The sequence below is a fragment of the Anabrus simplex genome, chromosome 5 (assembly GCF_040414725.1).
Source record: "Anabrus simplex isolate iqAnaSimp1 chromosome 5, ASM4041472v1, whole genome shotgun sequence".
Lineage (NCBI taxonomy): Eukaryota > Metazoa > Arthropoda > Insecta > Orthoptera > Tettigoniidae > Anabrus > Anabrus simplex.
The window spans coordinates 397645641-397717729 of record NC_090269.1 but is presented as its reverse complement, the minus strand read 5'-3'; the positions used below and the strand labels follow the sequence as shown (position 1 = coordinate 397717729).

The 72089-nt window shown below is 40.6% G+C and overlaps 1 protein-coding gene across 1 annotated transcript; it reads left to right on the top strand.

Annotated features, from left to right (window-relative positions):
- Positions 1-59518: 59518 nt before the first annotated feature.
- On the top strand, positions 59519-71124 carry LOC136874175 (brachyurin-like). Its single transcript, XM_067147759.2, has 7 exons — positions 59519-59632; positions 61669-61816; positions 64521-64692; positions 66420-66586; positions 67125-67220; positions 67982-68121; positions 70887-71124. The coding sequence occupies exons 1-7, from the start codon at positions 59588-59590 to the stop codon at positions 71058-71060; spliced, it is 942 nt and encodes a 313-aa protein (XP_067003860.2). The 5' UTR covers positions 59519-59587; the 3' UTR covers positions 71061-71124.
- Positions 71125-72089: the final 965 nt, after the last annotated feature.

Genomic DNA, 72089 nt, shown 5'->3' with positions numbered 1-72089 from the left:
TCTAATCAACTGATTAAAATCTTCCTGAAACATCAATACACCATTAAGAGAAGGTTGATGTTAAGTTAATCTTAAATCATCTGGTCAGTTAGGAGTATATAAAGTAGGTTGGAGCTGTGAACATTCAGGGCAGTTAGCTGCTAGAACCAGAAGTCAACATGAAGTTTGTGATCGCTCTTGTTCTGCTCGTGGCCGCTGCACAGGTTAATAATTTATGTTTACAGAATATTGTTGTCAAGTGGTTAAATGTGTTAAGAACGCTTGCAATAATTCCTATAGAAAAAATCAGATATTTAGGGCAGTCGGCCTGGTGGCAAGTTCCCTATCTGTTGTTTATCTAGAACATTCTTAAATTATTACAAAGTATTTAGAAATATACTGAACATCACCCTTGGTAAAGTATTCTAATCCCTACCTCCTCTTCCTATAAACGAATATTTGCCCCAATATATACCCTTCAATTCTAACTTTATCTTCATATTGTGATCTTTCCTACTTTTAAAAACACCACTCAGATTTATTCGTCTACTGTTGTCATTCCACACCATCTCTCCACTGACAGATCAGAACATATCACTTAGTTGAACACCTCGTCTCCTTTCCCCCAAGTGCCCCTAGGTGAAAGGTTGCAACATTTTCGTAACAATATTCTCTTTGGCAGAACATCACCCAGAACAAATCGAGCTGCTTTTCTTTGGATTTTTTCCAGTTCTCGAATCAAGTAATCCTGATGAGTGACCCATACACTGGAACAATACTCTAGTGGGGTCTTACCAGATAATTATATGCCCTCTCCTTTAGATCTTTACTACAACCCCAAAATTCTCTCATAACCGTGTACAGAGATCTGTATCCTTTGCGTGCAATCCCATTTATGTGATTACCCTAACTTCCCTTATATTAATACCCAGGCACTTACAACGATTCCCATCAGGAGCTTTCACACCATCAACGCAGTAATTACAAATGAGAGGTCTTTTCCTATTACTGAAACTAACTTTTTTTTTTTTTTTTTGCTATTTGCTTCACGTCGCACCGACATAGATAGCTCTTATGGCGACGATGGGGCAGGAAAGGGCTAGGAGTGGGAAGGAATCGGCCGTGGCCTTGATTAAGGTACAGCCCCAGAATTTGCCTGGTGTGAAAATGGGAAACCACGGAAAACCATTTTCAGGGCAGCCGACAGTGGGGTTTGAACCTACTATCTCCCGAATACTGGATACTGGCCGCACTTAAGCGACTGCAGCTATCGAACTCGGTACTGAAACTAACAACCTGATTTTCGCCGTTTATAATAATACCATCACAGGGGTCACGGGTTCGATTCCCGGCAGGGTCAGGAATTTTAACCATCCTTGGTTAATTTCGCTGGCACGGGGGCTGGGTGTATGTGTCGTGTTCATCATCATTTCATCCTCATCACGAAGCGCAGGTCGCCTACGGACGTCAAATCAGAAGACCTGCACCTGGCGAGCCGATCATGTCCTCGGACACTCCCGGCACTAAAAGCCATACGCCATTTCATTTTCCACTTACTCACAATCTCGTAACTTATTTACTATTCTATACAGTATAACATAATCCACAAAAAGCCTTATCTTTGAGTCAAGAGTTTTTTTACTCCTATCATTTGCGTATACAAGAAAATAAAAAAGGTTCAATAATATTGCCTTGAGGAATCCTCTACTTAATGATTGCAGGATCAGATAATGCTTCATCTACAATAATACTCTGAGTTCTATTTTTAGAAATATAGCCACCCATTCAGTCACTCTTTTGTCTAGTCCAATTGCACTCATTTTTCCCAGTAGTCTCCCACGATCTACCCTATCAAATGCCTTACATAGGTCAATGCATTCTGGTAGTAGTGTCTGGTTACAATAGAACAGCAAAAATATTTTAAATGAAACACAATTCATTTTGAAACACGATGTACAAACTGCGGGAGAAAACTTCTAAAATTATGAGATAATGAATGCTATTATTGTAACAATGGTAATTTTTCGCCTGCCGCAAAACATTGTACAGTTCGTAGACATATATAGAAATCTGAAATTTACGACAAGTTTTACAATATAGTTTTAATTGTTTAACTCAGAAATTGCACATACGTGAAATTGACTTGACGTTTTTCATTATTTTTTGTTTATTGGGAAATGACTTCAAAGCTTCTGCATTCTGATCTGGAACAAAATTATGAGGAAGTTTCTTATGTTCTTATTCTGATTGAATATCACAAAATCTTGTGACTATGTGGTTCTCGTCTTCCAGGCCGAGGACTGGACTCACCTCCAGCGGGTCAGTCGTGTGATGCCCACCGACCCCTCGTACACGTGGGATGAGTGGCAGGAGATCATGGCCAACCAAGAGGTGAAGGAAGAGGAGAATGCTGTGTATGAGGGCACCGAGCCACAGCCTGGTAAGATACAAACCTTGTGAGCTGCTTTAGCGGGATATTTTTCCCGTCTGTCTAACCGGTATAACTGCCACGAAAGTAGGTTTGAGTTAAATTTATTACATAACACACGAAGTGGGGACCATTAAGAGAGAATTTAAAGTATCATTTTCCTCAGCAAAATACGAAGGACAATTCCTTAAAATATTATCTATTGCAAACTACTTATGGACTAATATTATAATTTTTGCGTTGTTTTAGGTCCAGATCATAGGTATTTACATCGGAATTATAAAATGAAGTCCATAGGGCAAAGGAGAATATAAGGGTAATGAGAGGTATAAAATTGAACGTCTGCCTCGACCAAGTAAACCTGACAGAAATGTTGAACGAGATACCTGAATATGAAAAGTAAAACTGAGGGCCCAACATATTCCCACAGTGGGTGGGAGTGGTAGCATAACACCCACGGTATTCCCTGCCTGTCCTAAGAGGCGACAAAACTGGCCCCAGGGCTCTTAACTTGCGACCACGGGGACCTTAGCAAGTCCTGGTATTGCTTCCACTTTCTCGTGTCAGTTCCTCACTTTCATCCATCCTATCCGACCTCCCATGCTTAACTCTTGTTCTTTTCGACCCCGACAATATCAGGTTGAGAATCCTAGGGCGTCTTTCTTTTTCACGCCCTTCATTTTAGATTCCTTGGGTTTTTTATCCCTGATTAATGTTAATAGAGGATGGTTGCCTAGTTACACTTCCTCTTAAAACAACAATCACCACCATTACCACCACCCAACACAAGTAACTGTAAACAACGTCAAGTCCTCGCTATTGCACACTAACAAGTTGTGAAACCTTGTGAGTGATATGGAGGTAAATATTATTCTGTTACACGTGTCCTTCATTCAACCGTGACCTCAACCCACTCTATGAACACATTGCACTGTACCACAGTTTCTTTCCATAGCACACAACTTGCATCTTCGGAGTGTCTGACGAATATTCGTTCGCAGGTTGCCAGTATCATTACTTCCAAACACCAATAAAAGGAGAAATTGGTAAATTTCGGACACTTCCAGGACTGGAAGTTATTGGCCAGAGGAAGGGAAGAGTTTCAAAATATAAGCCACTCACCTCTAAGCAAATCTGTTGCTGTCCAAAAGACAAAACGTTGACCAATGGTGGTCCGTTGCTAAAGATGAGAGTGAGCTCCCTAGCTAGGTTAAGCGGAGTTTCCAATTACTTAGACTCTTAATTTTCTTCTCTCCTATCTGACAGTAGGCAATGGTATGATGATAAACGGGGGTTAAAAGACAGGTTGTGAGTTTCACAAATAGGAAAAATCTTCTCAGTTTTAATTACTGCGCTGATGGGATGAAAGTTCCTTTTGGGTATCATTGTAAGTACCTAGGTCTTAATATAAGGAAAGATCTTCATTGGGGTAATCACATACATATGATTGTAAATAAAGGGTACAGATCTCTGCACGTGATTATGAGGGTATTTAGGGGTTGTAGTAAGGATGTAAAGGAGAGGGCATATAAGTCTCTGGTAAGGCCTCAACTAGAGTATGGTTCCAGTGTATGGGATCCTCACCAGGATTACCTGATTCAAGAATTGGAAAAAATCCAAAAGAAAAAGCAGCCCGATTTGTTCTGGTTTTTTTCCAACGAAAGAGTAGCGTTACAAAAATGTTGCAAAGTTTGGGCTGTGAAGAATTGGGAGAAAGGAGACGAGCTGCTCGACTAAGTGGTATGTTCCAAGCTGTCAGTGGAGAAATGGCGTGGAACGACATCAGTAGACGAATACGTTTAAGTGGTATCTTTAAAAGTAGGAAAGATCACAATATGAAGATAAAGTTGTAATTCAAGAGGACAAATTGGGGCAAATATCCGTTTATAGGAAGGGGAGTTAGGGATTGGAACAACTTACCAAGGGATAAGTTCAATAAATTTCCAATTTCTTTGCAATCGTTTAAAGAAAAAAGCGAGGGAAACAACAGATAGGGAATCTGCCACCTGGGCGACTGCCCTAAATGCAGATCAGTAGTGATTGATTGATTGATTGATTGATTGATTGATTGATTGATTGATTGATTGATTGATTGATTGATTGATTGATTGATTGATTGATTGATTGATTGATTGATTGATTGATTGATTGATTGATTGATTGATTGATTGATTGATTGATTTCTCATGTACAGCACTGTTCTCTTCCGATCTCGATGACCTATGTTTGACTCAATGGTTACCGGTAAATGTTTAGCGTGCTGGCCTTTGGTCTAAGCTGTCTAGGGTTCGATTCCCGAGCGAGTCAGGAAATGTAACCTTCATGGATTAATTCCGTTAGTTGGGGTGCTAGGTGCCGGTACCTATTTCACCATTATAATTCATCGTACGTAGGACACCATTTTCACAGACGCTCAGGTGGACTTTCAAGCGTCAACTCGTAAAATCTGAGGACATACGGTATAAAACATAAAAAGGAGACGTACGTGGTCTTTAATATTCATCATATTCATGACCTTCATATGTATACCTTTCGCATATTTTGCCAACACTTTCACATTCTTAAATGTTGGAGAGTGTTCTTCTAATAAGGGTTTTGAGAGGACGGGTTTCCTCTTTAAAATGATAATAATCATTAAGATTAAGACAGCGTTTCCCGTTCTACGTAAGTATAAACTAATAAACATGGGGACATAATGTACATTTTACTGGTTAAAGGGACATTTACGTTAAGGAAAGGTTTATGCTAACTATATGCTCAATTATAGGAAGGCTTAACTTATCTTACAATATATGATAATTTCCTATGTTTCAAGTTGTTGAACTGGTTGCTTAAATGCGACAGTTAATATATCGTCGAATCGACTGACACGTCAAACAATTCTTTGTAGGATAATCTGGCGTTTCTATAGATCTTAGAATTTAATGAGACGCCAATGCTATTACTATTATTTTTATCATTATTAGCCTGTCTCATAATGTATAGATAGCATACTTGCTTCATACGTAGAGGCTATAGTTTAGTTCGTCGCTAGTCTAACAATTTTGATTGTGGAAAATGTGCTGGGACGGCGTTCTCTGAATCTCATGGCACAAGCTGATGACCTGGGTGATGTAACAGGTATCGGAACTAGTGACAAAAGGCATTGTAAGTCCAATATCTCCTGGAAGAAATGTTAGATGGTAGGCCAAGAGCCTTAATGACTTACATTTTTTTTTATTATTTTTTATTTTTCTCTTCTTTCGTTTCCCCCTCTCTGCGGCACGTTGAACATATCACTTCTTTGTGTGTTGTTCTTTCCTTAGTGCCCAGTATTACTTCATTTTTTCGGATCTTCGTTCCATTTCGTCTTCCGAGATAATAGGTTTGGCTTTTAATGAAGATTCGTTTTGAAACCTTATATTTTTGTCTTTAGATATTACTTTATCTGTTCGATCGAACAGTGAATATTCTGCAATTTGTAATTCTACGAGGTCTTTTTATGTTTATTTAAATCAGATTTTATTATGATTATTAATATTATTATTGTTGTTTTTGTTGTTATTTTGTATACCAACAGGATGTTACATTTCTTATAAAGGGCCACTAGCCTACATACTGGATTCTCACGAATCGCCATCCCTCATCTTTCAGTCTTGTAAAAGCCATATTATTTATATTCCAGCTGATGCCGGAGTCTCTCACGCCACTATCCACGGACGTATCATCGGTGGAAGCGCTGCTTCTCGTGGTCAGTTCCCCTGGCAGGCAGCCATCAGACTGGACGCTGTCTCCTTCTGTGGTGGATCTCTCATCTCCAGCAACTACGTCCTCACGGCAGCTCACTGTACCGACGGGTGAATAGATATTTTATTCTATAAATATTATTTCTGATCAATGCCCTCATTTTATAGTGTAAGTGTGAATGATCCCACGCGCAGTAGCTAACACAGACGCAAATATCTACTTGCGAGGGCCACCGAAAGGGATACGGTGATTGTGGCACGGAGAAAGTGTCGGAAGACCCGGATTTTAGTAAGCCCGAATGTTTAATGGATTGTTTTTTATTATTGGAAGCCCAATTAAAAATACTGGCTGGAAGAATTCACCAACGGTATCAAGCCTAATATTTCATACCACGTATCTGGATTTCTATTTCATAATTCTAGATTGTTTCTTTTCATCCATGACAATTTAAATTCAAATGACTTCCGGATCAGGAGATTTTTACTCAGACAGTATTGCCTTGGCACGTCTTTGTGGAATTAGAAGGGAATCCTCTCTTCCAAATCAGCAATCGGACAGTGAAAATTACTAAGGATCTATTTATTTAAAAATTAATGGAAACTAAAGTCAGTCCGTCCGGCCATTCTATTTCCTTCATTCTTTTAACTGAAAGTTATTCATGCACGGAAACCAACAGCGACTAAATTTATTTCAAACTAGTTTGGTACAACATTCTTTTGTTGGTACCTATGCTGAGATGCTTCGCAACAGGTTTGTTAAGAGAATTAATTATTTTTCAGCATTATTACCTTCACCATCACCCTGGGAGCAACGTCCATCTCTTCAACGCAGAGTGGAACACTGACACAGAACACTCGTAACAAGATCCAGCACACCAGCTACAACCCCTATACCGTCAACAACGACATCGCCCTTTTGAAACTGACATCTTCCGTATCCAGCAGCAGTACGTACATCATTATATCTTTATTGCTATCAGATTAGAATTACTGGTCAATTGGGACAGATTATAAAACATGTTGATAGTACTTTGCATGCTGCACATCATGAAGCTCTACCTAATCCACCTAATTTCTAGGTTTAAAAGATTGCTGCAATCTTCATAATTCTTCAGTTCTGTTTCTAATGAAAACATTAGAGCATTTCAGTTCTGAATTTGCTGACATTAAAATAATTTATCCAGTAAAAATGAAAGATTCAACGTTACTACAGTAGCTACGAATGCTTAGAATGTTCGTGGTTGATTTCAAGAAAATGAGCCTTCATCATGCCTGTTCCAAAGTTATTGGGAATCCTCCGCCCCACATTGTACAAAAATACTTGTGCTTTCTGAATTCTTATGATGCCCCCTTGGAGGCAGAGTGGAACACTTTTACTTTTTCTGTAAAGATATCTACATGGATTAGTGGTAGATTGCTGAGTTAGTGATCTCAAGTTCGCTTGTTCGGTCCCACTTGAAGTGTTGAATTTTTGAAAGATGGTCACTGGCATGTAAAGGATCTCTCTAGGAACACGCACTCCTATCCGAAAAAAAAAAAAAAAAATAACCAAGCCACACCGACCGTCCGGGAGAATTCCGCTTTCGTTAGTTAACACCGCAATTCGCTTCTCGAATCTACCCGGACCTCTTCTCCCGGGAAGGGAAAAGTCTCAGCATCAGAGGGATATGTAGCTGCGCTCAGTCAGCAGCGATATTCCTGAGACTAAGTTGCGGACCCGCAGTCGCAACAATAGCCAGACCTCAAGTAGAGGTAATTCGACTGACCGTCAAGAGTTTGAAGAAGCACATCCGACGACACCATTACTTTTGGCTCAAGGAACTCCAGATTTAACAGTTATCCAGCACTTACAACAAGTACAACAATCCTTGGATAATAATAATAATAATAATAATAATAATAATAATAATAATAATAATAATAATAATAATAATAATAATAATAATAATGATCTATGGCCTCAGCTACCGTGTGTGCAGACATTTCAATTTGACGCCATCTGGCTGTCTGCTCGTCAATTCCGACGTTCCGTTTTACTCTAGGCCCCCACTAGATGGCAGACCGAGTAAACCGAAACTCTCTTGGACGTCTATGGCTGAGATTTAATGAATTTTGTCGGGTAAACACCAAATGTGTCACCAGAGATCTTTTACATGCCGACATCGTACGACATGGAGTGTCGAATGGACTTTTTTCCGCCCTTCAAAAATCCGACTACCTCTGCCGGGTTTGAACCCGCTATCTTGGGATCCGGAGGCCGACACTCTACCACTGATCCACAGAGGCAGGTAATCCTTGGATAAACTGTCATTACAACAAACAACACCTTCTCAACGGGTATCTACGCTGGAGAACGAGGAATACGACTCCATGGACCAGACAGTACAAGAGCAACCTCAACTTCAACAACATCCACCACAACAACAACCACAGATTCATCATCCACCAGCCTTTAACTAGATAACTCTACGCCCTTTGGAATATTCAGCGGGATGGATCAACCCGGATGCCCAAGGAGTCCAACAACTAGCCCAGACACTTCAGCAGCAACTCATCGTGACGATAGCGGGACGCGATCTTCACGATATCGAAACAGACCCCTGAGGATTGAGTGCGTGGGAATCCCTGGACCCCGCACAAGGCAACTACTTCGCGACCAGAGCAAACCTTCTCTACGTGGCCATAAACAAGGCATGGCAAGCAGCAATTCAGCTCGACGCGCCACTTCGGAGACATTAGCATGGACCACGGAATGATTTACATTCCAGACCCAGCCGCATCCAACCCCGGTCTCTCGCTGCAAGCCTCGAGGACGGGCCGTGGGGCACGAGGGGGGAGGGGCGGCGAAATAGTTCAGCACAGGATCAACAAAGGCGCAGCTCATCGAACCAGGACACTTCCGTGCAGCCCGGCTTCCGGACCTGTGAGGATTTCACGGTGGATAACAGGACTCCCAACGCCATCGCCACCTGCGAAGATCACAACGGATTACCAGCGGAAGTGTCCACGAAGAAAGAAGTACAAGTCCCCGAGAACTCTAAGGTGGTACCTTTCGCTATAATTTACATTGTTCTTCTTCTTTGTGTATTCATTTATTTATTCGCAAAAGGACTTTCAGCCCGCCATTTATATTGAATATTTTGTGTCTTATCACAACCTTATTCTTGGTGTGTGCTAAATGTCATGCATATATACATGTAATTAGCATAATAAAGAAAGCACTGGTGGTGGGGATGTCTTCAGCGACCATCACCGCTGCTACCTCGGCCAGCTCGCGGCTTCGAATTATGAAACTGCTATACAGGAAATGGCACCACTTTAGAAGATCTGCAACTTGATAGCTAAGAAATTATTTTTATTATTATTGTCATTGTTATTATTATTATGCCGGCCCCGTGGTGTAGGGGTAGCGTGCCTGCCTCTCTCTCGGAGGGCCCGGGTTCGATTCCCGGCCAGGTCAGGGATTTTTCTCTCGACCTGATGGCTGGTTCAATTTCCAATCAGGCTACGTGATTAGAATTGAGGAGCTATCTGACCGTGAGGTGGCGGCCCCGGTCTCGAAAGCCAGAATAACGGCCGAGAGGATGCGTCGTGCTGACCACACGCCCCCTCGTAATCTGCAGGCCTTTGGGCTGAGCGGCGGTCGCTGGGCAGGCATGTTAGGTACAATTTATACTTGTTACTATTGCGACAACATTTTATAAATCTTCTACTGTAGTATTCTGTTAAGTTTCAATGCGTTCTTCCTCTTCTAATATTCCTATATGGTTCTTTAATAGTTTTAATATTAATTCTTAATATAGATTTACAACAACACCGTCCATAAGCTTAATTATCAGTTACCCGTGACTTCGCTTGCGTGGATTTCGTAATTTGTTAAAAGTAATCGTTCCTCACTATAGTACTAAGACGTTATCTGAAAATCAAAAAGTACAAAATCTAGCTGAAAAATAGAGTTTCATTTATCCCAGAAACTCTTTGTAAACCACGTTTGTGGTATTGTCTTTTCGGGCTAAGATGGCCATACGACATAGTACTGTACATGTGAGAAACAGTCTTCTCTAAAGTCGAAAACAAACAAAAAAACATGTTTCTTTATTTCTAAAAAGGAGATTCCAAGTACCTATTTCTACGTCTGTAACATCTTCAGTTTTTGAGATATAAGTATCCCCTTAGAAAGAATTCAACCACTTTACCTGTCCTTCCCGAAACCCCTCCCACCTAAGTGGATTTTCCGAAAATAATTAAATACATGTTTCTTTATTTTTAAAGGAGATTCCTAATACCAATTTTCACGTCTGTAACATGTTAGGTTTTTTACATATACTGTAGATATACCGGTACTCACTTAAAAAATTCACCCGCTTTTTCAATTCTTTTCACCGACTTATGTGATTTTCTGAAAACAAAAAATACGTGTTCAATTATTATTAATGGAGATTCAAAATATCAACTTTCAAGTCCAGGGGACATTAAAACTAATATTGTTATAGTAGGGTTATTGTAATAATGAGGCTTTGTTAAATAGTGACTACTACAGTACTGTACCTACTGTTCCGAAAGTTGCAGTACATACAGTACTCTTCTGACTAAAAAGAACATCAAAACACAATTAATTAAACACATTTCGTTCACTCCATTTATTAGTAGAGTATCTTACTCTTGTGTACAGAAGAATTCACGTATTATCCTTTGTTTCTTTTTTCTTAGCAACTCTCTTGTAAATATTGTTCTTATCTCCTCTAACGCAATCAATTGTTCCGCTGAAACACTGGGAATTGTAGACGCTACTTGCTGGATGGTTTCCAACTGACCGATTAGTTCCAGGAGGAGGATTCGCACTTACCACATGACTGTCATCATCAGAATCTTCAACAGGCAAATCTCCCTTTAACTCTTCGGTGATAGATTCGTCGGTGTGTGCTTCAAACACCAACGCCTCATCACCCACTGACTCATATAAAACCACTGATACATCTATGGTTTTCCCAGTTATTGCTGAATACACCTCAAGATCACTTTAAAAATCATCCAGTATTTCTTTATCCACCACAATATTCTCACCAACATCTTCAATTTCGGAAATCCTTTCTTTTTTCCAGCAGTTCCTAATCACATTCGGCTCTACACTGTTGCAGGAACTAGCAATCATTTCACAAGCCTGCTTCGCATTGAAACTGTAGTGGTTGTCCACCTCTCTTTCAATGTTTGGAATCACACGTTGAACTAGACGTGAACGGTATTTTGTCTTGAAGTTCTTAATATTCCCATTCCTTGTGACTGAAGGATCGAAGTACATTTCTGGGGGAAGTAACATAGTTCTACATTCTTCAATGCTGGAATGTTGTCATGCGCAATACGATTATCCACCAGCAATGAAATTTTCTTCCTTTTCCTTGCCATCTCTTTATCAAGTGAAAGCAATCACTCCCTAAAGAAAGCAGACGTCATCCATGCTTTTCTATTTACCGTGTAATTGACTGAAATAAAAAACACATTTAGAATTACAAAAAGAATTTGAATTAATGTGGTAAGGTACAGTACTGTATGTACCTACTCTTCATGCATACTCCTAAAATGACTACAGTAGGTACTGTATCATCTTATGAATTCAAGAAAGATATAATAAAATATATGTACTCTTAACTGGTAAGCATTTTATAATTTTGAAGCATTGGGTGATTGCTGATCTTCCGATTAACAATGGTGTCAACTTATGTGTCCCCGTCGCGTTGTTGCAGATAAGAACCATTAGGTGTACTTTAGATTGCTTCCCTCTTTTACATTTTTCCCTCTAAAGGTCATCGTCTTCTCTGGCATCGGCTGGTAAAACGGTTCCGTCTTATCTGCATTGTACATGTTTTCAGGACCGTACTTTTCCAGCAGTTTACACATGGTGCTTTTTCACCAAGAAATGCATCACCTTAAGGTGCCTGTGTTTCTTCGCCTGAAATCACTTTAAAAATGATCCCATTCTACTCCTTAAATCTCTCCAGCCATCCGTTACTTGCCTTAAAATTAGAATCGCAGAGCAACGTAGCGAAATCTAAGGCTTTTTGACATGTGAAGGGGCAATTAATTGGAATGTTCTGAGCACACATCTCATAAAACGAACGCAGTGTTGCACTGTCCACATTGTCAGTAGCAGCCGTCTTTTTTCTTTTTGCTCGAAGGGTTAAACTTTCCACCGTTTTTTTTAAGGAACGTAGCCGATATCGATTGTGCAAGTCCATACTTCCTCTCCAGTGTCTTTGAAAACATCCAGTTTAATCTCTAAACGTATCTATTTCCGAATTCCAGCCATTGTCCAAATCGCATTAGCCAAATCCGAAACGTATTTATCACCTTAAAACATTTACAGATTGCACAGATCACGTATATCAACTTCGTAAGAGCTCAACACAACAGTCCTGAATGCAACTCAAGCTCAACATTGTACAGAATACAACAGTTAACACTGTTTCACACACAGGAGCACTTTGAATCTTGCTACTTACCGCTGAGCACAGCTTACCGCAGCTATTCACTACCTGTTTATTGCCAATACCTTCGTGATGTACAGGCCGTACTGTAGCGAGCACGGGAAAGCATCAGCTCATCGTTACGGGGGAAGTTCAGCGCGTGAATTACTTGAGTTACTCGTTATGAGGGTATTTAGGGGCTGTAGTAAGGATGTAAAGGAGATAACATATAAGTTTCAGGTAAGACACCACTAGAGTATGGTTCCAGTGTATGGGACCCTCACCAGTATTACTTGATTCAAGAACTCGAAAAAGTCCAAAGAAAAGCAGCTCTATTTGTTCTGGGCGATTTCCGACAAAAGAGTAACGTTACAAATATGTTGCAAAGTTTGGGCTGGAAAGACATGAGAGAAAGGAGACAAGCTGCTCGACTAAGTGGTATGTTCCGAGCTGTCAGTGGAGAGATGGCGTGGGAGGACGTCAGTAGACGAGTCTGTTTGAGTGGTGTCTTTAAAAGTAGGAAAGATCACAATATGAAGATAAAGTTGAAATTCCAGGGGACAAATTGGAGCAAATATTCGCTTATAGGAAGGGGAGTTAGTTAGGTATTGAAATAACTTACCAAGGGAGATGTTCAATAAATTTCCAATTTCTTTGCAATCATTTAAGAAAACGCTGGGAAAACAACAGGTATGGAATCTGCCACCTGGGCGACTGCCCTAAATGCAGATCAGTAGTGAGTGATTGATTGAGTTATATGTCAATTCTTCGTTGTTTTATTGAAATTTTAAACGTTGCGCGCACGTTTAGTCAGATACATAATGAGACTGTGACGTCATCGACTCCATTATTAACTGAAAAGTCCTTAATTAGTGAAGAAAACTTAGTGTGAGTGTATAATCGTGTGAGGCTATAGGTTAAGAATATCTCTCTGCAGTGTTTTCATTTTGTAGTTTATTTGTGTCGTGTTATATCCACAGTGTAAATTTAATTGAGTTAGTGCATTGAGTGTTTTATTATCAACCACAATGTGTATATAATAGAATTAAGGTTATCACTGAGGGAAATCACCATGCTAAAAGTTGCTGTGTGCCTGGTTGCAAAGCCAATTATATACGAGGAGAGTACACTCCAGTATTATTTTCTGTTTCCGTCTGATGAATAAAGAGTTAGGTTATGGAAAAAGGCTATTCCTAGGAAGAAATTAATAGTTAATCACCACACAGTTGTGTGTATCAACCACTTTCCTGAAGGCTGGACAATCAATCAATCAATCAATCAATCAATCAATCAATCAATCAATCAATCAATCAATCAATCAATCAATCAATCAATCAATCAATCAATCAATCAATCAATCAATCAATCAATCAATCTATCTATCTATCTATCTATCTATCTATCTATCTATCCATCTATCTATCTATCTATCTATCAATCAATCAATTAATTAATTAATCAATCAATCAGAGACTTATATGCCCTCTCCTTCACATCCTTACTAAAACCCCTAAACACCCTCATAACCGTATGCAGAGATCTGTACGCTTTATTTACAATCCCATTTATGTGATTACCCCAACGAAGATCTTTCATTATATTAACACCCAGATACTTACAATGATCCCCAAAACGAACCGCTTATCATCCTACCATTGCCTGATGTCCATCTCACAATATTATCGAGGTCATGTTGCAGTTACTCACAATCTTGTAACTTATTTAATACTCTATACAGAATAACATCATCCGCAAAAAGCCTTACCTTTGATTCCACTTATTTACTCATGCCATTTATATATATAAGAAAATATAAAGTTCCAACAATACTGCCTTGTGGAATTCCCCTCTTAATTATTACAGGGTTAGATAAAGCTTCGCCTATCCTAACTCTCTACGATCTACTTTCTAGAAATATAGCAGCCCATTCAGTCACACTTTTGTCTAGTCCTATTGCACTCACTTTTGCCAGTATTATCCCATGATCCACCCTATCAAATGCTTTAGACAGGTCAATCGCGATACAGTCCATTTGACCTCCTGAATACAAGATATCTGCTATATCTTGCTGGAATCCTACAAGTTGAGCTTCAGTGGAATAACGTTCCCTAAAACCGAACTGCCTTCTATCGAACCAGATATGAACTTCGCATACATGTCTAATATAATCAGAAAGAATGCCTTCCCAAAGCTTACATACAATGCATCTCAAACTGACTGGCCTGTAATTTTCAACTTTATATCTATCACCCTTTCCTTCATACATAAGGGCTACTAAAGCAACTCTCCGTTCATTTGATATAGCTCCTTCACCCAAGCAATAATCAAGTAAGTACTTCAGATATGGTGCTATATCTCAACCCATTATCTTTAGTATATCCCCAGAAATCTTTTCAATTCCATACGCTTTTCTAGTTTTAAATTTTTTTATCTTATTGTAAAATGTCATTGATATCATATGTAAATTTTAATACGTCTTTAGAATTAGTCACCTCCTCTATCTGTACATTATCGTTGTAACCAACAATCCTTACATACTGCTGACTGAATACTTCTGCCTTTTGAAGATCCTCGCATACACGCTCCCCTCGTTCATTAACGATTCCTGGAATGTCCTTCTTGGAACAAGTTTCTGCCTTGAAGCACCTATACATACCCTTTCATTTTTCACTAAAGTTTGTATGTCTGCAAATTATGCTTGCCATCAGGTTATCCCTAGCTGCCTTCTTTGCTAGATTCAATTTCCTAGTAAGTTCCTTCCATTTTCCTTACTTCCACAGCCATTTCTAACTCTATTTCTTTCCAACCTGCACTTCCTTCTTAGTCTCTTTATTTCTCTGTTATAATATGTTCGATCTTTACCATTCCTTTCCAACTTTAAAGGTACAGACCTATTTTCACATTCCTCAACAATTGCTTTAAACCCATCCCAGAGTCGGTTTACATTTTTATTTATAGTTTTCTACCGATCATAGTTCCTTTTTAAAATTTCCTCATGCCTGTTTTATCAGCCATATGGTACTGCCTAATAGTCTTAATTTTAATATATTCCTTTCTTTCACATTTGTTTTTAACTATCACAAAAACAGCTTCGTAATCACGAATACCATCTATTTCTTCGGTTGCTCTATAGAGCTCATCAGGTTTTACCAGAACCACGTCCAAGGTATTTTCCCCTCTTGTTGGTTCCATTACTTTCTGAATCAGCTGCCCTTCCCATGTTAGCTTATTTGCCATTTACTGGTCATGCTTCCTGTCGTTCGCATTTCCTTCGCAATTTACATCTGGTAAATTCAGATTTACAATCACAATCACATTCCTTTCAATTTCTTTTCCCACATAGCTGATTATCTTATCAGATAATTCTGAATCCGTGTCAGCGCTATCCTTTCCCAGTCTGTACACTCCAAAGACATCAAGTTTCCTATTATCTTTAGAAATGAGCCTTACACCTAGAATTTCATGCTTGTCATGTCTAACTTTTTCGTAGCTTTCAAATTCTTCTTTCCCACCATTCCTATCCTATCTCTACGATACACACTCCAGTTCTGTGAGAAAATTTCTGCATCCATTATATATTTTATCAGCCACAATTCAACTCCTGTTACAATGTCAGGTGAGTATATATCCATTAAATTACTTAATTCTATTCCTTTCTCTACAACACTTCTACAATTCAACACTAACATTTTTATGTCATCCCTGCTTGACTTCAGATCTCTGTATACTTATCACCGCTCCCTAGATCACCCCGTTTCCCTGAATGTACCTCCCTATTACCCTTCCAAACAAATTTCCTAACTTATACGTACCGCTGCGGTTTAAGTGAAGGCCATCTGAGCGCAGATCCCTATCTCCTACCTACCCAATAGGATCTAGAATCTTCACTCCCAGTTTCCCACATCCCACTTCATAGTCTCATTTAAATCCCCCATCACTCTCCAGTAAGTATCCTTCCTACACAGTATTCCACTGATAACAATCTCCGCTTCCTTAAACTTCATACGTGCTGCATTTACCAGATCCTACACATTCCCAAATATGTTAGTACTTATACCAGCTTGCCTTACGTTGTTGGTACCTACATGAAACACTACCACCTTCTTCTTCCCCTCCTCCTTCTCTGAGGGAAATAAATCTCGCCCAGATGGTGAATTAGAACTTCTTATTCTGACGAAAACATGCGTAACATTAGGTATATTTGTATATAATTAGACTTATGGCTCATTTAAATTCGGCGAATTTGAAAATTCAAGTTCAATGTATGCATTTTAGAAATATATTGTGAAATAAGACTGCGAGATTTTTCCTATCGAACTTCATATCCTAGACAATGAGACAGAGGTACTCCATGAAAACTGTGTATGAAAATAATTGTATAGGCATTATTTATTGTTTAAAAATATCATTTTTAACAATAATTAAATTTAATGACAGGGGCAGTAAATGTTTTGTTATTGTTGGAGGTTAGCTTACTCGTAATCTCACTTGTAGGTATTGTATTGGTGGTACAAAAATATTTTAGGTAAATGGTTGCATGTTTTCTATCAGTGTGTATGAGGTGAATGTTCCAGTTGATTAGAAAATGGATATAAATCGCAAGAATATATCTGAAAGTGTTAGCCTGTACTCACGGAAACGAACGGATATATGCGAGAAATAGAACGTTACGGCAAAGGATATGCGTTGTACGTCAGAATTAACAAATATTTATGAATGGTTTTTGGTTTTATAAGATGTTAACAGTTTCTTAAGTAATTTAAAGGAGTATGTTATTCAAGTGAAGCGGATGCGTATAGCCTTCAAGTCCCACCCAAAGCGTGACGCCATCAGACGTACGGCCTGTACATCAGGAAGGCAGTGTTACTGCCAGCACAGTATGTAGGGAAGCTTCTAAAAATACAGCGCCGAAGGTCTTCAGGTTTAACAAACAATACATACTGTTATGGTCAGATTCCTAGAAGCAGAAAATAGTAAGATCCTCGAAACTTGTCTTCGTTATAACAGGGTGTTACTAACATTACTTCATCGTTCTAATGAGGGGTAATTAACATAGTAAATTAAACTAATTTTTCAATTCATTCACCTCCTCCCCACCCGTTAAGTGGATTTTCCGAAAACGAAAGAAACGTGTTTCTTTACGTTGAAATAAGATTCAAATTACAAATGTTCATTTCTGTAACTTATTCAGTTTTTGAGATATAAGTATCCTCACAAAAATAATTCTACACATTTTTCAATTCCCACCACCGTTAAGTTAATCCCCCCACTCCCTCCCCCCTTCCTGCAAAAAGTGCGTTTCCTTATTTTTAACGTAGATGCTAAATACCTATTTTCATGTCTGTAAGATTCAGTTTCTGAGGTACAAGTATCGGCATAAAAAAGTCAATTTCTTTAACTTTCTTTCACCACCCCCTTAAGCGAATTTTCCGAAAACAAAACAATATGGTTCTTTATTTACAAAGGAGCTTCCAAATATCAATTATCACGACTGCAAAATCTTCAGTTTTCATGTCTGCAACATCTTTAGTTTTTGAGATTTAAGTATCCTAATACAAAGAGTTCAACTAATTTTTCAATTCCTTCACCCCCTTTAAGTGGATTTTCCGAAAATAAATAAATTCGTATGTCTTTATTTTGAAAGGAGACTCCAAATACCAATTTTCACCTCTGTAACATCTTCCATTTTAAGATATCACTATCTTAATAAAATAATTAAATCACTTTTTCAGTCCTTAAGTGTTTTTGAAAAAATACATGATTGTTTATTTTTAAAGGAGATGAAAGACACCAATGTACACGACTGTAACATGTTTAGTTTATGAGATGTTCTGTAGATATTTTCATTTTAATAATTCAGCCCCTTTTTCAGTTTCCCTTAAGATGATTTCCCGAAAATAAATTATGTGTGTTTCTTTACTTTTACAGGAGATTCCAAATACCAGTTTTCACGTCTGTAACAGTTTACGTTTCTGAGATAAACTGTAGATATAACCTTTTTAAAAATTCACCCAATTTGTCACTCCTGTTCACCCCCATTAATTGGATTTTCCACAAACAAAAAATACATGTTTCTTTATTTTTAAGGGAGATTCCAAATACCTATTTTCATGTCTGTAACATCTTCGGTTTCTTAGATGTAAATATCCTTATAAAAGGTTTTCAACACAATTTCCCCCTTTTTCACCACCCTTAACGATATTTTCCGGAAACAAGAAATACGTGTTCCTTTATTTTTAACGGAGATTCTAAATACCAATATTTACGTCTGCAAACCTTTAAGGTTTTGAGATAAAGGTATGCTCATTTAAAATATTCACCCCCCTCCTTTTTCACCCCCTTAGAGACGGAATATCCAAAATTACTCCTATAGTGTGAACCAAATCTCTAATATAAATGTACCTCCAAAATTTTAATTTATTATGTCCAGTAGTTTTGGCTTGGCAATGATGAGTCGGTCAGCCAGTCAGTCGGTCGGTCAGTCAGGGCATGTTATTTTATAATAGATAAACACCCTTTCACAAATTTCGTATATATACCCCTTTAGCTCTTCTATTCCTTAAAATTTGATTCTTTCTATGAGACACTCTTCTCACTTCACGGAGATCCTTCTCTTTCATCACCTATCTATATTACGACATTTTTTACGGAGGCGCGCATCGGTCTAATTATTAAAATCTCCAGCTAAATGTAAAAAAAAAAAAAACAACTGTAACTTTTAACTCTGTTTCCCAAGTCACCTTATGTATATACCAAGCAAAGTGTTTAAATACAAAATTACTGAAGATAACAGACGCCATTTTTAAAATAATTTCCATCAAAATAAATGAATAAACACAAAATATATTGTCACAATTCCTACAAATATACTTGCACAACCGTAGGCCGGTAATGTCTTTGAGGTAGAGCCGGAGGTACTCCTGAAGCCTGTTTTTATGTGATGGGGAGAGCCCACGGAAAATAAACGGTGGTTGGTATGCGTGGATGTTGACGGTGTGGAAGGAGTACCTTTGGCTGTAGGGCTGTTTTGTAATCTATTATGTAAAAAACAATAAAACAAGGCATCACTGCTAAATGTGTTTGATACACTGTACAGTTGAAGGTGTGCCGTAAAACTACCTCTGTCCCTTCTTTCCCTCTATAGTATGATGTCTTTATTGCAGCATACATCAACCCCGTACGACTTCCCGCATCCTCTCAGGCTAGCCAGGATTTCGCCGGATCAGCCGTACTTGTCAGCGGTTGGGGTCGTATATACTGTAAGTTCATATATTAACACTAGTTATTACGTAATACAATCTTAATGCTCATAATTGGTTTATTAATTATAAATGGCTATTAAGCTGTGGTAACTGTGGCATAATGATAGAATATACTGCAGGGACTGTAGAGTAAGCCAAGTATTTCAACAACATTCAATTATGCCAGTACATTTATAGTTTAAAACTATTTAACCTCCCTTTGTCCACTCCCTCTGTAAAACACGTTAAAAATCTGCTTACAGTTAATTTTCCGTCGTCAATAGCAAATACCACTTTTAACGAAAAGTCCACTAATCTCTCAACATACAATAAGATTTAATACCAATTCACATAACATCCACTATTGTTTCTCAAGCAATCTGTTGTATATTAATTGAATAAAATTATACCGTCTTATGCTCTTATGTAGTACGTCGAAAATGGGTTATTATCCTTCATATGCCAGTGTAATATATTTAGCCGTAAAAAGTATAGGTAATTGTAGTGTATTTAGGTTTTTACCAACTTTTACCCTGCATTCAATAGAACATTCAATAATTGTTTATTATGTATATAATTCAACAGCAAACAGTGGTCTCAGCAACACACTCAACTATGCAGACCTGACTGTTATCACCAACACCGACTGTGCTACATCTTTTGGTAGCATCATTAACGCTTCCAAAATCTGCACGACAGGAGTCAACGGCAAGAGCCCATGCAATGTAAGTATTCTGTTTCTATTTCATGGTTGTTTCTAACACTTTGAATTCTTTAAGTACCTAGTTGGTTTAACTTCATTTCTATTTATGTATTTTGGAAACGCCGAGGCGTTGGGAAATTTATTCCATACGAGTTCCATCACGTAACAGCGAATCCTGAAATACCACCAGAAAGAGTCAGGCTTAAACTTGCTAATTTGGGCACTTTGTCCTACAGTATAACACTTTTGAATTATGAATTTTTGAAAAGAGTACGAGATTACCCAGGGTATACAATTACTTTGGCCTAAGTTAATTCTTGTCTTATTCATTGTACGAGCACCATCTCTCGGCTTAATTGCCTGTACTACAAACTTCTCAACTTACTGCTTTTAAAGGTAGTACATATAACTTCTTATATATATCTTCTCACGTCGGCGGTTGGAGGGTAGGCTTCGACTTACAAGTGGCCATGGCTGGTCCGTGGCTCTACACCTCTGTATTCGGAAGGGGGAAAGGTGCTGGTCCCAAACATCGGCTTTTCTGAGAATGGCTTTCCGTGGTTTTCCGTTTCCCTGCACTAAGGCGAATGCCGGGACAGTTCCTAGTATAGTCCGCGGTAACCAAACCCCTCACCTTCTCCGAACACCTTCACAGTAAGAAACCTCCGGACCACAGAGGTCTGACCCCCTAAGTGGCCCGCCTTACCCCTCCAGGGTACGGAGTGAAAACTTGTGTAGTTAGTCGCACCAAATCAAGACCATTGGTACTGGGTATTGAGCATAGGTAGGCGCATTGTTCAGTTACATTTGATGGAATATTTTCTTCCATTTTCTTGTCCAATCACGTTATAATTCGTCTACTTGTATGCATCCAGCCCAGACTTCCGGACACTGGCAATTAATATGGCAAGCACTCTTCGAACTTCAGTAGTACGATGCAGTTCTTCAATGCCCCTTGTACCTGTCCTATCTTGAATAATCTTAAGACAAGATGTTAACCTTCTGCACCATTCATTTCAACCTTTCAAAATTAGTTGTAAATTTGCATATTTTTCATCACGTAACATTTTCTCTACACATGCAGCGACAAGGCTGAGCCTTTAGAATACGATGATGATGATGATGATGGTAGTCAGCAGATATTCTTTTAAGTTTATCTCCGTAATATATTTTCATTAGTGGCGTGTTGAACCCATTAGACTGGGAATATCATTTTATGAAACTATAATTCTAGAACTTCCAGTCGTTTGATGGTGGTTTGTTTAATGCTCGAGCTTTGAAACCACAGTACGAAATAGACCAAATTTAAATTAACCATACGCTGTGAAGTTTTTAATAACCCTTACGCTGCGCAATTAGATGTTGACCAATTTACTAAAGAATGCAATTATGATGGAATATGAATATTTTTAAATAGGGCCTTTTATGTGCGTGCATGCTCATCTCAAAATTGGAACTCGCTAGAGAAAATAATGGCAATTAGTGGATATTAACAATGAATATTGTTGACTATAGTGAGTTGTAATTTATTGTTTATCTAATGAACGACAATATCTAAAGTACAATGAACTCGAGCTCTGTATATTATTGTACATAATACACCCAATATGTTACATACACATAAACGATGAGAAAAGAAGTCGTTCCACTTAGGGATGGCGAACATTTTTAAAATACCGATATATTGATATTGCGATATATTGAAAACTCATTTTCGATAATCGATATTTATTGCACATAATATATCGGTATATTCAAACGATATCGATATATCGTTAATGATAATCCAAGAAAAACAATAATATCATCAGACATCAATGCATATATATCAATATTGGTATTCTGCCTGTACACGTGACTGGTTGGTTGAGTTTATCTTGCTACTGGAATTCGAGGTTTAATTATCCATGGAATATATCCATCAACGGCTGCTAATTTCAGATGAGCACCAGCCTGCACGGTTGCTAGGGTTATACCTCCGGAACACAAATTTTCATTGACCCTCAGCCACAAGATATTTATGTCAATAGGCGCCAGCAGTCGAGGTATAGATCCTGAATAATTAGCTTTTTGAAAGAACTAAGTACACCTGTGAAAGAGAGTGAAAACATAGTGTCAGTAATGCTTGATGGAGTTCATATAAACCTCGTAAATTAGTAGGAATGGCCGAAAATAGTTAAGAATATGATGAAGAATCTACCGTGCAAGTATTTATGGCTTAATCATTGCATTCTGTGAATAAAGATGTCATTGGTATTTTTTTTTCTAGTGAATAACATTAACTCAGACACTCAAGGTGTTAGAATTCATGGTTGAATTAGGTTTTGATGTTTTGTATTTTACTGCTGATACCATTTTACACAAAATATTTTGGTCATATTTGATTCTCTTGTCCGCCTCTGTGGTGTAGTGGTTAGTGTGATTAGCTGCCACCCCCATAGGTCCGGGTTCGATTCCCGGCTCTGCCACGAAATTTGAAAAGTGGTACGAGGGCTGGAACGGGGTCCAATCAACCTCGGGAGGTCAACTGAGTAGAGGGGTGTTCGATTCTCTCCTCAGCCATCCTGAAAGTGGTTTTCAGTGGTTTCACACTTCTCCTCCAGGCAAATGCCGGGATGGCATCTAACTTAAGGCCACGGCCGCTTCCTTCCCTCTTCCTTGTCTATCCCTTCCAAACTTCTCATCCCCCCCACAAGGCCCCTGTTCAGCATAGCAGGTGAGGCCGCCTGGGTGAGGCACTGGTCATCTTCCACAGTAGTATCCCTCGACCCAGAGTCTGAAGCTTCAGGACACTGCCCTTGAGGGGTAGAGGTGGGATCCCTCGCTGAGTCCGAGGGAAAAAACCGACCCTGGAGGGTAAGCAGATTAAGAAAGGAAGAATATTTGATTCTCTTAATTAGCTTGTTTTTCTTGGAACTGGCGTGGTCCCAACTTCAATAATTTCAAATTCTTGTAATTTGAAAAAAAGGATATCGAGATATATCGATATTTTGTTTTGATAGTAGGATAAAATCGGCATATCGATATCGAAGGAAATATCGGTATTTTAGTACGGTATATCGGAACGTCCCTAGGTGTTATCGTTGCCTCTGCATGCATGGTCTCTTCAAGTACTAAACTGACAGAGTAGCAGCAGTTCAAATAGTGCCGCTGGATGTCAGGTTTTCCCTCCATTCCTCAGCACGATTCCAATTGGCATTACGAGAATAACTTGCACATGAAAGCACATTACAAATATAAAACATTGCTTTTTGAGTAGGAAAGTGATATTTCTATGACGTTTAATGAAGAAAAATAAATGTATCACCCAGTAATTTAAGATGAGGTCATACGAATCAGGTAGTATCATTGCAACCGGAAAGTTCACGTCCTAAAAAATGAAAATTCTCCACAGTATATTTTAAAACACTGCAGTATTCACATAACCTACGTCGATGAATGCAGAGTGAGTCTCGGTCCACAAGTGACCACGGCTGGTCCGTGGTCCCACAGCTCTGCACTTCGACCGGCCAACCGAACAGAGGAGGGGTGGCCACGGCTCTACCGTGGCTCTTTGCTTCTGTATTCGGGAGACCGCTGGTTCCCACTGTCGACTGTCCTGAGAATGGTTTTCCGTGGTTTTCCATTCTCCTGCACTAAGGCGAAAGCCGGAACAATTCCTAGTATAGGCCACGGCCACCAACCCCCTCACCTTCTCCGAGCATCTCCTTCAACGTGACACATCTCCCAGCCTGAGAGACGGCGTCACCGTCTAAGAGGCCCGCCTCCTCCTTCGGGTGAGGAATGAGAACATTTTAGTAGTAGTACATAGCCTAGTCTTGCCATGCAAATATGATGGATACCCTGAGAAAAGTGTTGGCATTGATTGCGGCTAGATTTAGTAGAAATGCTAAAGCGTGTGGTTTCAAAATGTTCACTACATACTACAGACTTCGAGGAAGGTTGCCACATGCTATTCTTCTCGTCACCCCGACATGATATAATTTTGACCCATTTTTCTCGTAGTTCTACATTTGCTCGTGGAAAGAAATGCCACTACCTTTCTGAAGTTTACTTTGGCAGAATGGTACACAGCAATAAACCATTGTTTATCACGCGCAATAAACATCCTGTGAATATAATGTTTTCAATAAACTCTCTCTCGGCTCTTGTATATTTATCAATATGCACAAAACATTTTCTTAATGTAAATCCTCATCTTGTTTAGTCATTTGACCGGGTCAGGAATGGAACGAATGAAGCCCCATCTAGCGGCGAAGATGGGAACTGTGCCGGCGGCCGAAGCCTGTCGCACTTCTCTGGGGCAATGATTAATGACTGACAGATGAAATGAAATGATAGTGGAGAGTGTTACTGGAATGAAAGATGACAATGAAAACCTGAGTACCCGGAGGAAAACCTGTCCCGCCCCCGCTTTGTTCAGCACAAATCTCATATGGAGTGACCGAGATTCGAACCTCGAAACCCAGCGATGGGAGGCTGGCGCCATCAGCGCCCATATGACAGTTTGTAGGGAGGGGGGGGTAGATCTGGGGGTACGTAGTATTTTTAATATTTTGGAAGATAAAAGGCAACTTGTATTCTGTGGTAGAATAACCCACGGTGTTCCCTGCCTGTTGGTGGGGAACGGTACTACCGCTTCTACGTAATACTGACTTTTAAATCATTTTCTTGAAAGGAGAACACCTGACTAGACTAGATTTTTGCCTTTCCTTGAGAGCTAAGAGGGAGCGGCGGCCCCACCTTGCCTCTGGGTAAGGGCGCCTTTGGCTGGCGCGCTGCCACCTGACTTCTATTTTCTTAATCTTACGTTTAAATATAAACCATATACTCAACACAAGTTGGATACACAAATCAACGGTTCTTATAATTAATTTTAAGGCTTATCTCACCTAAAAACTCACTAACTTACCTTTCTGCTTCACAGTTTCCACATACGTCTGTGTTGTTTAACAGTGGAGGGCTAACACGAAGTCTAGCGGCGACTCTGGAACTAGAACGTATTTCGCGCTGTGTAAACTGCCATGCGGAGGCCTTATTACTAATGACGTAGTCAACGGTGTTACATATTCCACCGTGTTTGTGATTGACCAGAGCGCCACTGCATTAGCGCTGCGCCTCTTCCAGCGGCTGTTTGTATCTCGGAAGTGTTCGGGCACCTTCGCGTGCCATCGTGTGAGCTAGGGTGACTAGAAAAGGCAGCATGGCTGCCGGACTATGTTAAAATGTGCTATGCGGACAAATTCTGTAAATATCTAAACCATCGCGGGGGCGACAGGTTAAACAAATGTATCAAGAGGTGTATATAGTGTAATAAACCTAGTATATGTATAATTAAGTACAGTTCATCTTTCTATGTGTATGAACCAGCATGTGGTTCCTAGCACCACGTGTTCTCAGGGACCTGTCCGTATGAGGTCGGAACATGGTCATACCGGGCCGGATTCTTGAAAGTGTCGTAATGCTATAATATTACGTGGTCCTCCGGGGTTTGTGAGTGTATGTTTCGAGTGCTGACAACCTGTGGAAAGAATATTGGAGCACGTGTATCATCATCCCTACGGCATGCTGAACTGACGAGGCGGACAAAGCATAAGTGCATATCACAGCAGTATACCAGAGGTCAGTCATTCCTTTAATTTTTCCTGTCTTTCCGAACTCATATCATGGAGTCTAGTGAGAAAAACCTGTTAGTGAAACAACGAGCGGTCATTAAAGGGTCACTGACACGTATCAGTAAATATGTAGACAAGTTTGTGGCGGGCTCCGATATTAATGCAGTACGTAGCAGGTTGAAACAATTGCCTTCACTCTGGGAGGAATATAAGCATGTTCAGTGTAAACTCGAGATTAATGACGACGAGAACTACGAAAATCATGAACGGGATAGGGAACAGTTTGAAGAAAACTATTACGATTTAGAGGCGAGAATGACTACACTGATAGAAAAGAGCACAGCCCCCGAGCAGAATATCGATCAGTTATCTCAGCATTCTTGCGGTAATTCCCAACAAAATTCCATGAAAATACGATTGCCCGTCATTGACCTCCCTACATTTCATGGGCAGTATGAGACTTGGACTCATTTTCAAGACACTTTTCAGGCTTTAATTGTTGACAATTTAAAACTATCAAACGTTCAGCGGTTTCATTATCTACTTTCAGCACTCAAGGGCGAGCCTCATCAATTAATTCAGAACATTCCTGTTTCTAACTCTAACTTTGTAGTAGCTTGGGAAGTCGTATGTAAGAGGTACAACAACAGAAAACTGATAGCAACACAACATATCAAGGCTCTATTGTCATTACCTACATGTCACAAAGATATAGCATCAGACCTTAGGAAGTTGAACAACCACTTAGTAAGCAATTTAAACGCTATTCAGAACCTCAACCTTTCAGTGCCTTTGCACGAAGCCTTACTCCAGCAGCTGATGTTAGACAAGTTAGATCCCGCTACCCGTAAAGAGTTCGAAATGAAAGCTCCAAGCAATGATTTTCCGAGACTCGCTGAGGTATCCACCTTTTTGGAAGAGAGGGCACAAGTGTTAGAATTGATGATGGCAACACGGGAACAGAGGGGGAGCGCGGCAAATCCAGCTAAGCACCAGTATGTGAGAAACAATGAAAGCCCAATTCAAGTTAACTCATATGTATCTACAAGGGGGAAGTGTGACTTTTGTGACTTAGATCATCCGTTACATCGGTGCGAAGGATTTCTGCAAGCTAACGTAAGAGAACGGTATGATTTTGTTAAAAGAAAGGGTTTATGTTTTAACTGTTTTAGGCATCATAGTGTCAACGTGTGCAAATCTGATAGCTGTAAGACTTGCCAGCGTAGACATCACACTTTGATTCACTTTGACAGTGCCACACACAATCAAACGACTACAAACAAGGATACCCAAGCTAGTAGAGGTACCGGTATTAGAGACGACGAACAGGGTCGGAGTAATGCTAGTTACTGCACACTAAAATTCAAGCCACAGTCTCAAGTAATGCTGTCCACTGCAATAGTAGGAGTTGCAGACAACAATGGTCGAATTCACCAGTGCCGAGCTCTACTTGACAATGGATCGCAATCACATTTCATAACCGAGTCACTTGCAAGTAAGCTGAGGCTGCAACGACATAGAAACTGTATTCCAATTAGTGGTATAAATAACACTGCTGTCACCGCATCTCAAAGTGTTGACGTTCGTATCATTTCTAATGTGTCCAGATTCGAAACTGTTATAACGTGTTCTATACTCCCTCACATAACAGGTGATATTCCAGCGAACCTTATTGATTGTAAATCGTGGAACCTGCCTGAGGATATCACATTGGCGGATCCTCACTTCAACAAGCCAGGACCAGTAGACATGCTCATCGGTGCGGAGATTTTTATGCAGTTGTTGCAGGAAGGGTGGCGGAAAAACTGCAATGAGCTACCCATCTTGAAAAATACTGTATTGGGATGGATACTGTCAGGTCCAATTAAGTCGCGGGCTCGGAGTAGTGAGAGAGCAGAAACTCCACCCACTTCATCATTTTTCCTCAGACAGGACGATGACCTCAATAGGAAGATGGAAAAATTCTGGGCAATAGAAGAAGTGACAACTAGAAAAATGCCCCTAACCCAGGAGGAGCAGTACTGCGAAGAGCATTTCGTAACTCACACCAAACGGGACAACAGTGGACGTTTCATTGTAAGGTTGCCTACGAAGGCAGAAGGTCTGCAACTTGGAAACTCTTACAAAATAGCGGAGAAACGATTCAGACTACTGGAACAGAAGCTTGAGAAGAGACCTGATCTGCGAGCTGATTACGTGAATTTCATGGAGGAGTATGAGACCCTGGGTCATATGAAGCTGGCCCCAGATATATGCAAAGACGAAGGAACATTCTGCTATCTCCCACACCATGCAGTTTTGAAGGCAGAGAGTACCACTACTAAGACACGGGTTGTATTCGACGCGTCTTGCAAAACTGACAATGGCGTTTCCCTCAATGACACTCTCGCGGTGGGACCTACTGTTCAACAAGATCTACTATCAATTGTGACAAGGTTTCGCACACATCAGATTGCGATGACGGCAGACATTACAAAAATGTACCGTCAGATCAGAGTAGACGACAAGGATGTTAACTTACAGCGTATAATCTGGCGAAAACATCCATCCGAGCCTCTACGCACCTACCAACTGAAGACTGTAACATACGGTACATCCTCAGCGTCCTTCCTAGCCACAAGGTGTCTAACTCAACTGGCAGAAGAAGAAGCCCACGTGTTCCCTACAGCATCTTGCGTGTTGAAGCGGGACTTCTACATGGACGATGTATTGTGTGGTAGCGATACAGTGGAAAATGCTATAGAGCTGCGAGGAGAACTACAAGAATTGCTGCAACGCGCAGGCTTCCCGCTCCGCAAGTGGACTTCGAATCACTCCGCTGTACTTGAGACGATACCAGCAGAACTGAGAGAATCACAGTTACCCCTACGATTTGACAAGGAAGACAATATTAAAACGCTAGGATTGCTGTGGCATCCTTTGCTTGACAAGTTCCAGTTTGAGGTTCACATCAAGGAGAACAATGGAGGCCCTACGAAACGAAATGTGCTTTCAATTATAGCCTCTATATTTGATCCACTAGGGCTGATAGGACCAGTAATCGTAATGTGTAAAATTTTCATGCAGCAGTTGTGGCAAGAAAAACTAGAGTGGGATGAACCACTACCATCTCCTTTACTTGAGGGCTGGATTAAAATCTTTACTGATCTTCCAACACTGAACAACATTCATGTCGACAGGTTGATTCTTTGTACGGGAAGAGTCGTCCAGATACAAGTTCATGGCTTCTCAGACGCTTCTGAACGGGCCTACGCAGCATGTGTGTATATCCGCAGTACCAATCAACACGGTGAAGTTTCGGTACATTTGGTATGTTCGAAATCCAGAGTTGCTCCTCTGAAACAACAGTCTCTACCTAGATTAGAACTGTGTGGGGCTCTTTTGTTGGCACGTCTGGTGGATAAGACTACCAACACCCTGAATCTGAAAATTGACAATACTTTCTTGTGGACTGACTCGACCATAGTACTCTCGTGGCTTGCAGCTGAACCGACGAGATGGAAAACGTTCGTTGCAAATCGTGTCTCTGAGATACAGCAGTTGACTAGAAGAGCCGAGTGGGGTCATGTTATGTCAGAAGACAATCCGTCCGATGTTCTTTCGAGGGGAGAAGGACCACTCAGCCTACAACATAATGAACAATGGTGGCATGGACCGGCATGGTTGGTGCAAGACGCAAGTACCTGGCCCACTAAGGATTCAAACGATTCTGCAGACGAACTTCCAGAAAGAAGGGATACGGTACAATGTTTACTCAGTGCCACTCCATCTGACGAAGTCACGACACGGTTCTCATCTCTCCGTCGTCTACAGAGGGTGATGGCTTATTGTAACAGATTTGTTTTCAATTCCAGAAGACACAACGTAAGAAGAACAGGACCATTATCTGCAGAAGAGCTAGCAATGGGACTTCAGATATGTATCAAACTTGCTCAACGTGTGACATTCGCAAGGGAAATAGGCGAGTTGAAGTCGAACTCATCAGTTTCACCGCAAAGTTCAATAAGAAATCTGGACCCATTCCTAGATGGGAACGATGTATTACGAGTAGGGGGACGCTTACAAAACTCTTTGAAACCATTTGCAGAAAGGCATCAAATCACATTACCTCAGCGTCATAATATAACCAAGTTGATTGTGGCTGACGAACATATTCGGCTGCTACATGCAGGTTCGAATCATGTAGCAGCCTCTCTTAAGTCCAGATATTGGGTAGTGAGCATAAAGAAAGTGGTACGGAGTGTCATTCACCAATGTGTGAAGTGTTTCAGACTACGAGCCTCAACAGCAACGCAGCTCATGGGGCAGCTACCGTCTCCTCGAGTGACTCCATCGCGCCCATTCTTGAATACGGGAGTTGACTACGCTGGCCCGTTGTACTTTAAACAGGGTGCAACCAGGAGCAAGGTCAAGGTAAAATGCTAAGTAGCATTGTTCGTTTGCCTTTGCACCAAGGCAATACACTTGGAATTAGTTCGTGACTTGACCACACAGGCCTTTATTGCCGCCTTACGGAGATTCGCGGCCAGGAGGGGGAGGTGTACAAACCTATACAGTGACAATGCTACTAACTTTGTAGGAGCTAGAAATGAACTGTTGAAGGTGCACCGGTCGGAACAGTGGAAGACAGATGTTCTGAACAACGCAGCGCAAGAGGGATTCACTTGGCATTTCATTCCTCCTGATTCGCCTCACTTCGGGGGACTCTGGGAAGCTGGGGTGAAATCCATGAAACATCATTTGCGAAGAACCGCTGGCAATGCCTGCTTGACATACGACGAGATGTATACCCTACTTTGCCAAATAGAGGCATGCCTAAACTCAAGACCGCTCGTTAGACTCTCAGACGACCCTGATGAACCCTCATACCTGACTCCTGGCCACTTTCTGATCGGAGCCCCCCTGCTATCCTTCCCTGAACCTGACCTTAGTGATAGTGTGCACTGTTATACTTCCAGATGGCGCTACATTCAGGCGCTGCAGCAGAACTTTTGGAAACAGTGGTCTAATGACTATCTTAACAGCTTACAACAGCGGCAGAAATGGTTGACGAGTCAGCCTAACCTTCAGCCTAGAACTATCGTCTTAGTTAAGGACGACAACATTCCTCCTCTCTCTTGGCGACTTGCAACGGTCGAGGAAACTCATCCTGGGAAGGACGGACGAGTGCGTACGGTTACAATTCGCACCAGCAATGGAATTTTGAGGCGTTCTGTACATATGTTATGTCCATTGCCAGCTCAAGACTGATACTTGCTAATACATTCAGTGTTTCATTTCATGTTGGTGTTAAATTCTTTGCTCTTGTATTGTAAGATTTTAATTATGATCAGTGTCCTTTATTGTTTGTGTCTAGTGCTGTACTTTTTATTGTAGAATTTGAATTTGTTCATTTAGGTTTCATTATTTGAACATCTGTGTACATTTTTGCTCAGTTACTTTGGTTGAAGTTGTGCGTGTTTCATATCGGTATATGTATTGATGGTGAAAGAACTTCATAATATGACTATGTGTTCATTTAAATTCAACATTTCTTGTTATTGTTAAATGTGATACATTTAGGTGTGGCGGTATGTTTGTGATTGACCAGAGCGCCACTGCATTAGCGCTGCGCCTCTTCCAGCGGCTGTTTGTATCTCGGAAGTGTTCGGGCACCTTCGCGTGCCATCGTGTGAGCTAGGGTGACTAGAAAAGGCAGCATGGCTGCCGGACTATGTTAAAATGTGCTATGCGGACAAATTCTGTAAATATCTAAACCATCGCGGGGGCGACAGGTTAAACAAATGTATCAAGAGGTGTATATAGTGTAATAAACCTAGTATATGTATAATTAAGTACAGTTCATCTTTCTATGTGTATGAACCAGCATGTGGTTCCTAGCACCACGTGTTCTCAGGGACCTGTCCGTATGAGGTCGGAACACACCGTTTGTATTCGAATTAATGTCCAGCCTATCAGAGGCTCAGAGCAAGCTATTGATTAATTTGGATATTTCCAGGTTGTAATTCCACCTTCACTAGCACCATCTCTTACAGAATTACCAGCGTCCTCTAGTACAGATGTTGTTAATGAAAATAATAATTCAAAGAAAAACGTTACATTTATGGAAAAACCGATATATTATGCGATAAATTGAATCAAAATTTCGGTATCGATATATCGATAAATCGAAAGGAAAATATCGGTATTTCGTAAAAACCGATATATCGTTGCCATCCCTAGTTCCACTACTCAACAATAGCAGTAAAGGTGACTTGCTTGCTTAATAGCCAATCAAACCGCCCTGGCAAGCGACCAGTCAACACTGCGCCACCAAAACTCTGTTTTTCTGGTCCAGGGAGTAAATTACATTAACATAGCAAACTACGATGTATTCGTCGAATGTGGACTAAACTTGAATGTCGCAGCCAAAGGGTTGTGCCATCATGCAGTCATTTGTTAAGAAGGAAGTTCATACTTTCCAGTGTGGACTCAGTCAAATGTAACTTAGAGGCGTATCAGTTTTTCAGGAATAAAAGTGCACACTATTAAACTATTATTCCCTGTTTAATAATGTGTCATTTTACAGGTACGTTATAGTGTAATATTTATATTGAACTTGTGTGTTAGTCAGACTGAAAAGCTTTTAAGTTACATCACACAATAACGTCTGAATTTTCCTGAATATTGAACTTTGAATATCTAATGGGCTCCTAAATCCCAGTTATAATCTGTTATCCAACCATTAAAATACCTAAATTTATGTATTGCTTTATTTGTTGGTTTTTCAGTTTCAGAGTGCCAAAAACAATCAGTATTTTTCTGTTTGGTGTTGGTACTTAGACCCCGTAATAGTTATACAATTAAAACACTACTAGCAAGGATTAATTTGCCGACTGTTTATCTTAACGTATTACTTTAAATCCCACTTTCAGAACTGTGAATGATGCCTTGAATATAGCGTCCGAGCAAAGCAAAGCTAAGTCATCTCCGTGCAGGCAATGAAGGCCCTTGGAGGGGTGGAAGGTAAAGGCTTCCACTATCCGTAACCTCAGCACTTGTGAGGTAGAGTGGTTAGCTCTACGCCGGGCCGCCTTTGCCCACAGGAATTACTCTGGTAATCATTTTTGGTGTAGGCGGAGTGAACCTCAGGCCCATTTGCACCTCCGGAAGTGTAAATCTCGTTTATTACATGTTACGACTTTCTGACAGGGATTAGAACTCAAGTCCTTCCGGGCGAACCGAGCACGCCTTTACCGCCTCGGCCAAGCAGCCCCTTGAATACAGTGTCTGAAAGGATATTAAACAACATAACCTTGACAAATATCTCATCCTATTTTCACATAGTATGTTGCATCGACGTAATTTTTCACCACAGTCTCCTGATGCCACCACAAGCTTTCAAACGTATTTCCCATTTGAGGCTATTGGTATCAAAAGGAGCAATCTCAACTTTTCGTTGGAAATGAGTTACCGATACCGTTATATTGTATTAATAGCTGTCTATAAAACTATGTTGTTTGTCTTTTTCAAAAAGAACAAAATACCATCGTTTCAGAGCACGAAAGTACAGTGTGACTTTCAAACAGAACAATCTCCGCCATCGGTTGGTATCAAAAGAGACAATCTCCAGAACTACCAATCAGCTCTTCCTGCTCACGCCATGTGAGTGCTGCCATATTGGTTCAATTGAGTTATAAATTGAGACTGTCTTGCTTATGCATGCCTATTTTTCGGTTTTAGAGTAATACTGGAAGTATCTTTGGTGTTTTGAAAGTATATGAACGTGCATGAATATATTATATTACCAAAATAAACTGAGGGAATAGACTCACGATCATAGGAAATGGAAATCAGTTGTTACAAAAAAGTGGCAATAACATTCAGTCAGTAAATATTTTCTTACCAGGTAGAAATTCAATTGGGAAATGGACTTATATACTCTTGTATAGTCAATATCCATATGAACTGATCACAACCTCAGGGCGCTTTATTATAACAGCTATCCGCTGCAGTCGCTTAAGTGCGGCCAATATCCAGTATTCGGGAGACAGTAGATTCGAACCCCACTGTTGGCAGCCCTGAAGATGGTTTTCCGTGGTTTCCCATTTCGACACCAGGCAAATGCTGGGGCTGTACTTTAATTATTAAGGCCACGGCTGGTTCCTTCCCACTCCTAGCCCTTCCCTGTCCCATCGTCGCCATTAGAGCTACCTATGTCAGTGCGACGTAAAGGAACTAGCAAAAAATATAAGAGCTATCCTTAGTTTACAGACTTTCTCTTCCTTCTATTTTCCTGACTATCTGAAGGATAATGTTAATTTTTAAATGTTATTGTACCTTATATTGAATGTATTGGTAATAAGATTGTTTGCAAATCTAAACTGATGTGTTTCGTGCTTGTGGTCTTCCGTTTTTCAGTCTAGGTAATATTATTCATCACTTTTGTAACTCTTAAATAAATGTACAGTACATTATAGTGACATTCTTGACCTTTCAATCTAGTGTGAAGAAAAATAGTGTAGGTATCACAATTCTGTAAGTTATTAGCAAAAAGAGCAATCTCCTTACATGTTGGTATAAAAAAGATCAATATCCATGGAAATCTGAAAGTTAGTATCAAAAGGGACAATCTCCGAAATACAATTTAAAATACCTAATTAACCATTAATTATATGGTAGGTTTACTTTGATTACTCGCTCACAGCTTGCCTGTTGTGTATATAAGACAAAAATCACCCAGATAGAGTGAATCGGAATGCATTAGATAAAAAATCACTCCCACTGTAAAGTGCAGGAAGGCGGAGATTGCTCTTTTTGATACCGATAGCCTCATTTCAAGAAATACTCTTTTGAGCTTTTTACGTTTTACTCTTCCAAATGCCTCGTCCAAGTTTATTACTCAGAGAGATAGACCTAATAATGATAAAACATTTTTCTTCAACAGGGGGACAGTGGCGGCCCTCTCGTTGTCCTCGAGAGTGATGGACGCTACACAGAAATTGGTATTGTTTCCTTCGGCACCGACCGCTGCCTGGCTTCTTACCCCGCAGCCTTCACCAGAGTAACCAGCTACCTCAGCTGGATCTCGTCCAACGCTGGAATTGCCATCAGATCTTAAATCAAGTTTGTGAAGACGAATGTACGGAGGAAGTACATGAATAAAATAAATCATACATATTTAGTTGTATTATTTGAAACACCTCAGGCGGAATGAAGAACCTGTGGGTTTCCACTCTGTCACTAAACCACATTATTTATAGCCCCACCTAGCTTGCTTCGCGGATCGGCTTGCATTAGGAAGGTGGTGGGTTCGGGCCCCACTGCGGGAGCCCTGGAGATAATTTTCCGTCTTTTCCCACTTACACATAGGATAACTTCCTTTCTATACCCAGCCCTCTCCTGTCAAATCGTAATCATAAGACCTGACTGAGTCGGTTAAACGTAAAACAAATAGAACGGCCCAAGTCATCAGCTTAGTTTTAATGCTACCGAGCTCGATAGCTGCAGTCGCTTAAGTGCGGCCAGTATCCAGTATTCGGGAGATAGTAGGTTCGAACCCCACTGTCGGCAGCCCTGAAAATGGTTTTCCGTGGTTTCCCATTTTCACACCAGGCAAATGCTGGGGCTGTACCTTAATTAATGCCACGGCCGCTTCCTTCCCACTCCTAGCCCTTTCCTGTCCCATCTTCGCTATAAGACCTATCTGTGTCGGTGCGACGTAAAGCAACTAGCAAAAAAAAAAAAAAGTTTTAATGCTTGTATGTAAGAAATTTAATTAATACTATTATTGGTTTTGCACCAGTGAAAACATTCACGGTTTTCGGAGAAACAGAGGTGACAGAATTTTGTCCCATGGAATATTCCGTAAAATCTCGATACATCGATACCGGGCGGATCAGAGAAAAACATCGTTACAGAACTTCGTTGTAACTAGTACTTGACTGTAATTTAATTGTCATTTCGACAGAGGTAGGCCTATCATTAAACGTCCTACAAGTGAACTATATTTGACTGCCTCAAAACGCATAACATTTACTTACGAAAAAGACGATTAGAGAGCACAATGCATAAAGAAAATGATGTAAAACATTTTTTTTTCAAATTTGCTTTACGTCGCACCGACACAGATAGGTTTTTTGGCGACGATGGAAGAGGAAAGGGCTAGGAGTGGGAAGGAAGCAGTTGTAGCCTTAATTAAGGTACAGCCCCAGCATTTGTCTGGTGTGAAAATGGGAAACCACGGACAACCATCTTCAGGACTGCCAACAGTGGGATTCGTGCCCACTATCTCCCGGATGCAAGCTCACAGCTCCACGCTCCTAACCGCACGACCAACTTGCCCGGTAAATTTAAGTAGTATAATATACGGGTTCTGCCGCCACCTCCACCTCAGGCTCCCAGTGGCCACCTCCACCTCCACCTCAGCCAGAGGCCTCCCAGTGGCCACCTCCACCTCCACCTCAGCCAGAGGCCTCCCAGTGGCCACCTCCACCTCCACCTCAGCCAGAGGCCTCCCAGATGCCTCCTCCACCTCCCGCGGGAAATTTGAATTTGTAAACAAAGCCACGTGCTTTTTGACAGCTGTCATCGACAACAACGCATCGCAAACCTCAGTACTGCCATCTTGACGGGGGTAAACCTCACTAGTGCCAACTTAACCTCACTAGCGTGAGGTAAACAAAGCCACGTGCTTTTTGACAGCCACGTGCTTTTTGACAGATTTGTAAACAAAGCCACGTGCTTTTTGACAGCTCGCATCAACAACAACGCATCGCAAACCTCAGTACTACCATCTTGACGGGCCTAAACCTTAGTGGTACCAACTTAACCTAACTAGCATGAGGTAAACAAAGCCACGTGCTTTTTGACAGCCACGTGCTTTTTTGACAGCTGTCATCCGCCATCTTTAAACTACAGAGCCCCGTGCTGCCCTCTTTCGTCACCTGTCATCGGCAGTGCTGCCATCTTGACGGGCCTAAACCTTAGTGCCACCAACTTAACCTCACTAGCTCGAGATAAACAAATCCACGTGCTTTTTGACAGCTACGTGCTTTTTTGATAGCTGTCATCCGCCATCTTTGAGCACAGTGCTGCCCTCTTTAGCTACTTACCTTTGAAATGTGGTGGCGGATAATTTGAAAAATGCTTTTCGACAAGCAGCCATCTTTAATCCAGAGAGAACAGTGCTGCCCTCTATGTGGTGGCGGCAAATTGAAAAATTCCACGTGCTCTTGTTTGAAAACAAACTCACGTGCTTTTTTGACAGCTGTCATCTGCCATCTTTAATCTATAGAGCACAGTGCTGCCCTCTTTAGTTTGAAATGTGGTGGCGGTAAATTCCACGTGCTCTTGTTTGGAAACAAAGCCACATGCAGCTGTCATCCGCCATCTTTAATCAACAGAGCACCGTGCTGCTATCATGCGGGCAATTTCATCACCTATCACCCGCCATCTTTAATCTACAGAACACCGTGCTGCCCTCTTTATGGCTACTACCCTAAGCATGTAGTAGCGGGCAATTTGAAAAGTTCTGTTAGCTATCATCCACCATCTTTAATCAAGAGAGCACCGTGCTGCCATCTTTAGTTGAAATGTGGTGGCGGCAAATTCCACGTGCTCTTGTTTGGAAACAAAGCCATGTGCTTTCTTGACAGCTGTCATCCGCCATCTTTAATCAACAGAGCACCGTGCTGCTATCATGCGGGCAATTTCATCACCTATCACCCGCCATCTTTAATCTACAGAACACCGTGCTGCCCTCTTTATGGCTACTACCTTAAGCATGTAGTAGCGGGCAATTTGAAAAGTTCTGTTAGCTATCATCCACCATCTTTAATCAAGAGAGCACCGTGCTGCCATCTTTAGCTAGATACCTTTGAAATGTGGTGGCGGCAAATTGAAAAATTCCACGTGCTCTTGTTTGGAAACAAACTCACGTGCTTTTTTGACAGCTACCATCCGCCATCTTTAATCAACAGAGCATAGTGCTGCCCTCTTTAGTTTGAAATGTGGTGGCGGCAAATTCCACATGCTCTTGTTTGGTAAACATAGCCACGTGCTTTTTTGACAGCTATCATCCGCCATCTTTAATCCAGAGAGCACCGTGCTGCCCTCTTTAGATGTAAATTCGTCACCTGTCATCCGCAGTGCTGCCATCTTTAGCTAGATACCTTTGAAATGTGGTGGCGGATAATTTAAAAAGAAAAATTCTACAGCAGCCCTCTCTCGACGCTAATTGCATAAGATGGCGGCTATACATGACTCCTTAAGGGTGCTTACGCAAGATGGCTGCTATACACAGGTTCTTATGAGACGCCCTTGGGATGCTTGCGCAAGATGGTGGTTATACAAGGCTCCTTATGAGACACCCTAGTGATGCTTGCGCAAGATGGCGGTTGCTCTTATGAGGCGGCTTAAGGGTCCTTGCACAAGATGGCTAGAGACACCCTAAGGATGCTTGCGCAAGATGGCGGACACAAGATGGCGGCTATACACGTCTCCTTATGAGACGCCTTAAGGGTGCTTGCGCAAGATGGCTGCTGCTCTTAGCTTAGAGGCTAACGTGTCGTGCTAGTTCGATTAATTAAATTTAGGGCTTAAATGCAAAATGTTAAATATCTCGAAAGCAGTGCATCGTAGAGCAAAACGGACAAAATTTTTCTACCCAATACCTCGGTTCGCAGTACGAGGATCAAGTAAAATATAGTCTAATGATGAGATCAACGGTTCGGTTCCTACTTAGGCCCTTTGGCATTCGCTCTGTTTTAGCTTGTATTGAAGCAAGTATTCGTAACATGATCAGGTTTAGCTATGGTAGAGAGTATAACGTGCCGTGCAGGTTCGATTCATTAAATTTGGGGCTTAAATGCAAAATGTTAAATATCTCGAAAACGGATAAAATTTTTCTACCTGATACCTAGGTTTGTAGTATCAGGAACATGAAAAAAAAACATAGTCTAATGATGAGATCGACGGTTCGATCCTTACTTAGGCCCTTTGGCATTGGCAGCTATCTAATTCTACAAGATTGTGACTATACATAGCTTCTTATGAGACAGCTTAAGAGCGCTTGCACAAGATGGCTGCTGCTCTTATGAGACGCCCTATGGGTGCTTGCGGGAGGTAGCAGCGACAAGACGGTGACTATACACAGCTGCTTATGATACGACCTAGAGGTGCTCACACAAGATGGTGGCTGCTCTGATGAAGAAAGTTAGCTTTGCATCGTGCAGGTATCTTTACAGCACTAAACCTCATACCTTTGAAATGTGGTGGCAGGTAATTTGAAAAATTCGACGTGCTTTTTCTTCACAGCAGCTATCTTTAAACAATAGCGGCTATACATAAGCTGTTAAGGCCTCCTCTTATGTCAAGGCATAGCTCTATCGAACAAGTTTAAACCTGCATCGGGATAGCTAGAGTAAGCATGTGCTGCAGTGATGACGTCATTATGCATGTTTAGACTTGCAAATCACTAAAGAAACATAACAAGACTAGAATCGAACACCGCACTCTATGCCGTTAACTTTATCATGTGATCGGAACATTGATTGAAGTGTTTAGAACACTAAATAAGTGATCAAGACTATAATAGAGCACTGTACTCGATACAACATGTGTTTAGAACATGTCAGGGGATACCTTTGTTCTAAGAAGATTAGATTACCGCACATTCCTTGGCTAAAGGGCTAATGGGCTAAAGGGCTAATAGGCTAAAGGGCTAAAGGGCTAAAGGGCTAAAGGGCTAATGGGCTAATGGGCTAAAGGGCTAGGGCGCCTCTCCTCTCTTTATCCGGGCTTGAGACCGGCTCTACAACTAGAGGCGGAGTTAACACCCTAAGGAAGGGAGAATGTTGGGAAATAATCTATACGAATACAGCTACTCGATCGACTATATACTACAGATGGATGACTTAGGTGAGGGTAAGCGCTTACTTAATAATACCTACACGACGTAATTCATACTCTATTTCAAAAATATCTTCTTTGTACTGTGTGTAACCAGCATCATGATAGGCTCTTAGCAGTTGTAAACGTTTTACGAGTACGTTGGGGTCTTTACAGTAGCTTATATCTACATAGGGTAACAGAGGCTTGTTGTGAACTTTGAGTCTATATGCAGACAGTTGATGTGCAGGGACTTGTTTTGATGTAATACGTGCTTCAGCAGTAGCGTTTCTAGGTACAAACATAACTTGTTTCGATAGCGATGAAGCGTTGAAATTTCCTTCTTCTTTACCTTGTATCTCTTCTTGAGATGTTTGCACTTCGACAGAACGTGTAGTAGGCCTAGGAAATGAAGTAAAATCATCAAGCTGTAATGGCAATGAATTTTCTTCTTCTACTTTCCCTTTACTACTGTTTTGATCAACATCATTATCCTTATTATCATAATCATGATCTTGCCTCTCTTTATCTTGAAGTTTGTGCTCAGTAACAGAACTTGCAGCAGGCCTAGACAGCAAGGGAGAATTAAAAATCTCTCGCAGAGGTGTACTTTTTAAACATAAATCAGTGTTCGCTGGAATATGGTTGAGCTCTTTGTATTTTGTTCCCGATGAAGCTACATTACACGCGGCTTCATGACGTTGAGCGTTGTATGCGTTCTTGAACTCTCTTCTACAATGTTTGCATTGAAAAATCGTCCTACATGATATCTCATGACGTCTCCTGTGATAGCTTCTGGAAAATGCTTTTCCACACTCTTCGCAAATATACCTAGAAATAGGTTTTTCCATGACGGACTTTTATCTTCTGCTAACAGATTCTTCTTTAAATCCACTCGACATTTGTTACTCTCTACTTCGATGATGCGAACAGCTTAGCGATTAATAGTAAACTAACACAAAAGCGTATAACCAAGGTAGCAACAGTAAGGTTTAAGCCCATCAAGATGGCAAGAGTGAGGTTAGCGACGTTCTGCTGTTGGATTTTAAATTCCGCGCTGTAACATGCATAAGGTGGCAGCCTTGAGGTTTACTGCCGTAAAGATAGCAGCAGTGAGGTTAGCGACGCTCTATTGTCCTTCAAAGTGAGGTTAGGGTTCGTCAAGAAGACAGCTGTCAAAAAAGCACGTGGCTATGTTTACCAAACAAGAGCACGTGGTCGTGACGTCACGGTCACTTCATCAATCCTTAGCTCTACGTCGTTGAGAGCAGCATTAGGATTAGCTATGTTTAAAAATCTTAGGAACAGAGCAGCAGTATGAATAGCCATTTTTTAAAGCGTGTAGACATCACCTATCGATTTTACATGCATCGACTCTCGTACTAAACTTCTTCCGCTAGATCGTGCTGCTATCTTAGCATAACCTATACGCATGACCTTAAAGTACAATGAATAGTCATGTTTCAAAGCGTGTACGCATCAACTATCGATTTTGCATGTATCGAATCTCGTACTGAACTTCTTCAGGTAGATTGTGCTGGTATCTTAGCATAACCTATACCCATGAACTTAAAGTACAAAGAATAGCCATGTTTCAAAGCGTGTACACATCACCTATCGATTTCGCATTCATCGAGTCTCGTACTAAACTTCTTGCGCTAGATTGCGCTGCTATCTTAGCATAACCTATACCCATGAACTTAAAGTACAAAGAATAGCCATGTTTCAAAGCGTGTACATATTACTTATCGATTTTGCAAGCATCGACTCTCGTACTAAACTTCTACCTCTAGATTGTGCTGCTATCTTAGCATAACCTATGTGCATGAACTTAAAGTACAAAGAATAATCATGTTTCAAAGCGTGTACAGATCACCCTGAACTTCTTCCGCTAGATTGTACTCCTATCTTAGCATAGCCTATACGCACGAACTTAAAGCACAAAAAATAACGATGTTTAACAGCGTGTACACATCACCTACTCATTTTGCATGCATCAACTATTTTTTACCGCCAGAGTGTACAACGATCGCATATGTGTATTGCTAACGTATGTGTATAAAGTTAAAGCACAAAGAATAGCTATGCTCCAAAGCGTGTACACATCACCTATCAATTTTGCATGCATCGACTATCGTATTAAACTTCTACCGCTAGAGTGTACAACGTTCGCAATTGTGTGCTGCTACCTATGTGCGTGAACTTAAAGCACAAAGAATAGCGTGTACACAACACCAGTCAATTTTGCACGCATCAAATATCGTACTAAACTTCTTGTGTTAGATTGTGCTGCAATCTTAACATAACCTATGTGCACGAAGTTAAAGCACAAAAATACCCAAGTTCAAAGCATGTACACATCACCTATCGATTTGCATGCATCGTCTTTCTTACTAAACTTTTTCCACTAGAGCGTGCAACAACCTTATAAGTATGCTGCTAACTTAGTATAACTTATACGCATGAACTTAAAGCATAAAGAATAGCGATGTATAAAAATCTTGTGAACATAGCAGCAGCAGTAAGAATAGCAATGTTTCAAAAGCGTGTACGCATTGCCTATCGATTATACATGCATCAACTAGAGTACTAAACTTCTCCCGCTAGAGTGTGCTGCTATCTTAGCATAAACTATGTGCACGGATTTAAAGCACGAAGAATAGTTAAGTTTCAAAGCGTGTACACAACACCTATCGATTTTGCATGCATCAACTATCGTACTAAACACATCCCGCTAGAATGTACAACGTTCGCATGTGTTTGCTCTGCTACTTTAGCATGACCTATGCGAATGAACTTAAAGGATAAAGAATAGCGATCTTTGAAAATCTTGCGAACATAGTAGCAGTAAGAATAGCAAGGTTTAAAAGCGTGTACGTATCACCTTTTGATAATGCATGCATCTTCTACTAGAGCATGTGACCATCGCTTGTACGTGTGCTGCTATCTTAACATAACCTATGTGCACGAACTTAAAGCATAAAAAATAGTTGTGAGTAAAAATTTTGTTAACATAGCAGAGTGTTTACTACGTAGGTGTAGACATTGAACATTGCATGCTGAAGCAGCATACTACGTGACCGTGACGTCACGACCACGTGCTCTTGTTTGGTAAACATAGCCACGTGCTTTTTTGACAGCTGTCTTCTTGACGAACCCTAACCTCACTTTGAAGGACAATAGAGCGTCGCTAACCTCACTGCTGCTATCTTTACGGCAGTAAACCTCAAGGCTGCCACCTTATGCATGTTACAGCGCGGAATTTAAAATCCAACAGCAGAACGTCGCTAACCTCACTCTTGCCATCTTGATGGGCTTAAACCTTACTGTTGCTACCTTGGTTATACGCTTTTGTGTTAGTTTACTATTAATCGCTAAGCTGTTCGCATCATCGAAGTAGAGAGTAACAAATGTCGAGTGGATTTAAAGAAGAATCTGTTAGCAGAAGATAAAAGTCCGTCATGGAAAAACCTATTTCTAGGTATATTTGCGAAGAGTGTGGAAAAGCGTTTTCCCGAAGCTATCACAGGAGACGTCATGAGATATCATGTAGGACGATTTTTCAATGCAAACATTGTAGAAGAGAGTTCAAGAACGCATACAACGCTCAACGTCATGAAGCCGCGTGTAATGTAGCTTCATCGGGAACAAAATACAAAGAGCTCAACCATATTCCAGCGAACACTGATTTATGTTTAAAAAGTACACCTCTGCGAGAGATTTTTAATTCTCCCTTGCTGTCTAGGCCTGCTGCAAGTTCTGTTACTGAGCACAAACTTCAAGATAAAGAGAGGCAAGATCATGATTATGATAATAAGGATAATGATGTTGATCAAAACAGTAGTAAAGGGAAAGTAGAAGAAGAAAATTCATTGCCAATACAGCTTGATGATATTACTTCATTTCCTAGGCCTACTACACGTTCTGTCGAAGTGCAAACATCTCAAGAAGAGATGCAAGGTAAAGAAGAAGGAAATTTCAACGCTTCATCGCTATCGAAACAAGTTATGTTTGTACCTAGAAACGCTACTGCTGAAGCACGTATTACATCAAAACAAGTCCCTGCACATCAACTGTCTGCATATAGACTCAAAGTTCACAACAAGCCTCTGTTACCCTATGTAGATATAAGCTACTGTAAAGACCCCAACGTACTCGTAAAACGTTTACAACTGCTAAGAGCCTATCATGATGCTGGTTACACACAGTACAAAGAAGATATTTTTGAAATAGAGTATGAATTACGTCGTGTAGGTATTATTAAGTAAGCGCTTACCCTCACCTAAGTCATCCATCTGTAGTATATAGTCGATCGAGTAGCTATATTCGTATAGATTATTTCCCAACATTCTCCCTTCCTTAGGGTGTTAACTCCGCCTCTAGTTGTAGAGCCGGTCTCAAGCCCGGATAAAGAGAGGAGAGGCGCCCTAGCCCTTTAGCCCATTAGCCCATTAGCCCTTTAGCCCTTTAGCCCTTTAGCCCATTAGCCCTTTAGCCCATTAGCCCTTTAGCCAAGGAATGTGCGGTAATCTAATCTTCTTAGAACAAAGGTATCCCCTGACATGTTCTAAACACATGTTGTATCGAGTACAGTGCTCTATTATAGTCTTGATCACTTATTTAGTGTTCTAAACACTTCAATCAATGTTCCGATCACATGATAAAGTTAACGGCATAGAGTGCGGTGTTCGATTCTAGTCTTGTTATGTTTCTTTAGTGATTTGCAAGTCTAAACATGCATAATGACGTCATCACTGCAGCACATGCTTACTCTAGCTATCCCGATGCAGGTTTAAACTTGTTCGATAGAGCTATGCCTTGACATAAGAGGAGGCCTTAACAGCTTATGTATAGCCGCTATTGTTTAAAGATAGCTGCTGTGAAGAAAAAGCACGTCGAATTTTTCAAATTACCTGCCACCACATTTCAAAGGTATGAGGTTTAGTGCTGTAAAGATACCTGCACGATGCAAAGCTAACTTTCTTCATCAGAGCAGCCACCATCTTGTGTGAGCACCTCTAGGTCGTATCATAAGCAGCTGTGTATAGTCACCGTCTTGTCGCTGCTACCTCCCGCAAGCACCCATAGGGCGTCTCATAAGAGCAGCAGCCATCTTGTGCAAGCGCTCTTAAGCTGTCTCATAAGAAGCTATGTATAGTCACAATCTTGTAGAATTAGATAGCTGCCAATGCCAAAGGGCCTAAGTAAGGATCGAACCGTCGATCTCATCATTAGACTATGTTTTTTTTCATGTTCCTGATACTACAAACCTAGGTATCAGGTAGAAAAATTTTATCCGTTTTCGAGATATTTAACATTTTGCATTTAAGCCCCAAATTTAATGAATCGAACCTGCACGGCACGTTATACTCTCTACCATAGCTAAACCTGATCATGTTACGAATACTTGCTTCAATACAAGCTAAAACAGAGCGAATGCCAAAGGGCCTAAGTAGGAACCGAACCGTTGATCTCATCATTAGACTATATTTTACTTGATCCTCGTACTGCGAACCGAGGTATTGGGTAGAAAAATTTTGTCCGTTTTGCTCTACGATGCACTGCTTTCGAGATATTTAACATTTTGCATTTAAGCCCTAAATTTAATGAATCGAACTAGCACGACACGTTAGCCTCTAAGCTAAGAGCAGCAGCCATCTTGCGCAAGCACCCTTAAGGCGTCTCATAAGGAGACGTGTATAGCCGCCATCTTGTGTCCGCCATCTTGCGCAAGCATCCTTAGGGTGTCTCTAGCCATCTTGTGCAAGGACCCTTAAGCCGCCTCATAAGAGCAACCGCCATCTTGCGCAAGCATCACTAGGGTGTCTCATAAGGAGCCTTGTATAACCACCATCTTGCGCAAGCATCCCAAGGGCGTCTCATAAGAACCTGTGTATAGCAGCCATCTTGCGTAAGCACCCTTAAGGAGTCATGTATAGCCGCCATCTTATGCAATTAGCGTCGAGAGAGGGCTGCTGTAGAATTTTTCTTTTTAAATTATCCGCCACCACATTTCAAAGGTATCTAGCTAAAGATGGCAGCACTGCGGATGACAGGTGACGAATTTACATCTAAAGAGGGCAGCACGGTGCTCTCTGGATTAAAGATGGCGGATGATAGCTGTCAAAAAAGCACGTGGCTATGTTTACCAAACAAGAGCATGTGGAATTTGCCGCCACCACATTTCAAACTAAAGAGGGCAGCACTATGCTCTGTTGATTAAAGATGGCGGATGGTAGCTGTCAAAAAAGCACGTGAGTTTGTTTCCAAACAAGAGCACGTGGAATTTTTCAATTTGCCGCCACCACATTTCAAAGGTATCTAGCTAAAGATGGCAGCACGGTGCTCTCTTGATTAAAGATGGTGGATGATAGCTAACAGAACTTTTCAAATTGCCCGCTACTACATGCTTAAGGTAGTAGCCATAAAGAGGGCAGCACGGTGTTCTGTAGATTAAAGATGGCGGGTGATAGGTGATGAAATTGCCCGCATGATAGCAGCACGGTGCTCTGTTGATTAAAGATGGCGGATGACAGCTGTCAAGAAAGCACATGGCTTTGTTTCCAAACAAGAGCACGTGGAATTTGCCGCCACCACATTTCAACTAAAGATGGCAGCACGGTGCTCTCTTGATTAAAGATGGTGGATGATAGCTAACAGAACTTTTCAAATTGCCCGCTACTACATGCTTAAGGTAGTAGCCATAAAGAGGGCAGCACGGTGTTCTGTAGATTAAAGATGGCGGGTGATAGGTGATGAAATTGCCCGCATGATAGCAGCACGGTGCTCTGTTGATTAAAGATGGCGGATGACAGCTGCATGTGGCTTTGTTTCCAAACAAGAGCACGTGGAATTTACCGCCACCACATTTCAAACTAAAGAGGGCAGCACTGTGCTCTATAGATTAAAGATGGCAGATGACAGCTGTCAAAAAAGCACGTGAGTTTGTTTTCAAACAAGAGCACGTGGAATTTTTCAATTTGCCGCCACCACATAGAGGGCAGCACTGTTCTCTCTGGATTAAAGATGGCTGCTTGTCGAAAAGCATTTTTCAAATTATCCGCCACCACATTTCAAAGGTAAGTAGCTAAAGAGGGCAGCACTGTGCTCAAAGATGGCGGATGACAGCTATCAAAAAAGCACGTAGCTGTCAAAAAGCACGTGGATTTGTTTATCTCGAGCTAGTGAGGTTAAGTTGGTGGCACTAAGGTTTAGGCCCGTCAAGATGGCAGCACTGCCGATGACAGGTGACGAAAGAGGGCAGCACGGGGCTCTGTAGTTTAAAGATGGCGGATGACAGCTGTCAAAAAAGCACGTGGCTGTCAAAAAGCACGTGGCTTTGTTTACCTCATGCTAGTTAGGTTAAGTTGGTACCACTAAGGTTTAGGCCCGTCAAGATGGTAGTACTGAGGTTTGCGATGCGTTGTTGTTGATGCGAGCTGTCAAAAAGCACGTGGCTTTGTTTACAAATCTGTCAAAAAGCACGTGGCTGTCAAAAAGCACGTGGCTTTGTTTACCTCACGCTAGTGAGGTTAAGTTGGCACTAGTGAGGTTTACCCCCGTCAAGATGGCAGTACTGAGGTTTGCGATGCGTTGTTGTCGATGACAGCTGTCAAAAAGCACGTGGCTTTGTTTACAAATTCAAATTTCCCGCGGGAGGTGGAGGAGGCATCTGGGAGGCCTCTGGCTGAGGTGGAGGTGGAGGTGGCCACTGGGAGGCCTCTGGCTGAGGTGGAGGTGGAGGTGGCCACTGGGAGGCCTCTGGCTGAGGTGGAGGTGGAGGTGGCCACTGGGAGCCTGAGGTGGAGGTGGCGGCAGAACCCGTATATTATACTACTAATTTAATACTAGAATAGCTTACTTCATCTTCAATTATCTCTCTACAATATTCACCCACATTATATTGTTGTTAGTACTGCTCAACACTACTCCAAACATCGGAAATCACAGTCTGTTTCATATTCCTTACAGACACACACACACACAAAGGTCTTATTGCAACAAGAGTTTCGAAAAGATTCTCAGGAAAAGAGCCAAAACTCTACAGAAAATTCCTGACTGCTTTAAAAGACGCTATAACTCCTGTCGGATGTAACGATGGTTCATTCAGATTTGTGCTCTTCAAATGACGGCGACATGTTTTCCTGATTCTTTGAAGGTTGGTATTGTCGTAGTTCCGGGACGAAAGCATGACAGCGGGGTCTGAAGAACCAATAGTAATAGAGATATTTCGTTAATGAGAGTGGCGTTAAATTGAGCTTTACCTTGAATTAATGGAATGAATACAGGGACCGGAATATTTATCGTGATTATCGTTGTATGAGTAATCGTTGCACGGTATTTCGCTAAATATTTACCAACACGAGGCTTCAAATATCTGACCGGACTGATAAGGGAAGGGCACGTACCGGGGAGTCACGGATCTGTCGTAAATTTTCCAAAATGAAATAACAAAACCCCATGGCGCAACAGCTCCGAAGGGCCATGGCCTACCAAGCGACCGCTGCTCATTCCGAAGGCCTGCAGTTTACGAGGAGTCGTGTGGTCAGCACGACGGATCCTCTAGGCCATTATTCTTGGCTCTACCGGATGAATTCGCCTTACGGTTAGGGGCGCGCAGCTGTGAGCTTGCAACCGGGAAATAGTGGGTTCGAATCCCACTGTCAGCAGCCATGAAGATATGGTTTTCCGTAGTTTCCAATTTACACGCCAGGCAAATGCTGGGACTGTACCTGGGACCACGGTCGCTTCCTTCCTACTCCTAGCCCTTTCGTATCCCATCATCACCATAAAATCTATCTGTGTCGGTGCGACGTAAAGCCACTAGCAAAAAAAAAATTTCTTGGCTCTCTAGACCGGCGCCGCCGTCTTCACCGTCAGATAGCTCCTCAAATGTAGTCACGCAGGCTGAGTGGATCTCGAACCAGCCTTCAGATGCAAGTAAAAATCCCTGATCTGGCCGGCAAATTACCTCTACACCGCGGGGCCAGCTCGTAAATTATCCAGGCGCGTTCAATAAGCCAAGAATAACACAACGCCCAAAACATTTTTTTCGGTAATTAACTTATGCGACCTTCAGAAAGCGTCGAATTTCGCATGTTTGAATTGGCGCGCGTGGGTACGTAGGACAGCAGTGCGTGCTGGGTTCATTCTCCGAGGGACCGCACCACTGATCTTATTTGTTATTACGTTAGTAATCGCGTAGCACGTCGCGAATATTATGTAGTGGCTTTAAGAGGAATAATTTAATTCCAGATTCGATTGTGGGTCAATGAATGCAATAGAATAAGACTGTGAAAATAAAGATTAATCAGTATAACACGGGACGTTACACACGAATGCAATTTAGTCCTTATACGGCCCTACCCATGTTGAAACACCGGATTTCGTGATATTTCCGAAGTTAAGCAACATTGAGCGTGGTCAAGATCTGGATAGGTTGCCACGCGCTGTTGCCACCTCTGCGGAGGTTCGGACCTTCCTTCGGTCAGAGTACACCCTTCCTTACATAGTTTTTACAAAAATGATTGCCGTAATAGAAATGTAGAAAGCACAAAGCGGCTGTACGTCAACGACACGTAAGGAAGGGAGAATAACAGCAAGTGGAACATTCTAAGTTACCGCTGCCAAAACATTATTGCACAGAATTTTCAAAAGCTCCCAGATATTTGGACAAGTATTGGCTCCGGTACCAGGCGTATTGCCACATGGAACGATAACGAGGAGACAACAGTCGGTGGTACATCAGAGACTGAATTTTCAAGACGATGTCTCTTTGCACCAAAACGATATCCAAATTCAATAATCGGGCACTGTCAGATAAAAGCCTTCCCATATTCGAAACCCGTATTCATCTAGTGGTTGACAGATGTACGGTTCTACGGTATCGTCATTTTGTACAGATTTGTGTCCAGAAGGAGTAGAACTTTACCCGGCGGTGTATTTTTCTTGAATACGCCATTTAATCATTCGTTCACCTGCATAGATCTCATTTTTCCCGATTTAGTGCCACGAATGTGAATGTTCTCATGCGAAAACACACCTTTCGACTCTCGTAAAGTGATGCATAAAGGCCCCATAATTTGGCCACTTGCTGTAACTGGCGGCATTGTGGTGTAACTGTGTGTGGTGGACACCACAAATTGCACTGCGGTAGTAACTGATTTTTTCCCTTTAAGGCAATGTCCTTCCCGTACACATATCCAGGCCGAACCCACTCCAAATACAGTAGAGACAATACGCGACACTTACGGTCTTAGCCTTGTTAAAATGGGAGACAATTCGACGGTGGCGCTCCTAGTGAATTGACCTGAAAAGTCGCGTTAAATTCAAATATCAATGGAAATGCATATACGAAAATGGATAAATAAATTACGTTTAGAAAGAAAGTATTGTTGAGATATTAACTTCGAGGTTGCTAAAGCAATCCTTGATAAATTAATGAATAATTATTTGAAAGATTATTATTTAAAGACTGAAATTAGACATATAAACAAGATGTGAAATGGGTTGATCTTTCATTTATGCATTACGTTTTTTGTTTTAGCATTCCTGCCTGAACTTTTACGGTTCGATTTTTTTTTCGTTTAAAAAAAATTGTATCATCACATTAAGACACTTGTCAATAAAAATATCGGCACATGATGCTATGAATTAACATTTAAAACCTGGACAATTTTCCTCTTAATATGAAACGTACTAACAGAAAGAAAGTCTACATCTGAGAAGAGGGATAAAAGAAAGAAAAGTATGAAAATGTTGTCAATAGTGATGCTTTGAGGAATATTTACGTACAATTAGAGTAAAAATGTAACATACCCTTGGCTGTATAGTCGAGGATTTTTAAAGTCGCTGGCCTGGAAATGATCTGAACAGATATTATAATTCTTATATAAGCGTAATGTCCCTCCTTTCTTGTACACCTTATCCAAATCACTTCTGTGACATTTCAAAACCCACAGATCACACCCACAACAACACATCGGTATTGAAGGTTAACTGCTGCACTATACAATAACATATGCGTATTATATTTTAAGCCAGTTAAAATATGGGTCGATAAGGTCAGAAGATTATGAAGTACTATAAAAATCTCTTTGTCACTGGAAGACTATCTATGTAAACACAATATTACTTACATTTTCTTGTCACGAGGGTAGCGAAAGAAAGACCGCGCATTCTTCTCTACTGCATAGTTACTGCAACCAAACACAGCACATACCTTTCCCCTCATGTTGAGAGGAGATATCAAGAAATGGCACACGCTGCTATTTAATTGTTTCAACTCACTGAAAACGCATAAATAACACCAGAAAAAACTTCACACACAAATACACGTGCTCTTATGACAGAATCAGTAGTTCTCAGGTCTAACCGCTGGAGAGAGATGTAATAGCTGTCCCTCGATATCTCGCTGAGTGTCGCGTATTGTCTCTACTCTATTTGCCAACTCTGATCACTGTTACATACGTTTTCGGGGCCGTAGGACTCTAGAACAGATTTAAATTTATCATTTACCCTTTCACGGCCCGTGTAACTACTCATGATGTAATATTTTTGGGATTATGCCAAATAAGCTATATAAACACACTCACCGCTCGTTTCGAAAGTATAAAACTGAAACACGATGCATCAATGGTTGCTATGAAAAGGTAACATAAAACTTAAACTGGTATCCTAACAACGAATGGCAGCAGTTAAGTATCACATTCTGATGGTTCTGATAATACGTAGCCATGATTTACTGAGTTTGTAGCCTGTATAGCGGTTGAAATTATCGGAGTATTTACGTATTTCAACCACCTCCCTGTTGATTATGGGGCGATTTTTTTATACGGACAAGAACATCCACTCCTTGGAACATGACATCATTACGATGTATTAAATTATGATCAGCAACCGCAGATTTATCAGGTTGATTGCGTCTGATGCACCTGCTGGTAGATGCAGAATTGGTCTCGGACCATAAGTAGCCACGGCTGGTCCGTGGTCCAACAACTCTGTACTCTGACCGGCCAACCGAGGAGAGGAGGGCCACGGCTCTACCGTGGCTCAACGCCTCTGCAATCGGGAGACGGGACAGGAGCTGGACCTCAAAGCTGGCCCCAACCGTCGACTGTCTTGAGAATAGTTTTCTGTGGTTTTCCATTCTCCTGCACTAAGGGGAATGTGGGACAGTTTCTAGTATGAAAACGACCACCAACCCCCTCTGAGCATCTCCTTCACCGTAACAAATCTCCCGGCCTGAGAGACGGCGCCACCGTCTAAGAGGCCCGCCTCCCCCTTCAGGAGAGGAATCAAAACATATTAGTAGTAGTAGATACACTTATTAGGTTCATTATTGCGAGTAAATATCGTTCTCGAAGTCTGCCCTACCGGGCAAGTTGGCCGTACCGTTACGAGCGCGCGGCTGTGAGCTTGCATCCGGGAGATAGTGGGTTTGAACCCCACTATCGGCAGCAATGAAGATGGTTTTCCGACGTTTCCCATTTTCACACCAGGCAAAAGCTGGGGCTGTACCTTACTGAAGGCCACGGCCGCTTCATTCCCATTCCTAGGCCTTTCCTATCCCATCGTCGCCATAAGACCTATCTGTGTCGGTGCGACGTAAAGCAGATAGAAAAAAAAAACTAAGTCTGTCCAACATAAACCTTGCCACAATAACAGCGACCTCTGTAGATACCTGGCTGTTGCAATTTAGGCAAACTGTTCTTAGTTGGTAGCAGGAGTTGCTTAATCTTAATTGAAGTTCCAAATACAGTACGTATATTGTACGTACGTAAATATTTATACAACACACCACATTACCAACCATCACAGGAACACGCAATAGTGATTACATTCCTCCATATAGGGTTGGCGTCGAAAAGGGCATTCTGCCTTAAAACAGGACCAAATCCACATGTGCGACACAGTTCGCACACACAACCCCACAGGTGTGTGAAATGCGGTAGAGAAAGAAGAAGAAGATTGTACCTATGTAAGGTTTTAGCAATACGATTCGTCGTAAAGAAACCATGTTTCTGGCAGGATGATGGTGAAAATCTGCGTGTAGATATCTACTGGTGTGTGTTTGTCCTCTCCTGGATCACCATAATCGCCAGAACCCTTCCATTTGTTTCACCGTGGAAATGGAATCCGACGGTAAAATACCACTTTCAGAAGTCTCCGTCACCAAAAAAGAGGACGGATCTTGAGGACACTGCGTTTACCGTAAGCTAACACACACTCTTCACTGCTTGGCAAATATGTCTTCCTCATGTCCTAATTACTTCATTTTCCTATTGGTTAAATCTTGCCGCGTCACATTGTTTCATCAACTACAACTTTATTGGTTCCGTGTATCCTTACGCCCTCCTTTTTTACCTTATTTTCTGATTGGTTAATATTATTTAATATTACATTCGTTGTTTTCGGTGATTATTTATTTTAGTCTTTGTAAAGATTTTCTCGTAAGACCTACGTGTAGGCCACATTCCTTTGAATTGTATATGTTTATTCCTATTTCTTTTACGTAATTTTAGTTTTTAGTTTCCTTTCAGCTCTATTTTGTACATACTTCGCCTTGCACTTTTTGATTATTGGCGGGTTAGTTGACACACTTCAGCCAGCAGCATCTAGTGTACGTCATTACTCGCCGCTCGTCAGCATTCTACACGTCGCCGTCTCTACTCAACTCTAGCTCAAGGATATTTTACTGCATCAGTTCTTCGCTATTGAGGATTGCTTGAAGTCCTGGCTATGAATTGATAAACCGTATGTTGCGACAAAGAAGACTGATCTATTCAGTGGACTGTACAAAGAAGAAAATGGGCTTCTATCTATGTCAAAATATAATGGTACTTTGCCTTTTTCGTACTGTTTAGTTAGGAAAATATTAAAATATATTACATCAATATCAGGGTAATGTTATTTACTATTAATAAACCTGGTATTGATACTGCGTGAATGTATTCGCAACAGAGATTTCTCTTCTATTCAACTTCTGTTTTTCAATTGTAAATATTTAATCGACAATTTCTGCTTCATATTCAATGTTTATTCATTTCACAAATAAGTGTCTCTTCACAGTGCTAGACCTCAGTCTTCTCCATTGTAATTATTTCGTCGCTGATCGGTGACCGTAAGATTAAGATCAAGCGTCCTGTCAAATTCCCCATTCTTTCAATGTATATAGATTATTTTGAAATCAAATTTCTATTGACGATTATAAAAGTTAAATATTTAATAAACTGTAAAGCTTTTTGTAATATCTGTGGTTCCAATTCTCTTCTAATCTTGACTGTTTACCTACTGACCAATGGTTCTTCCATTCTATACCCTAAGGGATTTTTTGGTCGAAAATAACCCAAAATGCCCTAAAGATTCAAGGCTGCTTGTACATCGCAGGAAACGAATTTTGAATGTTTCCTCAGAAAGAAACATCTAGCCGTGAGCAGATTAAACTTGCTCAGCGAACAGAGTGAACTCTCAAAGAGACTCTGTTGAGAATTTAAATTGTTTTGAATTGTGTAGTTCTGTTACTCTTTTTTTCTTCAGTTGTGTATCATGGCAACTCTTGGACCAGTGAAGTGAATTGTTGTTGAGATTGTTGATAAAACCAAACAAGGTTTTGGGTCGGCCAACGGTTGTAATACGGCCAGAAGGTCTTTCGCTGATCCTAAGAAGGCTTCTGAAATGTCGGGCACTGATGAAACCCTTATTAGAATTTTACCTGAGATTTTATGGTTATCTGATAGTGACATCCATTGATGTACACATGTTTTAAACTCTTATTTATGATTTCAAATAATTGTACCTAAGATTATACAACTGGTATTATACGTCAAGAATTTCACATAAGTCCTTGGAGTAGATATGTTATAGTGGAAATGGAAGTTTCAGTGAAGGTATACCATCACTGGTGATGGTTTCCGAGGTCAACAGTGTCAAGAAGCACTGAATATACGTAGCATCTGACAAAGTTGTGACGTGTCTCCAAACTGAGGCATCTGTCACACAGCAGATTCATCAATTTCGCAAGGCTATATGCCGGTCGTTCACGTATTCCCTCCAATTATTGCATTTAAATAAAGTCGTTATAGGGAATTTCAAATAGCACCTCAAAGCTAAGACGGCATGGTTCGACACATGATTGGTATCGAAGTCCTTGTCTCGATACCAGAAGACCTTTAAGGGGTCACAGATCCCGGAGAGCATTAACGTGTATTATTATTTGTTTACAGGGATAATGCTCCACCATACTTTATGTATTATTGCTTTGTTGTGTGTAAATTGTATGTTGATACATTTGTGGAGTTACAGGCTAATAAACGTTGAAGTGTCCGCATTGTATATATTAGAGGTAACTTTGTTACCCCGGAGATACCCGTATTCTCGGAAGTAAGGTATACTGTGATATTGTAAGAATTATAGTGATACGCGACGACGCGATTTTCATGACTGCGTAGTTAGTGCATTAAATGGAGTGTACTTGTTAAAAACCATGTCCACGATTTCGACTCTGTAAAAATGGTTCACCAGAGGTGCCACTATTTTCTTCATGTAATGTATGTTGTTATGTCTCAGTATAGTGGATATACTAATGATATCAGTATTAAGGTGAAAGGGAGCGGTCCCTATTGATTTGTAGTGAAGTATAATATATGCGGTGTTAATTGGTTGTGGATTGGGAATTTCAGAATGAAATTCAGGAGTGAATAACTAACCGACAAAGACATTAAAGTGCATTACACGTGCATTAAGCTTAAGTGTAATTTAAAAAAATTGTTACGCAGGAAATTCTGTGGCATCTCTTGTGTGTATAAGTTTCTTAAACAGTTATTTCTCTCAGTGATTAAAATTAGGTTGTTAATTCAGTAAGAATCAATTTTTATTACTTAGTAGATAGTGTATTCCTCTTACTAAAGTGCCCTACTTTCAAGGTATTAATTTATCTCACATGTCGGTTTATTTATCTAATATAACTACTACCCGTATGCTCTCGAGAGTAGCCGTTGCGCTGAATTAAAGTAGGGAGGATGGGACTTCGACGCCCGGGTTTGATTTCCGAAGTTCTTCATCAATAAGATTTCCATCCGTGGCCTATATGTGAAGCCGGATTTTATTATTTGTACTCTGTCGAGGCCGTGGACAGGTGCAATATATAATGTTGGGCATCTTCTACAGACACTCGAAAGAAAAAGGGACTTTTTCTCAACTTCCGAGCCGTACTAACACCATCTTGTTTGATATAGTAATTCTTTCCTCAGTATCAGATTAGTGTAACTTTTCCGTAACAAAGTCTTTCTCTCCATCACTGCTGTCACCTTGCACAGTACCATTCACAGCACTATTTAGATCTACCCACACTTGGATAACATTCTCTTCGCTAGCGCCAGCCGCTGACATAGTAACACAATTACTCGCGCGGGCTGCGGGTGTAGACAAATTGCGCATAGGTCCAACTCCTATTAAGAAGAGCCCTGTGCGGAGAAGCGCATCCGCGCATGAGGAGGGAATGAATGTTGGTGTGTACAGTCAAAAAAAGAAATAACCTGCATTGGGCATATTATCAGGAATGAAAAGAAAAACCTACTAAAATTGATCATGCCGGGTAAAATTGATTGACGCAGATTGTCGCGGTCGAAGGAAACACTCTTCAATGAGGAAACTACGGGATTGGACAGGACTATATTCTAGTAGACTGACGAGGGCAGCCCGCTATGATTGTGGCCAATCTTCAGTAATGGAGAAGGCACTACAAGATAATGATACAGAGATTGTTAAATGTTTTAATGCTCCTTTCACTTATGTTGGTTATAAGAGGCGCCCGATCGTAGAAAGATCTTGCAGACGTAGACCGCTGCCTACGAGATATACAAGGCCGGGAAGTGTGCGCTAGTTCTGAGCATAAAAACCGTCCCCAACCAGGTTCGTAGTACCGCCGCCAGATGTCTCGACATCATGCTATAGTTTTCATGTGCTGTGGTGTATTAACAAATGGAGAAAAGTGCTTTTAAATACGTTTACTTATAGATTTCACTTACTGTTAGTGTTCAAATGAACTCGAAGTCAATTTCATATACTCTATAAAATATGGTATATCGTACTGTAGGTCCAATTCGTAAAAAAAGAAAACGGAGAACAATTGGAGTTTTCAATCATTTCCAGCCGATCCAATTTTAAAGGAGAAGTGGATAATTGCTACATCCGGACGGGGGTGGGGGCAAATTAGTTTCGCTTTGGTCGCCTGGGACGTCATCCAGAGTCTGTAATTTACATTTTAAATATTGAGACTTCAGATTATGGGTTACAGATTCATTAGATCACTCTACTGCCTCCGACTACCGCATCAAAAGACACGAATTAGGCCTATGTTGGCTTTTCGAATCGAAAAATCTAGAACAACACCCCTCATTAAAGATCCCATTGTGGGTGGGGGCGGTAGAATAGCACCCGGTATCCCCAGCCTATCGTAAGAGGCGACTAAAAGGGGCCCCAGGGGCTCTGAACTTTCGAGAATGGGTTAGCGACCACGGGACCCTTAGCTGAGTCCTGCCATTGCTTCCAGTTTCTTGTGCTAGGCTCCTCACTCTCATCTATCCTATCAGACTCCTCTTGGTCATCTTTTTGTTTTTTCCGACCCCCACGGTATTAGGTTCCCCAGGCCTAGGGATTCTTTCATTTTCACGTGGTCCTTGTCTTCCTTTGGCCGATATCTTCATTTTTGAAGTGTCGGATCCTTTCATTTTTTCCCTCGGACTAGTGTTATATATGTAGAGGACGGTTGCCTAGTTGTATTTCCCCTTAAAACAATAATCACAACCACCACCTCATTAAAGAAAACCTCCATTACGAAGCCATGAATTTGACATGCGTGGAGGAAACGTTAGGGTCCCTTATCATAGATGAAATGGCTATCAAGCCCAGAGTACACTACAATCGTAATCCTGATCAGCAACAATTCTGGAAATAGGCCTACTTGATGAGACGCTCGAAGGTAAGCTAACTAATCAATTCGCGATTATTCTATTTTCTTTCAGATGTACTATTTTTAATAGGAATAAGATATCTTGAATTTTTTTGCTATTGGATTTACGTCGCACCGACACAGATAAGTCTTATGGCGACGATGGGATAGGAAAAGGCTAGGAGTGGGAAGGAAGCGGCCGTGGCCTTAATTAAGGTACAGCCCCAGCATTTGCCTGGCGTGAAAATGGAAAACCACGGAAAACCATCTTCAGGGCTGGCGACAGTAGGATTCGAACCCACTATCTCCCGGATGCAAGCTCACAGCTGCGCGCTCCTAACCGCACAGCCAACTCGCCCGGTAGTTTTATAATATCTTAGATGCTTTTAAATGGCACCATGTGTTTTCAGCAAAAACCTGTCACTCTGGAGTTGTCTTCCTTGGCCATGATATGTGGTTATCTTGTTCGAGTTGAGGAGGAAAATTCCAACTGTGAATCCTGCTTGGGACAGATATCCTCGACCACTACTGACAGTCCATTGATGTGCCTCATTAGGATGAAAGATCGTGGAGCATTACGCTACCCCTCAAAAGAAATTGTTTACTTCCTGAAAAATATGTTGAATTTTACGCGTCACTCATTACGTTATCTGGGAAATACGAATTTTGTTTAAAAACTTCACGTTTTTGTTGTTCCAAAGTTCATTGAGGCATTCAAATGTGGCGAGTGTGATCAGAGAGTACTGATTGTAACTCTCATTACAAAACTTTTAAAACCAATACTCCTCGACAACGAAACTCATACAATTACAGATGCTCATGACTTGGAAAAGAACTTCAGGACGAAGCTTTTAAGTTGGAAGATCTTTAAAATGTGAGTGATACGAGCAGTGATCACGGTAAGTCATTTTTAATGTATTACTTTTATTAATTATCGCACTTGACTTGGCCTAAAATAATTCCAAATACCACTTAAATGTGCTTTAATTTACATCCAATCACTCGAAATCACATTTAGGTGGTCCTAACTTCATTATTTGTAGATGTTTACGTGTTTAGAAACCAACATGTACTATTAATTGAATGTATTTTGGGCGAGCAGCATAGCACTATGTCGAGACCTCTAGCGGACGTTCGTAAAACCACTTGCGACCCGCATTTCTGTCGGTCCACTTCCCGGCCTTGTATATCTCGTAGGCAACGCGTAGACTCAGGACTTAGCAATCGCCGGTACTGAACAATTGCGCCAGAACTCCCGTAATTAAGAGCAGATAATGTTTATTTACTCAAGCTTGACGAACTAAGTATTAATTATAGAATAAAGAAATCTGCTGGTTTTCCCCATTCTTTTACCTGTCGGAATTCTCGTCAATATTATCCTATCGAGAGATTGAAGCTGATGACAGGCGACCTTCGTAAAGTAGCCTACTCTATTTCACTTGGTCTTGTTATCTTTTTTCTCATCCACTGATTAAAGTCTTTCGTAAAGATCAATACACCATTAAGAGTATGTTGATATGAAATTAATCTTAAGTCATTTGGTCAGTTAGGAGTATATAAAGTAGGTTTGATCTGTGAACATTCAGAGTAGTTAGCTGCTAGAACCAGAAGTCAACATGAAGTTTGTGATCGCTCTTGTTCTGCTCGTGGCCGCTGCACAGGTTAGTAACTTATGTTTACAGCATATTGTTGTCAAGTAGTTAAATAGGTTAAGAACGCTTGAAAAAATACTATAAAAATAATCAAATACCACTGATCTGCATTTAGCGCAGTCGCCCAGGTGGCAGATTCCCTATCTGTTGTTTACCTAGAATTTGCTTAAATCATTGCAAAGTACTGTATTTGGAAATTTATTAAACATCACCCTTGGCAAATTATCACAATCCCTAACTCCTTTTCTTATAACTGAATATTTTCCTCAATATATCCTCTTCAATTCCAACCTTTTTCATATTGTGATATTTCCTATACAAGTAATACCACCACTCAGACTTCTTCGTCTACTAATGTAATTCCATACCATCCCTCCACGGACAGCTCAGAACATATCATTTAATCGAACGGGCTCTTCTCCTTTCCCCTCACGTTCTCCCAGTCCAAACTTTGCAAAAGGTGTATAACGCTACTTTTTTTTTTCTTTTTTCTTTTTTTTTTTTTTTTTTTTTTTTTTGTGCAAATCACCCATAGCAATTCGAGCTGCTTTTCTTTGGATTTTTCCAGGCTCGGAATCGAGAAATCCTGGTGAGGGTCCCATATACTGGAACCATACACTAGTTGAAGTCTTACCAGAGACTTATATGCCCTCTCTTTTACATCCTTACTACAGCCGCTAAATGCTCCCATAACCATGTGTAGCGATCTGTATCCTTTGTGTAAAATCCCGTTCATGTGATTACCCTAATGAAGAACTTTCCTAGGTACTTACAGTGATCCCCATTAGGAACATTCTCCCCATAAATGCAGTAATTTAAACTGAGAGGACTTTTCCTATTAGTAAAATTCACAACCTGACCATTAACCCCGTTTGTCATCATACTATTGCCTGCTGTCCATCTCATAGCACTGTCGACGACTTTTTGCAGATGCTTACAATCTTGTAACATATTTATTACTCCGCACTGAATAACATATCCGCAAAAGCCGTATCTATAATTCCCGTTCCTTACTTATACCATTTATATATATTTATACCATAAGGAAACATCAAGGTCCAATAATACTGCTATGAGGAATTACCCCTTAATGATTGTACGATCAGGTAAAGCTTCATCCACTCTAATCTTCTGAGTTCTATTTTCTAGAAATATAGCCACCCATTCAGTCACTCTTTTGTCTAGTCCAATTGCACTCATTTTTCCCTGTAGTCTCCCATGATCTACCCTATCAAATGCCTTAGATAGATCAATACATTCTGATGGTAGTGTCTGGTTACAATAGAACAGCAAATATATTTTAAATGAAACACAATGCATTTTGAAACGATACTCATTAACTAACACGATGCACAAACTGCGGGAGAAAACTTCTAAAATTATGAGATAATGAATGCTATTATTATAACTGCCGCAAAACATTGTACAGTTCGTAGACATTATGGAAATCTGAAATTTACGACAAGTTTTACAAGATAATTTTAATTCTTTTACTCAGTAATTGCACATACATGAAATTCACTTCACTATTTGCAATATTTTCTTGTTACTTTGTTTGGGAAATGACTTCAGAATTTGTGCATTGTCATTTGGATCAAAATCGTGAGGACGTTTCTTGCGTTGTAATGTGTTCAGTAGTAGTAAAGAACATAGAGTCTACCACAAAATTTCGCTCGCCTTATTGAATATCACAAACTCTTGTGTCCGGCTCCATGGCTAAATGGTTAGCATGCTGGCCTTTGGTCACAGGGGTCCCGGGTTCGATTCCCGGCAGGGTCGGGAATTTTAACCATCATTGGTAAATTTCGCTGGCACTGGGGCTGGGTGTATGTGTCGTCTTCATCATCATTTCATCCTCATCACGACACGCAGGTCGCCTACGGGAGTCAAATCAAAAGACCTGCATCTGGCGAGCCGAACATGTCCTCAGACACTCCCGGCACTAAAAGCCATATGCCATTATTATTATTATTATTATTATTATTATTATTATTATTATTATTATTACTACAAACTCTTGTGACCATGTAGTTATTGTCTTCCAGGCTGAGGACTGGACTCACCTCCAGCGGGTCAGTCGTGTGATGCCCACAGACCCCTCGTACACGTGGGATGAGTGGCAGGAGATCATGGCCAACCAGGAGGTGAAGGAAGAGGAGAATGCTGTGTATGAGGGCACCGAGCCACAGCCTGGTAAGATACAAACCTTGTGAGCTCCTTTAGCAGGTTATCACTCCTGTTTTGCTGCCTGACAGTAGGCTATTAGCTTTGGAGACGAGTTCAATTTATAACTTTAAACACGAAGTAGTGACCCTTAAGAGAGAATTTACCGTATCATTTTCAGTACCGAGGAGAATTTTTTAAATATTTTCTAAAGAAAACTAATTATGGACTTCATCATAGAAGAAGATATAATATTATAATTTGTATGATTTTTGGTCAGGATTATAGGTATATACATCGGAATTATAAGCTAAATTCCATAGGATAAAGACGAATACAAGCGTAATGAGAGATATAAAACTGAAAGTCTGACCTGGGCCGAGTAAACCTGACAGAAATGTTGAACGAGGGAAGCTGAATATGAAAACTAAAACTGAGGTGTCTAACTCATCCACCTTGTGGGTGTAGGTGGTAGAATAATACGCACAGTATCCCCTGTCTGTCCAAGGAGGCGAAAAGATTGGCCCCAGGGCTCTTAGCTGGCGACCACGGGGACCTTATCAGTGTTCTGGCATTGCTTCGACTTGCTTGTGTCAGGTTTCATCTATCCTTTCCGAACTCCCTTATTTAACACTTGTTCTTTTCAACCCCGACGATATTATGTTGAGAATCCTAGGAAGTCTTTCATTTTGATGCCCTTCACGGCCTTTCTTTAACCAATACCTTCATTTTTCGAAAAGTTGGATACCTTTAATTTTTCTTTCTAATTAGTGTTAATAGAGGATGTTTGCCTAATTTTTCTTCCTCTTAAAACAATAATCACCACTATCAAACACAAGTAACTGTAAACAACAAGTCCTCGCAATTGCACACTAACAGGTTGTGAAACCTTGTGAATGATGTGGGAGGGCAAATTTCCTATTACACGTATCCTTTACAACGACTGTGACACCAACCCCCAATATGAACACATTGTACTGTACCACAGTTTCTTTCCATAGCATACAACTTGCATCTGCGGAGTGTCTGACGAATGGCCATTCGCAGGCTGCCAATTTCAGTCCTTCCTATAAAAGGAGAAAATGATATATTTCGGACACTTCTAGGACTGAAGGTATCGGCTAGAGGAAGGGAAGGGTTTCGAAATGCAAGACTCTCAGCGCTAAGCAAATCTAACGCTGTCGTGAAGAGAAGAAACGAAGAGTTCACGAAGGGTGAGAAAGACCAGAGTGAACGCTGGGTTTCCACTTACTCATACTCTTAATTTTCTTCCCTCCTATCCGATTTCTCTTGTACAACACTGTTCTCTTCTGATCTCGATGACCTGTATTTGATTCCATGGCTAAATGGCTAGCGTGCTGGCATTTGGTCCAACCGGTCCAGGTTTCGATTCCCGCCCGTGTCAGGGAATTTAAATTTCATTGATTAATTCCGCTGGGTGTGTGTACCGATTTCAGAATTAAAATTCATCATAAGTAGGAATCCATTCTCAAAGACTCACAGGTGGACTTTCAAGTGCCAACTCGTAAAACCTACCCTAGGCGTCTCCAGAAGCCATACGGCATTAAACATAAACAGTGAGATGTACGCTGTCTTTCATATTCATCACATTAATGACCTTCATATGTACACCTTCCTTTTATTTTGTCGACACATTCTCACTCTTAAATGTTGGACAATTTTACCTTCTTCTAATAAGAGTTTCTAGGGGATAGGTTTATTCTTTAAATGCGAATAACCACAGTCAGATAAAGACAGCGTTTTCCGTTCTGAGTAAGTATAAAAATATGAACATGGGGTTTAACGTACATTTTACTAATTAAAGGGATGTGTACATTAAATACAGGTTTATGCTATGTATAATTTCAATTACGGGAAAGTTTAACTGTATCTTACAATAAATTGTATTTCCTATCCTTGAAGTTGTTGAATTGGTCGCTATGCGATAGTTATGTGTACGGAATCCAATGACACGTTAAATAATTCTTTGTATGATAATCTGGCGTCTGTTTAGATATTAGAATTTAATGAGACGCCAGTGCTTACTATTCCTATTATTATTATCATTATCATTATCATTATCATTACTAGATTGTCTCATAATGTAGAGGTAGCATACTTGCTTTCTACGTAGCGGTTATAGTTTAGATCGTAACTAGTCTAACGATTTCAACAGTTGTGGAATAATTGCTGTTACGGCGTTCTCTGAGCCTCGTGGTACAAGCTGATGAACTGTCTGATGTAAGAGGTATTGAACCTGGTCACAAAAGCCAGGTGCTACCCCAGTATCCGCTAGACAACTGTTGAGATCGTAGACCAAGTGCCTCAGTGACTTAAATCTATTATTATTATTATTATTATTATTATTATTATTATTATTATTATTATTATTATTATTATTATTATTATTATTATTATTATTATTATTATTATTATTTTGCATACCAACATGAAGTTACTTATCCTGGCTCAGTCCGGTGGTATTTGAAGGTGCTCAAATACGACAGCCTCGTGTCGGTAGATTTACTGGCACGTAAAAGAACTCCTGCGGGACTAAATTCCGGCACCTCGGCGTCTCCGAAGACCGTAAAAGTAGTTAGTGGGACGTAAAGCAAAATAACATTATTACATTAGGAAGTTCCTTTTTTTATAACAGGCCACTGCACATGAGATTCTCACGAATCGCTATTCCTCCTCTTTCAGTCATGTAAAAGTCATATTATTCATATTCCAGCTGATGCCGGAGTCTCTCACGCCGCTATCCACGGACGTGTTATCGGTGGAAGCGCTGCTTCTCGTGGTCAGTTCCCCTGGCAGGCAGCCATCAGACTGGACAGTGTCTCCTTCTGTGGTGGATCTCTCATCTCCAACAACTACGTCCTCACGGCAGCTCACTGTACCGACGGGTGAGTAGATATTATATTCTATATATATTATTTATATTCACCATATATTCTTTCAGCAGGTAATATTAAGGCTGACCCATGTCCTCATTTTATAGTGTAAGTGTGAATGATCCCACACACAGTAGCTAACTCAGACGCAAATATCTACTTGCGAGGGCCACCGAAACGGAAGGGGTGATTGTGGCACGGAGAAAGTGTCCGAGGACCCGGGATTTTAGGAAGCCCGAAAGTTTAATGGATTGTGTGATTTAATAATTGGAAGCCCAATTAAAAATACTGGCGAAAAGTATTCACTTACGGTATTAAGCCTAATATTTTTTCATACCACGTCTCTGGTTTCCTATTTCAAAATTCTGTGGTTGTTTGTGTTCATCTTTGACAATGCAGATAACTGACTGATCAGCAAGTTTTATTCAGACGGTATTGCCTTCAGCTTTTATTATTCGGCAATCTGCAATGGGACAGAAAATATATTTATACAGGATATATGTATGTTATTTAATTTTTTGCAATTTTGTTTACGTCACATCGACACAAATAGGTCTTATGACGACGATGCGATATGGGTAGGGAGGAAGCGACCGTGCCCTTAATTAAGGCAAAACGGAAAATCACGGAAAACCGTCTTCCGGATGCCAAACCCACAATCTCCCGCATTCAAACTGACGTCTACGTATCACAAAATGCGCAGACACTTGTAGTCTCACCCATAAATTCATAATTTATATTAATTCTTCTTCTTAATCTGTTTACCCTCCAGGGTCGGTTTTTCCCTCGGACTCAGCGAGGGATCCCACCTCTACCGCCTCAAGGGCAGTGTCCTGGAGCTTCAGACTTTGGGTCGGGGGATACAACTGGGGAGAATGACCAGTACCTCGCCCAGGCGGCCTCACCTGCTAAGCTGAACAGGGGCCTTGTGGAGGGATGGGAAGATTGGATGGGACAGGCAAGGAAGAGGGAAGGAAGCGGCCGTGGCCTGAAGTTAGGTACCATCCCGGCATTTGCCTGGAGGAGAAGTGGGAAACCACGGAAAACCACTTCCAGGATGGCTGAGATGGGAATCGAACCCACCTCTACTCAGTTGACCTCCCGAGGCTGAGTGGACCCCGTTCCAGCCCACGTACCACTTTTCAAATTTCGTGGCAGAGCCGGGAATCGAACCCGGACCTCCGGTTGTGGAAGCTAATCACGCTAACCACTACACCACAGAGGCGGACATTTATATTTATTACTAGTTATTAATAATGTGTTGTAATTTTGAAGAAAAATAGATATACGTACATCTGTGCGCATTATTAGGGGTATAAAAATTCCTGTTTGGTACTTTTCGATGAAGGAAGAATGGGGCCCCATATCTGATTTGTCAGGGATTCCAGAGTTGCCCTGGGGAAGAGCAAGGCAAAGGAGTGTAGTGAAATATTTGTTGTTATGGCTTCCAGCTTTCTTAAAAAAAAGTTGACAAAACAAACAAATGTATAGTGAGTGAAATTAAATATAAATTCACTAACATGGTAAATTTTTAATAACTTGCTTAATTTTGTCTACTATGTTTAGAAAGTGAAGTAGAAAGACAAAGGTTTATAAATTGTCAGAATTCGCACACCATGAAACCAACAGCGACTAAGTTTGTTTCAAATTAGTTTGTTTTGACAGTTCGTTTTATATTTGTTGGTACCGATGCTGAGATGAATCACAACAGATTATGTAAAAGAATAAATTTATTTCAGCATTTCTACCTTCACCATCACCCTGGGAGCAACTTCCATCTCTTCAACCCAGAGTGGAGCAATCACACAGAGCACCCGTAACAAGATCCAGCACTCCAGCTACAACGCTAACACCATCAACAATGACATCTCCCTTTTGAGACTGACATCTTCCGTATCCAGCAGCAGTACGTACATAATTATATTTATATCAGTTGCTATTAAGATGATATTTTGTTAAATCTTCTATAGCTGTAATCTGTTATGGTTCAATGCAATCTCATTCTGTAATAATCTAATGGTTATAACCTCCAACTAAAGAGAAAACCGACTGTAACTCTTAACTAAGTTTCCAAAACCGACTGTAACTCTTAACTAAGTTTCCAAAACCGACTGTAACTCTTAACTAAGTTTCCAAAGTCACCATATGCATATATCAAACAAAGTGTTTGTATACAAATCAATGCAGCTAACAGACGCCTTATTGGAAACATTGCTATCAATATAAATGAATTAACACAAATTATACTGTCACACAACCTTGTTGTTTAATTGTATATCGAGTTAATTACAAATGCACACAACACATAGCAGTGCAAATTTTAAAAAATGAAACAATACCGGCAACAGAAACAAAAAATCTTCTGAGATCTGTGAAGTTTATTTAGAGATTTTAGTGTAACTGTTATATTTCTTTTCATCTATAGAATGATGTCTTTATTGCAGCATACATCAGCCCCGTACGACTTCCCCGATCATCTCAAGCTAGCCAGGATTTCGCCGGATCAGCCGTACGTGTCAGCGGTTGGGGTCGTACAAGCTGTAAGTTCCATTCATTAAGAGTAATTATTATACAATGCAATCTTGATGCTCACATTCAGATTGTGTTATTCATTAAAAATGGGTAGTTAAGCTGTGCTAACTGTGGCATAATGAGAGATCATATTGGAGTAACTTCATAATAAGACACGTATTTCAACAAACTTCAGCTATGCCAGTCCAATTATCTCCCAACATTCAATCTTATTTACTATCTTCACTATATTTTCGCAAAAAAATTAATGTATCCAATATTTTTCTCGACCAAGCTGTTATATATGAGGTGCTGCCTGGCAGAGGCGGTAAAGGCGTGCTCGGTTCGCCCGGAAGGACGTGGGTTCGAATCCCTGTCAGGAAGTCGAGAAGTTTAAGAAACGATATTTCCACTTCCGGGGGTGCATATGGCCCTGAGGTTCACTCAGCCTACACCAAAAATGAGTACCAGGTTAATTCCTGGGGCCAAAGGCGGCCGGGCGTAGAGCTAACCACTCTTCCTCATCACGTGTCGAGGTTAACAATGGTGGAAGCCTTTACCTTCCACTCCTCCAAGGGCGTTCATGGCCTGTACGGAGGTGACTTTGCTTTGGTTTTTTAAGTTGTTATATATTCGTTCAATAACATTATACTGACTAAAGTTAGTGCCACTGTAATACATTTATATTTAAAATGTGTATGTCATTGTAGAATACGTAGGTTTATATCAATTTTTACACTGTTTTCAACCGATGATTCAGAAACTTGTTAATATTTATATATTTCAACAGCAAACAGTGGTGTCAGCAGCACACTCAACTACGCAGACCTGACAGTTATCACCAACACCAACTGTGCTAGATACTTCGGTAGCACCATCAACGCTTCCAAAATCTGCACGACAGGTGTCAACGGTAGGAGCCCATGCAATGTAAGTATTCTGTTTCTATTTCATGGTTGTTTCTAACACTTTGAATTCTTTAAGTTGTTGGTTTCACTTCACTTATTTTTTGTATGGATTTTGGAAACGCCGATCCCGCAGGAAATTCCACCACGTAACTGAGAATATACTGGAAATAGCCAGCATATCTGTGCACTTTGAATGCCAACAAATTGAGTCAGGATTAAACTTGGTAACACTCTGACATCCAACGCCTTTAAATTATGAACTTCTACAAAGAAGACGTAATTAATCTGGGTATAAAATTACTTTTGGCGAAGTTAGTCCTCGCCTTATTCGTTGTATGAGCATTATTTCTCTGTTTAATTGCGTCTGTTCTGCAAAATTCTTCACTTACTGGTTCTAGAGAAATTTAACTCCTGATTTCTTACACTTTACAATGAGATCAAGGCTAATGAGAGGTAGTCATATTGCTTCAATTGATTGTTACGGGATGTTCCTTTCCATTTTCTTATTTCATTACTTCATACTTCTTCTATGCATCCGGCCTTGTCTTCTGGATGATGACAATTAGCATGGAAATTACCCTTCGATCTTCAGCAATACCACGCAGTACCTCAATGCCTTTCATGCCCGTCCTATCTTGAATATTCTTGACACATCATGTTCACCTACCGGATACTCTTCTGCGCCTTTCATATCTGCCTCTCAGAACTAGTTGAAAAGTTGCATATTTTACACCACCAAGGTATGTTACTTTTCTCCATTTGATGGTGCTCAGAAGTTGTATATTTTTCAGTTTGGTCTTCGTAATACCTGTCCTTTAGTGGCATATTCAGCCCATACATCTGTGAGGATTCATCTATGAAGCTATAGTTGTGTTATTCATTATAGATGGGTAGTTAAGCTGTGCTAACTGTGGCATAATGAGAGAACATATTGCAGTAACTTCATAATAAGACCCCACAATACGAAGTAGTAGACCAGACTTAATATTAACATACGCTGCTGAAGTTTTTAATAACCCTTTTGCTCGAGGAAAAATACAAATTTTCAAATCGATACTTCTATGTACCATGCTTTCTTAACCCTCTACTGCCCAAATTATTTTGTTGTGTTTTAAAAAAAATTCTCTGCCATATACTAAGTAAATATGTTGTAAACTACACATAAATGCAGTTTTTATTGAATTTGCATTTTTGATTTTCAAAAATTAGGTTTGTGACTTCCAGGTCACACTGGGCAGTAATGTTCTGATATGTGAAAATTGACTAATTTGTAAAATAACAGTCTCATGAAATATTCAAGATGCTTACCTTTGGTTTCTATATTTTTTATGCATATAATTTGTTAGTAATAACACAAAACATAATTGTAAAACTAGCTATCCGCCATGTGCCTGGGAATGCTCCCAACCATACATTTGGCGCTTCCTGGTGGCTTATGCATATAACTATTAAACTATAAACAGTTGAAAATCACACAGCCATACTGTAACTTGAAAGTTACACTGGGAAGTAGTGACTCAATTGCATTCTAACAGTAGAAAATGTGTACAGAATGATGTGTGACTTCAAAGTCACATTGGGCAGTAGAGGGTTAAGCCGGAAATGTTAACTTGCTAGAGAAAATGGTCATTATTGGACATTAATAATGCTTATTGTTGACTATATATGGGACTGTGAGTTGTAATTTAGTATCTAAAGAACAACAATATCTAGAAGACAATGACCTCGGGCTCTGTTATATAAGGAGATCCGATTATAATACTGAAATAGTCCAGTTAGTAGGGTAGGCCGTGGATAGTACGGGCATGACTTCCATGTTCCTTCAGATAATTTCTTTGCTCACTGTCGGAGGCAAAACTTTACATGCCCTGATGAAGGCCAATGCAATTTGGCTGAAAGCTTGGCTTTATTATTAATAAATATATATATATATATAGTGGCTTTAATCCAGTTCATTTATTTCTTTATTTTATGTAAAAAAAAAATCAATATTTTACCTACTTACACATGAAAAGCCGCTGTTTACTACACAACAATAACAGTAGAGGAAATAGGCGGACTTAATAACCAATCAAACTCCACCCGCAAGAAAACCGGCAACATTGCGCCACCAAAACACTGTTTTTATGTAAAGGGAGTAAAATATGGTAACATGTGGATTTTTATTTTCATAGCAAACTGTGAAGTGTTTTATCTAAAGTGGATTAAAGCTTAAGGGATGTGTCATCACACAATGACATTTTAAATTTCGTGATTGTTGATCTTGGAATTTCTATTCGGCTTCTAATTCCCAACTATAATCTGTCATTCAGCAACCAAGATACTTAACTTCACTTATTCTTTTATTTGTTATTTTTTCAGTTTCAGAGTGGCTTTATTGCCTTTCTCTGCCTAAAAGCACCAGTAATTTTTTGTTTGGTGTTGGTACTTAGACCCGTATTCGTTATAGACTTTCAACACTACTAGCAAGGATTAGCGCGTCATTTGCATATCTGAACGTATTTATATTTTAAGTCCCACTTTCAAAACTGTGAATGACGCCTAGAGTCTGAATAGATGGTAAACAACATAACCTTGACAAACACCTCGTCGAGTTTCCATTTAGTCTGTTGCATTAACGTAATCTTTCACTACGTTCTCCTGTTGCCAGCACTAGCTTTCAAACATATTTTCCATTTCCTGTAATATTCTTGTGAGAAATTTATGTTTTACTCCGCCAAATGTCTCCTCCAAGTACATTACTGGGAGAGATAGACTTAATAATGATGACACTTTCTTCTTCAACAGGGTGACAGTGGCGGCCCTCTCGTTGTCCTCGAGAGTGATGGACGCTACACTGAAGTTGGTGTTGTTTCCTTCGGCGCCAATGGCTGCCCGGCTTCATACCCCGCAGCTTTCACCAGGGTAACTAGCTACCTCAGCTGGATCTCGTCCAACGCTGGAATTGCCATCAGATCTTAAGTCAAAGTATGATTGTGAAGACGAATGTACGGATGAAGTACATGAATAAAATAAGTCATACATATTTAGTTGTATTATTTGAAACACCTTAGGGGGAATGAAGAACCTGTGGGTTTCCACTCTTTATAGCCCCACCTGGCAAGCTTGCACGGTTCGGCTTGCATTCGGAAGATGGTGGGTTCAGAACCCACTGCGGGAGCCCTGAAAAAACAATAATCCGTGGTTTCCCATTTTCACACATGGCCTGCACTTGATATAAAGTCACGATAACTAACTTCCTAGCCTCAGTCCTGTGACCATAAGGCCTACCTGGAAAGAAAGAGAATGGCCCAAGTCATCAACTTAATAAAACCTTGTAGGCCCATCTAAGAAACGTCAATAATACTAGCAGGTCTACTACTAACTATTGTACATGCACGATTTTCAGAGAAGGCAAGGTGACAGAAATTTTTCCATGCGAGATTTCTGTGCAGTGAAACTTCGATACCACGATAGCAAGTGGACCAAATGAAAAGGTCTTTGTAGAGGAAGTTACAGTTATATGGAGTATTTAGTCGTAATTCATTCACATTTCGACAGAACTATACGTAAACATCCTACAACTGACGACATTAATTACCTCAAAATTCATGACATTTAACTACCAAAAAGATGAGATTATGGAGCATAAAATACAAAGAATACACAATAATTAAAACTAGAATCCCTTACCTCGTATTTAGTTGGCACTCTTATTCACTAGGGTATGCAATTCGATTTTTGTTTCGTTTGATCAAACTTGTTTATCATATCAGTAAAGACCTCCAATCTTCTCAGCATTATTTTGATGTCAGCGCTACTAAAAATAATGCAAACATTGGAAATGTCAGTCTGTTTCATATTCTTTAGAGATAGAGAAATTAAAATCCACAACCTATTTCCAGTTATTTGACTGGGTCGGGAATGGAATGAATGAAGCCCCATCTAGCGGTGAGGATATGAATTTTGCCGGCTGCCGAAGCCTGTCGCACTCCTCTGGGGCAATGATTG

What these genes read in the sequence shown, in the direction of transcription:
- LOC136874175 (XM_067147759.2), top strand. Translation starts at nt 59,588, where the DNA reads ATGAAGTTTGTGATCGCTCTTGTTCTGCTCGTGGCCGCTGCACAG. An exon ending in GGGCACCGAGCCACAGCCTG is followed by an intron (nt 61,817 to 64,520) that starts GTAAGATACAAA and finishes TTCATATTCCAG; the next exon opens with CTGATGCCGGAGTCTCTCAC. An exon ending in ATCTTCCGTATCCAGCAGCA is followed by an intron (nt 66,587 to 67,124) that starts GTACGTACATAA and finishes TCTTTATTGCAG; the next exon opens with CATACATCAGCCCCGTACGA.